This window comes from Spermophilus citellus (assembly GCF_964194105.1).
Source record: "Spermophilus citellus genome assembly, chromosome: 6".
Classification (NCBI taxonomy): Eukaryota; Metazoa; Chordata; class Mammalia; order Rodentia; family Sciuridae; genus Spermophilus; species Spermophilus citellus.
The window spans coordinates 51,832,761-51,904,849 of NC_138187.1; positions in this window are offsets into that span (position 1 = coordinate 51,832,761).

Below are 72,089 nucleotides of genomic sequence, written 5' to 3' on the forward strand. Positions count from 1 at the left end.
ATTTAGAGTTCCAAATACATCTATCAATATAGGAGAAAACAGAGTGATACCTAAAAATTCAAAGTGTTACTGGAAATGAACGCTTAAACATAGAAGAACGAAATTTGGGGAACCAAGTCGCCTTAGTGTACTGATCATTACCTGAAAGTGTCATCCAGTTTGGGTGAAAAAATATTGGCTGAGATTTCTGGAGATTCGTAATTTTTGGAAGCTTGGCAACCCCTTTCCATGAAAGTGTTTCTCGCCAGTCACTGCTTAGGGCTACATCAAGAGGAAACAAAACATAAAGATAGAACGTGAAACTACTTTACTGTGTCAAGTTTCAAGAAGCTAGCACAAACCGTGTAGGATTTAGAGTTCCAAATACATCTATCAAAATAGGAGAAAACAGAGTGATACCTAAAAATTCAAACTGTTACTGGAAATGAACGCTTCAACATAGAAGAACGAAATTTGGGGAACCAAGTCGCCTTAGTGTACTGATCATTACCTGAAAGTATCATCCAGTTTGGGTGAAAAAATATTTGCTGAGATTTCTGGAGATTCGTAATTTTTGGAAGCTTGGCAACCCCTTTCCACGAAAGTGTTTCTCGCCAGTCAGTGCTTAGGGCTACATCAAGAGGAAACAAAACATAGAGATAGAACGTGAAACTACTTTACTGTGTCAAGTTTCAAGAAGCTAGCACAAACCGTGTTGGATTTAGAGTTCCAAGTACATGTATCAATATAGGAGAAAACAGAGTGATACCTAAAAATTCAAAGTGTTACTGGAAATGAACGCTTCAACATAGAAGAACGAAATTTGGGGAACCAAGTCGCCTTAGTGTACTGATCATTACCTGAAAGTATCATCCAGTTTGGGTGAAAAAATATTGGCTGAGATTTCTGGAGATTCGTAATTTTTGGAAGCTTGGCAACCCCTTTCCATGAAAGTGTTTCTCGCCAGTCACTGCTTAGGGCTACATCAAGAGGAAACAAACCATAGAGATAGAACGTGAACCTACTTCACTGTGTCAAGTTTCAAGAAGCTAGCACAAACCGTGTTGGATTTAGAGTTCCAAGTACATGTATCAATATAGAAGAAAACAGAGAGACACCTAAAAATTCAAACTGTTACTGGAAATGAACGCTTCAACATAGAAGAACGAAATTTGGGGAACCAAGTTGCCTTAGTGTACTGATCATTACCTGAAAGTATCATCCAGTTTGGGTGAAAAAATATTTGCTGAGATTTCTGGAGATTCGTAATTTTTGGAAGCTTGGCAACCCCTTTCCATGAAAGTGTTTCTCGCCAGTCACTGCTTAGGGCTACATCAAGAGGAAACAAAACGTAGAGATAGAACGTGAAACTACTTTACTGTGTCAAGTTTCAAGAAGCTAGCACAAACCGTGTTGGATTTAGAGTTCCAAATACATCTATCAATATAGGAGAAAACAGAGTGATACCTAAAAATTCAAACTGTTACTGGAAATGAACGCTTCAACATAGAAGAACGAAATTTGGGGAACCAAGTCGCCTTAGTGTACTGATCATTACCTGAAAGTATCATCCAGTTTGGGTGAAAAAATATTTGCTGAGATTTCTGGAGATTCGTAATTTTTGGAAGCTTGGCAACCCCTTTCCATGAAAGTGTTTCTCGCCAGTCACTGCTTAGGGCTACATCAAGAGGAAACAAAACGTAGAGATAGAACGTGAAACTACTTTACTGTGTCAAGTTTCAAGAAGCTAGCACAAACCGTGTTGGATTTAGAGTTCCAAATACATCTATCAATATAGGAGAAAACAGAGTGATACCTAAAAATTCAAAGTGTTACTGGAAATGAACGCTTCAACATAGAAGAACGAAATTTGGGGAACCAAGTCGCCTTAGTGTACTGATCATTACCTGAAAGTATCATCCAGTTTGGGTGAAAAAATATTGGCTGAGATTTCTGGAGATTCGTAATTTTTGGAAGCTTGGCAACCCCTTTCCATGAAAGTGTTTCTCGCCCGTCACTGATTAGAGCTATATCAAGAGGAAACAAAACATAGAGATAGAACGTGAAACTACTTTACTGTGTCAAGTTTCAAGAAGCTAGCACAAACCGTGTTGGATTTAGAGTTCCAAATACATCTATCAATATAGGAGAAAACAGAGTGATACCTAAAAATTCAAAGTGTTACTGGAAATGAACGCTTCAACATAGAAGAACGAAATTTGGGGAACCAAGTCGCCTTAGTGTACTGATCATTACCTGAAAGTATCATCCAGTTTGGGTGAAAAAATATTTGCTGAGATTTCTGGAGATTCGTAATTTTTGGAAGCTTGGCAACCCCTTTCCATGAAAGTGTTTCTCGCCAGTCACTGCTTAGGGCTACATCAAGAGGAAACAAAACATAGAGATACAACGTGAAACTACTTTACTGTGTCAAGTTTCAAGAAGCTAGCACAAACCGTGTTGGATTTAGAGTTCCAAATACATCTATCAATATAGGAGAAAACAGAGTGAAACCTAAAAATTCAAACTGTTACTGGAAATGAACGCTTCAACATAGAAGAACGAAATTTGGGGAACCAAGTCGCCTTCGTGTACTGATCGTTACCTGAAAGTATCATCCAGTTTGGGTGAAAAAATATTGGCTGAGATTTCTGGAGATTCGTAATTTTAGGAAGCTTGGCAACCCCTTTCCATGAAAGTGTTTCTCGCCAGTCAGTGCTTAGGGCTACATCAAGAGGAAACAAACCATAGAGATAGAACGTGAAACTACTTCACTGTGTCAAGTTTCAAGAAGCTAGCACAAACCGTGTTGGATTTAGAGTTCCAAGTACATGTATCAATATAGAAGAAAACAGAGAGACACCTAAAAATTCAAACTGTTACTGGAAATGAACGCTTCAACATAGAAGAACGAAATTTGGGGAACCAAGTCGCCTTAGTGTACTGATCATTACCTGAAAGTATCATCCAGTTTGGGTGAAAAAATATTTGCTGAGATTTCTGGAGATTCGTAATTTTTGGAAGCTTGGCAACCCCTTTCCTTGAAAGTGTTTCTCGCCAGTCACTGCTTAGGGCTACATCAAGAGGAAACAAAACATAGAGATAGAACGTGAAACTACTTTACTGTGTCAAGTTTCAAGAAGCTAGCACAAACCGTGTTGGATTTAGAGTTCCAAATACATCTATCAATATAGGAGAAAACAGAGTGATATCTAAAAATTCAAAGTGTTACTGGAAATGAACGCTTCAACATAGAAGAACGAAATTTGGGGAACCAAGTCGCCTTAGTGTACTGATCATTACCTGAAAGTATCATCCAGTTTGGGTGAAAAAATATTTGCTGAGATTTCTGGAGATTCGTAATTTTTGGAAGCTTGGCATCCCCTTTCCCTGAAAGTGTTTTTCGCCAGTCACTGCTTAGGGCTACATCAAGAGGAAACAAACCATAGAGATAGAACGTGAAACTACTTCACTGTGTCAAGTTTCAAGAAGCTAGCACAAACCGTGTTGGATTTAGAGTTCCAAGTACATGTATCAATATAGAAGAAAACAGAGAGACACCTAAAAATTCAAACTGTTACTGGAAATGAACGCTTCAACATAGAAGAACGAAATTTTGGGAACCAAGTCGCCTTAGTGTACTGATCATTACCTGAAAGTATCATCCAGTTTGGGTGAAAAAATATTTGCTGAGATTTCTGGAGATTCGTAATTTTTGGAAGCTTGGCAACCCCTTTCCCTGAAAGTGTTTCTCGCCAGTCACTGCTTAGGGCTACATCAAGAGGAAACAAAACATAGAGATAGAACGTGAAACTACTTTACTGTGTCAAGTTTCAAGAAGCTAGCACAAACCGTGTTGGATTTAGAGTTCCAAATACATCTATCAATATAGGAGAAAACAGAGTGATACCTAAAAATTCAAAGTGTTACTGGAAATGAACGCTTCAACATAGAAGAACGAAATTTGGGGAACCAAGTCGCCTTAGTGTACTGATCATTACCTGAAAGTATCATCCAGTTTGGGTGAAAAAATATTGGCTGAGATTTCTGGAGATTCGTAATTTTTGGAAGCTTGGCAACCCCTTTCCATGAAAGTGTTTCTCGCCAGTCAGTGCTTAGGGCTACATCAAGAGGAAGCAAACCATAGAGATAGAACGTGAAACTACTTCACTGTGTCAAGTTTCAAGAAGCTAGCACAAACCGTGTTGATTTTGAGTTCCAAGTACATGTATCAATATAGAAGAAAACAGAGAGACACCTAAAAATTCAAACTGTTACTGGAAATGAACGCTTCAACATAGAAGAACGAAATTTGGGGAACCAAGTCGCCTTAGTGTACTGATCATTACCTGAAAGTATCATCCAGTTTGGGTGAAAAAATATTTGCTGAGATTTCTGGAGATTCGTAATTTTTGGAAGCTTGGCAACCCCTTTCCATGAAAGTGTTTCTCGCCAGTCAGTGCTTAGGGCTACATCAAGAGGAAACAAAACATAGAGATAGAACGTGAAACTACTTTACTGTGTCAAGTTTCAAGAAGCTAGCACAAACCGTGTTGGATTTAGAGTTCCAAGTACATGTATCAATATAGGAGAAAACAGAGTGATACCTAAAAATTCAAAGTGTTACTGGAAATGAACGCTTCAACATAGAAGAACGAAATTTGGGGAACCAAGTCGCCTTAGTGTACTGATCATTACCTGAAAGTATCATCCAGTTTGGGTGAAAAAATATTGGCTGAGATTTCTGGAGATTCGTAATTTTTGGAAGCTTGGCAACCCCTTTCCATGAAAGTGTTTCTCGCCAGTCAGTGCTTAGGGCTACATCAAGAGGAAACAAACCATAGAGATAGAACGTTAAACTACTTCACTGTGTCAAGTTTCAAGAAGCTAGCACAAACCGTGTTGGATTTAGAGTTCCAAATACATCTATCAATATAGGAGAAAACAGAGTGATACCTAAAAATTCAAAGTGTTACTGGAAATGAACGCTTAAACATAGAAGAACGAAATTTGGGGAAGCAAGTCGCCTTAGTGTACTGATCATTACCTGAAAGTGTCATCCAGTTTGGGTGAAAAAATATTGGCTGAGATTTCTGGAGATTCGTAATTTTTGGAAGCTTGGCAACCCCTTTCCATGAAAGTGTTTCTCGCCAGTCACTGCTTAGGGCTACATCAAGAGGAAACAAAACATAAAGATAGAACGTGAAACTACTTTACTGTGTCAAGTTTCAAGAAGCTAGCACAAACCGTGTTGGATTTAGAGTTCCAAATACATCTATCAAAATAGGAGAAAACAGAGTGATACCTAAAAATTCAAACTGTTACTGGAAATGAACGCTTCAACATAGAAGAACGAAATTTGGGGAACCAAGTCGCCTTAGTGTACTGATCATTACCTGAAAGTATCATCCAGTTTGGGTGAAAAAATATTTGCTGAGATTTCTGGAGATTCGTAATTTTTGGAAGCTTGGAAACCCCTTTCCATGAAAGTGTTTCTCGCCAGTCACTGCTTAGGGCTACATCAAGAGGAAACAAAACATAGAGATAGAACGTGAAACTACTTTACTGTGTCAAGTTTCAAGAAGCTAGCACAAACCGTGTTGGATTTAGAGTTCCAAATACATCTATCAATATAGGAGAAAACAGAGTGATACCTAAAAATTCAAAGTGTTACTGGAAATGAACGCTTCAACATAGAAGAACGAAATTTGGGGAACCAAGTCACCTTAGTGTACTGATCATTACCTGAAAGTATCATCCAGTTTGGGTGAAAAAATATTTGCTGAGATTTCTGGAGATTCGTAATTTTTGGAAGCTTGGCAACCCCTTTCTCTGAAAGTGTTTTTCGCCAGTCACTGCTTAGGGCTACATCAAGAGGAAACAAAACATAGAGATAGAACGTGAAACTACTTTACTGTGTCAAGTTTCAAGAAGCTAGCACAAACCGTGTTGGATTTAGAGTTCCAAATACATCTATCAATATAGGAGAAAACAGAGTGATACCTAAAAATTCAAACTGTTACTGGAAATGAACGCTTCAACATAGAAGAACGAAATTTGGGGAACCAAGTCGCCTTAGTGTACTGATCATTACCTGAAAGTATCATCCAGTTTGGGTGAAAAAATATTTGCTGAGATTTCTGGAGATTCGTAATTTTTGGAAGCTTGGCAACCCCTTTCCATGAAAGTGTTTCTCGCCAGTCACTGCTTAGGGCTACATCAAGAGGAAACAAAACGTAGAGATAGAACGTGAAACTACTTTACTGTGTCAAGTTTCAAGAAGCTAGCACAAACCGTGTTGGATTTAGAGTTCCAAATACATCTATCAATATAGGAGAAAACAGAGTGATACCTAAAAATTCAAAGTGTTACTGGAAATGAACGCTTCAACATAGAAGAACGAAATTTGGGGAACCAAGTCGCCTTAGTGTACTGATCATTACCTGAAAGTATCATCCAGTTTGGGTGAAAAAATATTGGCTGAGATTTCTGGAGATTCGTAATTTTTGGAAGCTTGGCAACCCCTTTCCATGAAAGTGTTTCTCGCCCGTCACTGATTAGGGCTATATCAAGAGGAAACAAAACATAGAGATAGAACGTGAAACTACTTTACTGTGTCAAGTTTCAAGAAGCTAGCACAAACCGTGTTGGATTTAGAGTTCCAAATACATCTATCAATATAGGAGAAAACAGAGTGATACCTAAAAATTCAAAGTGTTACTGGAAATGAACGCTTCAACATAGAAGAACGAAATTTGGGGAACCAAGTCGCCTTAGTGTACTGATCATTACCTGAAAGTATCATCCAGTTTGGGTGAAAAAATATTTGCTGAGATTTCTGGAGATTCGTAATTTTTGGAAGCTTGGCAACCCCTTTCCCTGAAAGTGTTTTTCGCCAGTCACTGCTTAGGGCTACATCAAGAGGAAACAAAACATAGAGATAGAACGTGAAACTACTTTACTGTGTCAAGTTTCAAGAAGCTAGCACAAACCGTGTTGGATTTAGAGTTCCAAATACATCTATCAATATAGGAGAAATCAGAGTGATACCTAAAAATTCAAACTGTTACTGGAAATGAACGCTTCAACATAGAAGAACGAAATTTGGGGAACCAAGTCGCCTTAGTGTACTGATCATTACCTGAAAGTATCATCCAGTTTGGGTGAAAAAATATTTGCTGAGATTTCTGGAGATTCGTAATTTTTGGAAGCTTGGCAACCCCTTTCCATGAAAGTGTTTCTCGCCAGTCACTGCTTAGGGCTACATCAAGAGGAAACAAACCATAGAGATAGAACGTTAAACTACTTCACTGTGTCAAGTTTCAAGAAGCTAGCACAAACCGTGTTGGATTTAGAGTTCCAAGTACATGTATCAATATAGAAGAAAACAGAGAGACACCTAAAAATTCAAACTGTTACTGGAAATGAACGCTTCAACATAGAAGAACGAAATTTGGGGAACCAAGTCGCCTTAGTGTACTGATCATTACCTGAAAGTATCATCCAGTTTGGGTGAAAAAATATTTGCTGAGATTTCTGGAGATTCGTAATTTTTGGAAGCTTGGCAACCCCTTTCCATGAAAGTGTTTCTCGCCAGTCACTGCTTAGGGCTACATCAAGAGGAAACAAAACATAGAGATAGAACGTGAAACTACTTTACTGTGTCAAGTTTCAAGAAGCTAGCACAAACCGTGTTGGATTTAGAGTTCCAAATACATCTATCAATATAGGAGAAAACAGAGTGATACCTAAAAATTCAAAGTGTTACTGGAAATGAACGCTTCAACATAGAAGAACGAAATTTGGGGAACCAAGTCGCCTTAGTGTACTGATCATTACCTGAAAGTATCATCCAGTTTGGGTGAAAAAATATTTGCTGAGATTTCTGGAGATTCGTAATTTTTGGAAGCTTGGCAACCCCTTTCCTTGAAAGTGTTTCTCGCCAGTCAGTGCTTAGGGCTACATCAAGAGGAAACAAAACATAGAGATAGAACGTGAAACTACTTTACTGTGTCAAGTTTCAAGAAGCTAGCACAAACCGTGTTGGATTTAGAGTTCCAAATACATCTATCAATATAGGAGAAAACAGAGTGATACCTAAAAATTCAAAGTGTTACTGGAAATGAACGCTTAAACATAGAAGAACGAAATTTGGGGAACCAAGTCGCCTTAGTGTACTGATCATTACCTGAAAGTGTCATCCAGTTTGGGTGAAAAAATATTGGCTGAGATTTCTGGAGATTCGTAATTTTTGGAAGCTTGGCAACCCCTTTCCATGAAAGTGTTTCTCGCCAGTCACTGCTTAGGGCTACATCAAGAGGAAACAAAACATAAAGATAGAACGTGAAACTACTTTACTGTGTCAAGTTTCAAGAAGCTAGCACAAACCGTGTAGGATTTAGAGTTCCAAATACATCTATCAAAATAGGAGAAAACAGAGTGATACCTAAAAATTCAAACTGTTACTGGAAATGAACGCTTCAACATAGAAGAACGAAATTTGGGGAACCAAGTCGCCTTAGTGTACTGATCATTACCTGAAAGTATCATCCAGTTTGGGTGAAAAAATATTTGCTGAGATTTCTGGAGATTCGTAATTTTTGGAAGCTTGGCAACCCCTTTCCACGAAAGTGTTTCTCGCCAGTCAGTGCTTAGGGCTACATCAAGAGGAAACAAAACGTAGAGATAGAACGTGAAACTACTTTACTGTGTCAAGTTTCAAGAAGCTAGCACAAACCGTGTTGGATTTAGAGTTCCAAATACATCTATCAATATAGGAGAAAACAGAGTGATACCTAAAAATTCAAAGTGTTACTGGAAATGAACGCTTCAACATAGAAGAACGAAATTTGGGGAACCAAGTCGCCTTAGTGTACTGATCATTACCTGAAAGTATCATCCAGTTTGGGTGAAAAAATATTGGCTGAGATTTCTGGAGATTCGTAATTTTTGGAAGCTTGGCAACCCCTTTCCATGAAAGTGTTTCTCGCCCGTCACTGATTAGGGCTATATCAAGAGGAAACAAAACATAGAGATAGAACGTGAAACTACTTTACTGTGTCAAGTTTCAAGAAGCTAGCACAAACCGTGTTGGATTTAGAGTTCCAAATACATCTATCAATATAGGAGAAAACAGAGTGAAACCTAAAAATTCAAACTGTTACTGGAAATGAACGCTTCAACATAGAAGAACGAAATTTGGGGAACCAAGTCGCCTTCGTGTACTGATCGTTACCTGAAAGTATCATCCAGTTTGGGTGAAAAAATATTTGCTGAGATTTCTGGAGATTCGTAATTTTTGGAAGCTTGGCAACCCCTTTCCATGAAAGTGTTTCTCGCCAGTCAGTGCTTAGGGCTACATCAAGAGGAAACAAAACATAGAGATAGAACGTGAAACTACTTTACTGTGTCAAGTTTCAAGAAGCTAGCACAAACCGTGTTGGATTTAGAGTTCCAAGTACATGTATCAATATAGGAGAAAACAGAGTGATACCTAAAAATTCAAAGTGTTACTGGAAATGAACGCTTCAACATAGAAGAACGAAATTTGGGGAACCAAGTCGCCTTAGTGTACTGATCATTACCTGAAAGTATCATCCAGTTTGGGTGAAAAAATATTGGCTGAGATTTCTGGAGATTCGTAATTTTTGGAATCTTGGAAACCCCTTTCCATGAAAGTGTTTCTCGCCAGTCAGTGCTTAGGGCTACATCAAGAGGAAACAATCCATAGAGATAGAACGTGAAACTACTTCACTGTGTCAAGTTTCAAGAAGCTAGCACAAACCGTGTTGGATTTAGAGTTCCAAGTACATGTATCAATATAGAAGAAAACAGAGAGATACCTAAAAATTCAAACTGTTACTGGAAATGAACGCTTCAACATAGAAGAACGAAATTTGGGGAACCAAGTTGCCTTAGTGTACTGATCATTACCTGAAAGTATCATCCAGTTTGGGTGAAAAAATATTTGCTGAGATTTCTGGAGATTCGTAATTTTTGGAAGCTTGGCAACCCCTTTCCATGAAAGTGTTTCTCGCCAGTCAGTGCTTAGGGCTACATCAAGAGGAAGCAAACCATAGAGATAGAACGTGAAACTACTTCACTGTGTCAAGTTTCAAGAAGCTAGCACAAACCGTGTTGATTTTGAGTTCCAAGTACATGTATCAATATAGAAGAAAACAGAGAGACACCTAAAAATTCAAACTGTTACTGGAAATGAACGCTTCAACATAGAAGAACGAAATTTGGGGAACCAAGTCGCCTTAGCGTACTGATCATTACCTGAAAGTATCATCCAGTTTGGGTGAAAAAATATTTGCTGAGATTTCTGGAGATTCGTAATTTTTGGAAGCTTGGAAACCCCTTTCCATGAAAGTGTTTCTCGCCAGTCACTGCTTACGGCTACATCAAGAGGAAACAAAACATAGAGATAGAACGTGAAACTACTTTACTGTGTCAAGTTTCAAGAAGCTAGCACAAACCGTGTTGGATTTAGAGTTCCAAATACATCTATCAATATAGGAGAAAACAGAGTGATACCTAAAAATTCAAACTGTTACTGGAAATGAACGCTTCAACATAGAAGAACGAAATTTGGGGAACCAAGTCGCCTTAGTGTACTGATCATTACCTGAAAGTATCATCCAGTTTGGGTGAAAAAATATTGGCTGAGATTTCTGGAGATTCGTAATTTTTGGAAGCTTGGCAACCCCTTTCCATGAAAGTGTTTCTCGCCAGTCACTGCTTAGGGCTACATCAAGAGGAAACAAAACGTAGAGATAGAACGTGAAACTACTTTACTGTGTCAAGTTTCAAGAAGCTAGCACAAACCGTGTTGGATTTAGAGTTCCAAATACATCTATCAATATAGGAGAAAACAGAGTGATACCTAAAAATTCAAAGTGTTACTGGAAATGAACGCTTCAACATAGAAGAACGAAATTTGGGGAACCAAGTCGCCTTAGTGTACTGATCATTACCTGAAAGTATCATCCAGTTTGGGTGAAAAAATATTGGCTGAGATTTCTGGAGATTCGTAATTTTTGGAAGCTTGGCAACCCCTTTCCATGAAAGTGTTTCTCGCTCGTCACTGATTAGGGCTATATCAAGAGGAAACAAAACATAGAGATAGAACGTGAAACTACTTTACTGTGTCAAGTTTCAAGAAGCTAGCACAAACCGTGTTGGATTTAGAGTTCCAAATACATCTATCAATATAGGAGAAAACAGAGTGAAACCTAAAAATTCAAACTGTTACTGGAAATGAACGCTTCAACATAGAAGAACGAAATTTGGGGAACCAAGTCGCCTTCGTGTACTGATCGTTACCTGAAAGTATCATCCAGTTTGGGTGAAAAAATATTTGCTGAGATTTCTGGAGATTCGTAATTTTTGGAAGCTTGGCAACCGCTTTCCATGAAAGTGTTTCTCGCCAGTCAGTGCTTAGGGCTACATCAAGAGGAAACAAAACATAGAGATAGAACGTGAAACTACTTTACTGTGTCAAGTTTCAAGAAGCTAGCACAAACCGTGTTGGATTTAGAGTTCCAAGTACATGTATCAATATAGGAGAAAACAGAGTGATACCTAAAAATTCAAAGTGTTACTGGAAATGAACGCTTCAACATAGAAGAACGAAATTTGGGGAACCAAGTCGCCTTAGTGTACTGATCATTACCTGAAAGTATCATCCAGTTTGGGTGAAAAAATATGGGCTGAGACTTCTGGAGATTCGTAATTTTTGGAAGCTTGGCAACCCCTTTCCATGAAAATGTTTCTCGCCAGTCAGTGCTTAGGGCTACATCAAGAGGAAACAAACCATAGAGATAGAACGTTAAACTACTTCACTGTGTCAAGTTTCAAGAATCTAGCACAAACCGTGTTGGATTTAGAGTTCCAAGTACATGTATCAATATAGAAGAAAACAGAGAGACACCTAAAAATTCAAACTGTTACTGGAAATGAACGCTTCAACATAGAAGAACGAAATTTGGGGAACCAAGTCGCCTTAGTGTACTGATCATTACCTGAAAGTATCATCCAGTTTGGGTGAAAAAATATTTGCTGAGATTTCTGGAGATTCGTAATTTTTGGAAGCTTGGCAACCCCTTTCCCTGAAAGTGTTTTTCGCCAGTCACTGCTTAGGGCTACATCAAGAGGAAACAAAACATAGAGATAGAACGTGAAACTACTTTACTGTGTCAAGTTTCAAGAAGCTAGCACAAACCGTGTTGGATTTAGAGTTCCAAATACATCTATCAATATAGGAGAAAACAGAGTGATACCTAAAAATTCAAAGTGTTACTGGAAATGAACGCTTCAACATAGAAGAACGAAATTTGGGGAACCAAGTCGCCTTAGTGTACTGATCATTACCTGAAAGTATCATCCAGTTTGGGTGAAAAAATATTTGCTGAGATTTCTGGAGATTCGTAATTTTTGGAAGCTTGGCAACCCCTTTCCTTGAAAGTGTTTCTCGCCAGTCAGTGCTTAGGGCTACATCAAGAGGAAACAAAACATAGAGATAGAACGTGAAACTACTTTACTGTGTCAAGTTTCAAGAAGCTAGCACAAACCGTGTTGGATTTAGAGTTCCAAATACATCTATCAATATAGGAGAAAACAGAGTGATACCTAAAAATTCAAAGTGTTACTGGAAATGAACGCTTAAACATAGAAGAACGAAATTTGGGGAAGCAAGTCGCCTTAGTGTACTGATCATTACCTGAAAGTGTCATCCAGTTTGGGTGAAAAAATATTGGCTGAGATTTCTGGAGATTCGTAATTTTTGGAAGCTTGGCAACCCCTTTCCATGAAAGTGTTTCTCGCCAGTCACTGCTTAGGGCTACATCAAGAGGAAACAAAACATAAAGATAGAACGTGAAACTACTTTACTGTGTCAAGTTTCAAGAAGCTAGCACAAACCGTGTTGGATTTAGAGTTCCAAATACATCTATCAAAATAGGAGAAAACAGAGTGATACCTAAAAATTCAAACTGTTACTGGAAATGAACGCTTCAACATAGAAGAACGAAATTTGGGGAACCAAGTCGCCTTAGTGTACTGATCATTACCTGAAAGTATCATCCAGTTTGGGTGAAAAAATATTTGCTGAGATTTCTGGAGATTCGTAATTTTTGGAAGCTTGGCAACCCCTTTCCATGAAAGTGTTTCTCGCCAGTCACTGCTTAGGGCTACATCAAGAGGAAACAAAACATAGAGATAGAACGTGAAACTACTTTACTGTGTCAAGTTTCAAGAAGCTAGCACAAACCGTGTTGGATTTAGAGTTCCAAGTACATGTATCAATATAGGAGAAAACAGAGTGATACCTAAAAATTCAAAGTGTTACTGGAAATGAACGCTTCAACATAGAAGAACGAAATTTGGGGAACCAAGTCGCCTTAGTGTACTGATCATTACCTGAAAGTATCATCCAGTTTGGGTGAGAAAATATTGGCTGAGATTTCTGGAGATTCGTAATTTTTGGAAGCTTGGCAACCCCTTTCCATGAAAGTGTTTCTCGCCCGTCACTGATTAGGGCTATATCAAGAGGAAACAAAACATAGAGATAGAACGTGAAACTACTTTACTGTGTCAAGTTTCAAGAAGCTAGCACAAACCGTGTTGGATTTAGAGTTCCAAATACATCTATCAATATAGGAGAAAACAGAGTGAAACCTAAAAATTCAAACTGTTACTGGAAATGAACGCTTCAACATAGAAGAACGAAATTTGGGGAACCAAGTCGCCTTCGTGTACTGATCGTTACCTGAAAGTATCATCCAGTTTGGGTGAAAAAATATTTGCTGAGATTTCTGGAGATTCGTAATTTTTGGAAGCTTGGCAACCCCTTTCCATGAAAGTGTTTCTCGCCAGTCAGTGCTTAGGGCTACATCAAGAGGAAACAAAACATAGAGATAGAACGTGAAACTACTTTACTGTGTCAAGTTTCAAGAAGCTAGCACAAACCGTGTTGGATTTAGAGTTCCAAGTACATGTATCAATATAGGAGAAAACAGAGTGATACCTAAAAATTCAAAGTGTTACTGGAAATGAACGCTTCAACATAGAAGAACGAAATTTGGGGAACCAAGTCGCCTTTGTGTACTGATCATTACCTGAAAGTATCATCCAGTTTGGGTGAAAAAATATTGGCTGAGATTTCTGGATATTCGTAATTTTTGGAAGCTTGGCAACCCCTTTCCATGAAAATGTTTCTCGCCAGTCAGTGCTTAGGGCTACATCAAGAGGAAACAAAACGTAGAGATAGAACGTGAAACTACTTTACTGTGTCAAGTTTCAAGAAGCTAGCACAAACCGTGTTGGATTTAGAGTTCCAAATACATCTATCAAAATAGGAGAAAACAGAGTGATACCTAAAAATTCAAACTGTTACTGGAAATGAACGCTTCAACATAGAAGAACGAAATTTGGGGAACCAAGTCGCCTTAGTGTACTGATCATTACCTGAAAGTATCATCCAGTTTGGGTGAAAAAATATTTGCTGAGATTTCTGGAGATTCGTAATTTTTGGAAGCTTGGAAACCCCTTTTTATGAAAGTGTTTCTCGCCAGTCAGTGCTTAGGGCTACATCAAGAGGAAACAAAACATAGAGATAGAACGTGAAACTACTTTACTGTGTCAAGTTTCAAGAAGCTAGCACAAACCGTGTTGGATTTAGAGTTCCAAGTACATGTATCAATATAGGAGAAAACAGAGTGATACCTAAAAATTCAAAGTGTTACTGGAAATGAACGCTTCAACATAGAAGAACGAAATTTGGGGAACCAAGTCGCCTTAGTGTACTGATCATTACCTGAAAGTATCATCCAGTTTGGGTGAAAAAATATGGGCTGAGATTTCTGGAGATTCGTAATTTTTGGAAGCTTGGCAACCCCTTTCCATGAAAATGTTTCTCGCCAGTCAGTGCTTAGGGCTACATCAAGAGGAAACAAACCATAGAGATAGAACGTTAAACTACTTCACTGTGTCAAGTTTCAAGAATCTAGCACAAACCGTGTTGGATTTAGAGTTCCAAGTACATGTATCAATATAGAAGAAAACAGAGAGACACCTAAAAATTCAAACTGTTACTGGAAATGAACGCTTCAACATAGAAGAACGAAATTTGGGGAACCAAGTCGCCTTAGTGTACTGATCATTACCTGAAAGTATCATCCAGTTTGGGTGAAAAAATATTTGCTGAGATTTCTGGAGATTCGTAATTTTTGGAAGCTTGGCAACCCCTTTCCCTGAAAGTGTTTTTCGCCAGTCACTGCTTAGGGCTACATCAAGAGGAAACAAAACATAGAGATAGAACGTGAAACTACTTTACTGTGTCAAGTTTCAAGAAGCTAGCACAAACCGTGTTGGATTTAGAGTTCCAAATACATCTATCAATATAGGAGAAAACAGAGTGATACCTAAAAATTCAAACTGTTACTGGAAATGAACGCTTCAACATAGAAGAACGAAATTTGGGGAACCAAGTCGCCTTAGTGTACTGATCATTACCTGAAAGTATCATCCAGTTTGGGTGAAAAAATATTTGCTGAGATTTCTGGAGATTCGTAATTTTTGGAAGCTTGGCAACCCCTTTCCTTGAAAGTGTTTCTCGCCAGTCAGTGCTTAGGGCTACATCAAGAGGAAACAAAACATAGAGATAGAACGTGAAACTACTTTACTGTGTCAAGTTTCAAGAAGCTAGCACAAACCGTGTTGGATTTAGAGTTCCAAATACATCTATCAATATAGGAGAAAACAGAGTGATACCTAAAAATTCAAAGTGTTACTGGAAATGAACGCTTAAACATAGAAGAACGAAATTTGGGGAACCAAGTCGCCTTAGTGTACTGATCATTACCTGAAAGTGTCATCCAGTTTGGGTGAAAAAATATTGGCTGAGATTTCTGGAGATTCGTAATTTTTGGAAGCTTGGCAACCCCTTTCCATGAAAGTGTTTCTCGCCAGTCACTGCTTAGGGCTACATCAAGAGGAAACAAAACATAAAGATAGAACGTGAAACTACTTTACTGTGTCAAGTTTCAAGAAGCTAGCACAAACCGTGTTGGATTTAGAGTTCCAAATACATCTATCAAAATAGGAGAAAACAGAGTGATACCTAAAAATTCAAACTGTTACTGGAAATGAACGCTTCAACATAGAAGAACGAAATTTGGGGAACCAAGTCGCCTTAGTGTACTGATCATTACCTGAAAGTATCATCCAGTTTGGGTGAAAAAATATTTGCTGAGATTTCTGGAGATTCGTAATTTTTGGAAGCTTGGAAACCCCTTTCCATGAAAGTGTTTCTCGCCAGTCACTGCTTAGGGCTACATCAAGAGGAAACAAAACATAGAGATAGAACGTGAAACTACTTTACTGTGTCAAGTTTCAAGAAGCTAGCACAAACCGTGTTGGATTTAGAGTTCCAAGTACATGTATCAATATAGGAGAAAACAGAGTGATACCTAAAAATTCAAAGTGTTACTGGAAATGAACGCTTCAACATAGAAGAACGAAATTTGGGGAACCAAGTCGCCTTAGTGTACTGATCATTACCTGAAAGTATCATCCAGTTTGGGTGAAAAAATATTGGCTGAGATTTCTGGAGATTCGTAATTTTTGGAAGCTTGGCAACCCCTTTCCATGAAAGTGTTTCTCGCCCGTCACTGATTAGGGCTATATCAAGAGGAAACAAAACATAGAGATAGAACGTGAAACTACTTTACTGTGTCAAGTTTCAAGAAGCTAGCACAAACCGTGTTGGATTTAGAGTTCCAAATACATCTATCAATATAGGAGAAAACAGAGTGAAACCTAAAAATTCAAACTGTTACTGGAAATGAACGCTTCAACATAGAAGAACGAAATTTGGGGAACCAAGTCGCCTTAGTGTACTGATCGTTACCTGAAAGTATCATCCAGTTTGGGTGAAAAAATATTTGCTGAGATTTCTGGAGATTCGTAATTTTTGGAAGCTTGGCAACCCCTTTCCATGAAAGTGTTTCTCGCCAGTCACTGCTTAGGGCTACATCAAGAGGAAACAAAACATAGAGATAGAACGTGAAACTACTTTACTGTGTCAAGTTTCAAGAAGCTAGCACAAACCGTGTTGGATTTAGAGTTCCAAGTACATGTATCAATATAGGAGAAAACAGAGTGATACCTAAAAATTCAAAGTGTTACTGGAAATGAACGCTTCAACATAGAAGAACGAAATTTGGGGAACCAAGTCGCCTTAGTGTACTGATCATTACCTGAAAGTATCATCCAGTTTGGGTGAAAAAATATTGGCTGAGATTTCTGGAGATTCGTAATTTTTGGAAGCTTGGCAACCCCTTTCCATGAAAGTGTTTCTCGCCCGTCACTGATTAGGGCTATATCAAGAGGAAACAAAACATAGAGATAGAACGTGAAACTACTTTACTGTGTCAAGTTTCAAGAAGCTAGCACAAACCGTGTTGGATTTAGAGTTCCAAATACATCTATCAATATAGGAGAAAACAGAGTGAAACCTAAAAATTCAAACTGTTACTGGAAATGAACGCTTCAACATAGAAGAACGAAATTTGGGGAACCAAGTCGCCTTCGTGTACTGATCGTTACCTGAAAGTATCATCCAGTTTGGGTGAAAAAATATTTGCTGAGATTTCTGGAGATTCGTAATTTTTGGAAGCTTGGCAACCCCTTTCCATGAAAGTGTTTCTCGCCAGTCAGTGCTTAGGGCTACATCAAGAGGAAACAAAACATAGAGATAGAACGTGAAACTACTTTACTATGTCAAGTTTCAAGAAGCTAGCACAAACCGTGTTGGATTTAGAGTTCCAAGTACATGTATCAATATAGGAGAAAACAGAGTGATACCTAAAAATTCAAAGTGTTACTGGAAATGAACGCTTCAACATAGAAGAACGAAATTTGGGGAACCAAGTCGCCTTTGTGTACTGATCATTACCTGAAAGTATCATCCAGTTTGGGTGAAAAAATATTGGCTGAGATTTCTGGAGATTCGTAATTTTTGGAAGCTTGGCAACCCCTTTCCATGAAAATGTTTCTCGCCAGTCAGTGCTTAGGGCTACATCAAGAGGAAACAAAACGTAGAGATAGAACGTGAAACTACTTTACTGTGTCAAGTTTCAAGAAGCTAGCACAAACCGTGTTGGATTTAGAGTTCCAAATACATCTATCAAAATAGGAGAAAACAGAGTGATACCTAAAAATTCAAACTGTTACTGGAAATGAACGCTTCAACATAGAAGAACGAAATTTGGGGAACCAAGTCGCCTTAGTGTACTGATCATTACCTGAAAGTATCATCCAGTTTGGGTGAAAAAATATTTGCTGAGATTTCTGGAGATTCGTAATTTTTGGAAGCTTGGAAACCCCTTTCCATGAAAGTGTTTCTCGCCAGTCACTGCTTAGGGCTACATCAAGAGGAAACAAAACATAGAGATAGAACGTGAAACTACTTTACTGTGTCAAGTTTCAAGAAGCTAGCACAAACCGTGTTGGATTTAGAGTTCCAAGTACATGTATCAATATAGGAGAAAACAGAGTGATACCTAAAAATTCAAAGTGTTACTGGAAATGAACGCTTCAACATAGAAGAACGAAATTTGGGGAACCAAGTCGCCTTAGTGTACTGATCATTACCTGAAAGTATCATCCAGTTTGGGTGAAAAAATATGGGCTGAGATTTCTGGAGATTCGTAATTTTTGGAAGCTTGGCAACCCCTTTCCATGAAAATGTTTCTCGCCAGTCAGTGCTTAGGGCTACATCAAGAGGAAACAAACCATAGAGATAGAACGTGAAACTACTTCACTGTGTCAAGTTTCAAGAATCTAGCACAAACCGTGTTGGATTTAGAGTTCCAAGTACATGTATCAATATAGAAGAAAACAGAGAGACACCTAAAAATTCAAACTGTTACTGGAAATGAACGCTTCAACATAGAAGAACGAAATTTGGGGAACCAAGTCGCCTTAGTGTACTGATCATTACCTGAAAGTATCATCCAGTTTGGGTGAAAAAATATTTGCTGAGATTTCTGGAGATTCGTAATTTTTGGAAGCTTGGCAACCCCTTTCCCTGAAAGTGTTTTTCGCCAGTCACTGCTTAGGGCTACATCAAGAGGAAACAAAACATAGAGATAGAACGTGAAACTACTTTACTGTGTCAAGTTTCAAGAAGCTAGCACAAACCGTGTTGGATTTAGAGTTCCAAATACATCTATCAATATAGGAGAAAACAGAGTGATACCTAAAAATTCAAACTGTTACTGGAAATGAACGCTTCAACATAGAAGAACGAAATTTGGGGAACCAAGTCGCCTTAGTGTACTGATCATTACCTGAAAGTATCATCCAGTTTGGGTGAAAAAATATTTGCTGAGATTTCTGGAGATTCGTAATTTTTGGAAGCTTGGCAACCCCTTTCCTTGAAAGTGTTTCTCGCCAGTCAGTGCTTAGGGCTACATCAAGAGGAAACAAAACATAGAGATAGAACGTGAAACTACTTTACTGTGTCAAGTTTCAAGAAGCTAGCACAAACCGTGTTGGATTTAGAGTTCCAAATACATCTATCAATATAGGAGAAAACAGAGTGATACCTAAAAATTCAAACTGTTACTGGAAATGAACGCTTCAACATAGAAGAACGAAATTTGGGGAACCAAGTCGCCTTAGTGTACTGATCATTACCTGAAAGTATCATCCAGTTTGGGTGAAAAAATATTGGCTGAGATTTCTGGAGATTCGTAATTTTTGGAAGCTTGGCAACCCCTTTCCATGAAAGTGTTTCTCGCCAGTCACTGCTTAGGGCTACATCAAGAGGAAACAAAACGTAGAGATAGAACGTGAAACTACTTTACTGTGTCAAGTTTCAAGAAGCTAGCACAAACCGTGTTGGATTTAGAGTTCCAAATACATCTATCAATATAGGAGAAAACAGAGTGATACCTAAAAATTCAAAGTGTTACTGGAAATGAACGCTTCAACATAGAAGAACGAAATTTGGGGAACCAAGTCGCCTTAGTGTACTGATCATTACCTGAAAGTATCATCCAGTTTGGGTGAAAAAATATTGGCTGAGATTTCTGGAGATTCGTAATTTTTGGAAGCTTGGCAACCCCTTTCCATGAAAGTGTTTCTCGCTCGTCACTGATTAGGGCTATATCAAGAGGAAACAAAACATAGAGATAGAACGTGAAACTACTTTACTGTGTCAAGTTTCAAGAAGCTAGCACAAACCGTGTTGGATTTAGAGTTCCAAATACATCTATCAATATAGGAGAAAACAGAGTGAAACCTAAAAATTCAAACTGTTACTGGAAATGAACGCTTCAACATAGAAGAACGAAATTTGGGGAACCAAGTCGCCTTCGTGTACTGATCGTTACCTGAAAGTATCATCCAGTTTGGGTGAAAAAATATTTGCTGAGATTTCTGGAGATTCGTAATTTTTGGAAGCTTGGCAACCCCTTTCCATGAAAGTGTTTCTCGCCAGTCAGTGCTTAGGGCTACATCAAGAGGAAACAAAACATAGAGATAGAACGTGAAACTACTTTACTGTGTCAAGTTTCAAGAAGCTAGCACAAACCGTGTTGGATTTAGAGTTCCAAGTACATGTATCAATATAGGAGAAAACAGAGTGATACCTAAAAATTCAAAGTGTTACTGGAAATGAACGCTTCAACATAGAAGAACGAAATTTGGGGAACCAAGTCGCCTTAGTGTACTGATCATTACCTGAAAGTATCATCCAGTTTGGGTGAAAAAATATGGGCTGAGACTTCTGGAGATTCGTAATTTTTGGAAGCTTGGCAACCCCTTTCCATGAAAATGTTTCTCGCCAGTCAGTGCTTAGGGCTACATCAAGAGGAAACAAACCATAGAGATAGAACGTTAAACTACTTCACTGTGTCAAGTTTCAAGAATCTAGCACAAACCGTGTTGGATTTAGAGTTCCAAGTACATGTATCAATATAGAAGAAAACAGAGAGACACCTAAAAATTCAAACTGTTACTGGAAATGAACGCTTCAACATAGAAGAACGAAATTTGGGGAACCAAGTCGCCTTAGTGTACTGATCATTACCTGAAAGTATCATCCAGTTTGGGTGAAAAAATATTTGCTGAGATTTCTGGAGATTCGTAATTTTTGGAAGCTTGGCAACCCCTTTCCCTGAAAGTGTTTTTCGCCAGTCACTGCTTAGGGCTACATCAAGAGGAAACAAAACATAGAGATAGAACGTGAAACTACTTTACTGTGTCAAGTTTCAAGAAGCTAGCACAAACCGTGTTGGATTTAGAGTTCCAAATACATCTATCAATATAGGAGAAAACAGAGTGATACCTAAAAATTCAAAGTGTTACTGGAAATGAACGCTTCAACATAGAAGAACGAAATTTGGGGAACCAAGTCGCCTTAGTGTACTGATCATTACCTGAAAGTATCATCCAGTTTGGGTGAAAAAATATTGGCTGAGATTTCTGGAGATTCGTAATTTTTGGAAGCTTGGCAACCCCTTTCCTTGAAAGTGTTTCTCGCCAGTCAGTGCTTAGGGCTACATCAAGAGGAAACAAAACATAGAGATAGAACGTGAAACGACTTTACTGTGTCAAGTTTCAAGAAGCTAGCACAAACCGTGTTGGATTTAGAGTTCCAAATACATCTATCAATATAGGAGAAAACAGAGTGATACCTAAAAATTCAAAGTGTTACTGGAAATGAACGCTTAAACATAGAAGAACGAAATTTGGGGAAGCAAGTCGCCTTAGTGTACTGATCATTACCTGAAAGTGTCATCCAGTTTGGGTGAAAAAATATTGGCTGAGATTTCTGGAGATTCGTAATTTTTGGAAGCTTGGCAACCCCTTTCCATGAAAGTGTTTCTCGCCAGTCACTGCTTAGGGCTACATCAAGAGGAAACAAAACATAAAGATAGAACGTGAAACTACTTTACTGTGTCAAGTTTCAAGAAGCTAGCACAAACCGTGTTGGATTTAGAGTTCCAAATACATCTATCAAAATAGGAGAAAACAGAGTGATACCTAAAAATTCAAACTGTTACTGGAAATGAACGCTTCAACATAGAAGAACGAAATTTGGGGAACCAAGTCGCCTTAGTGTACTGATCATTACCTGAAAGTATCATCCAGTTTGGGTGAAAAAATATTTGCTGAGATTTCTGGAGATTCGTAATTTTTGGAAGCTTGGCAACCCCTTTCCATGAAAGTGTTTCTCGCCAGTCACTGCTTAGGGCTACATCAAGAGGAAACAAAACATAGAGATAGAACGTGAAACTACTTTACTGTGTCAAGTTTCAAGAAGCTAGCACAAACCGTGTTGGATTTAGAGTTCCAAGTACATGTATCAATATAGGAGAAAACAGAGTGATACCTAAAAATTCAAAGTGTTACTGGAAATGAACGCTTCAACATAGAAGAACGAAATTTGGGGAACCAAGTCGCCTTAGTGTACTGATCATTACCTGAAAGTATCATCCAGTTTGGGTGAGAAAATATTGGCTGAGATTTCTGGAGATTCGTAATTTTTGGAAGCTTGGCAACCCCTTTCCATGAAAGTGTTTCTCGCCCGTCACTGATTAGGGCTATATCAAGAGGAAACAAAACATAGAGATAGAACGTGAAACTACTTTACTGTGTCAAGTTTCAAGAAGCTAGCACAAACCGTGTTGGATTTAGAGTTCCAAATACATCTATCAATATAGGAGAAAACAGAGTGAAACCTAAAAATTCAAACTGTTACTGGAAATGAACGCTTCAACATAGAAGAACGAAATTTGGGGAACCAAGTCGCCTTCGTGTACTGATCGTTACCTGAAAGTATCATCCAGTTTGGGTGAAAAAATATTTGCTGAGATTTCTGGAGATTCGTAATTTTTGGAAGCTTGGCAACCCCTTTCCATGAAAGTGTTTCTCGCCAGTCAGTGCTTAGGGCTACATCAAGAGGAAACAAAACATAGAGATAGAACGTGAAACTACTTTACTGTGTCAAGTTTCAAGAAGCTAGCACAAACCGTGTTGGATTTAGAGTTCCAAGTACATGTATCAATATAGGAGAAAACAGAGTGATACCTAAAAATTCAAAGTGTTACTGGAAATGAACGCTTCAACATAGAAGAACGAAATTTGGGGAACCAAGTCGCCTTTGTGTACTGATCATTACCTGAAAGTATCATCCAGTTTGGGTGAAAAAATATTGGCTGAGATTTCTGGAGATTCGTAATTTTTGGAAGCTTGGCAACCCCTTTCCATGAAAATGTTTCTCGCCAGTCAGTGCTTAGGGCTACATCAAGAGGAAACAAAACGTAGAGATAGAACGTGAAACTACTTTACTGTGTCAAGTTTCAAGAAGCTAGCACAAACCGTGTTGGATTTAGAGTTCCAAATACATCTATCAAAATAGGAGAAAACAGAGTGATACCTAAAAATTCAAACTGTTACTGGAAATGAACGCTTCAACATAGAAGAACGAAATTTGGGGAACCAAGTCGCCTTAGTGTACTGATCATTACCTGAAAGTATCATCCAGTTTGGGTGAAAAAATATTTGCTGAGATTTCTGGAGATTCGTAATTTTTGGAAGCTTGGAAACCCCTTTTTATGAAAGTGTTTCTCGCCAGTCACTGCTTAGGGCTACATCAAGAGGAAACAAAACATAGAGATAGAACGTGAAACTACTTTACTGTGTCAAGTTTCAAGAAGCTAGCACAAACCGTGTTGGATTTAGAGTTCCAAGTACATGTATCAATATAGGAGAAAACAGAGTGATACCTAAAAATTCAAAGTGTTACTGGAAATGAACGCTTCAACATAGAAGAACGAAATTTGGGGAACCAAGTCGCCTTAGTGTACTGATCATTACCTGAAAGTATCATCCAGTTTGGGTGAAAAAATATTGGCTGAGATTTCTGGAGATTCGTAATTTTTGGAAGCTTGGCAACCCCTTTCCATGAAAGTGTTTCTCGCCCGTCACTGATTAGGGCTATATCAAGAGGAAACAAAACATAGAGATAGAACGTGAAACTACTTTACTGTGTCAAGTTTCAAGAAGCTAGCACAAACCGTGTTGGATTTAGAGTTCCAAATACATCTATCAATATAGGAGAAAACAGAGTGAAACCTAAAAATTCAAACTGTTACTGGAAATGAACGCTTCAACATAGAAGAACGAAATTTGGGGAACCAAGTCGCCTTCGTGTACTGATCGTTACCTGAAAGTATCATCCAGTTTGGGTGAAAAAATATTTGCTGAGATTTCTGGAGATTCGTAATTTTTGGAAGCTTGGCAACCCCTTTCCATGAAAGTGTTTCTCGCCAGTCAGTGCTTAGGGCTACATCAAGAGGAAACAAAACATAGAGATAGAACGTGAAACTACTTTACTGTGTCAAGTTTCAAGAAGCTAGCACAAACCGTGTTGGATTTAGAGTTCCAAGTACATGTATCAATATAGGAGAAAACAGAGTGATACCTAAAAATTCAAAGTGTTACTGGAAATGAACGCTTCAACATAGAAGAACGAAATTTGGGGAACCAAGTCGCCTTAGTGTACTGATCATTACCTGAAAGTATCATCCAGTTTGGGTGAAAAAATATTGGCTGAGATTTCTGGAGATTCGTAATTTTTGGAATCTTGGAAACCCCTTTCCATGAAAGTGTTTCTCGCCAGTCAGTGCTTAGGGCTACATCAAGAGGAAACAATCCATAGAGATAGAACGTGAAACTACTTCACTGTGTCAAGTTTCAAGAAGCTAGCACAAACCGTGTTGGATTTAGAGTTCCAAGTACATGTATCAATATAGAAGAAAACAGAGAGATACCTAAAAATTCAAACTGTTACTGGAAATGAACGCTTCAACATAGAAGAACGAAATTTGGGGAACCAAGTTGCCTTAGTGTACTGATCATTACCTGAAAGTATCATCCAGTTTGGGTGAAAAAATATTTGCTGAGATTTCTGGAGATTCGTAATTTTTGGAAGCTTGGCAACCCCTTTCCATGAAAGTGTTTCTCGCCAGTCAGTGCTTAGGGCTACATCAAGAGGAAGCAAACCATAGAGATAGAACGTGAAACTACTTCACTGTGTCAAGTTTCAAGAAGCTAGCACAAACCGTGTTGATTTTGAGTTCCAAGTACATGTATCAATATAGAAGAAAACAGAGAGACACCTAAAAATTCAAACTGTTACTGGAAATGAACGCTTCAACATAGAAGAACGAAATTTGGGGAACCAAGTCGCCTTAGCGTACTGATCATTACCTGAAAGTATCATCCAGTTTGGGTGAAAAAATATTTGCTGAGATTTCTGGAGATTCGTAATTTTTGGAAGCTTGGAAACCCCTTTCCATGAAAGTGTTTCTCGCCAGTCACTGCTTACGGCTACATCAAGAGGAAACAAAACATAGAGATAGAACGTGAAACTACTTTACTGTGTCAAGTTTCAAGAAGCTAGCACAAACCGTGTTGGATTTAGAGTTCCAAATACATCTATCAATATAGGAGAAAACAGAGTGATACCTAAAAATTCAAACTGTTACTGGAAATGAACGCTTCAACATAGAAGAACGAAATTTGGGGAACCAAGTCGCCTTAGTGTACTGATCATTACCTGAAAGTATCATCCAGTTTGGGTGAAAAAATATTGGCTGAGATTTCTGGAGATTCGTAATTTTTGGAAGCTTGGCAACCCCTTTCCATGAAAGTGTTTCTCGCCAGTCACTGCTTAGGGCTACATCAAGAGGAAACAAAACGTAGAGATAGAACGTGAAACTACTTTACTGTGTCAAGTTTCAAGAAGCTAGCACAAACCGTGTTGGATTTAGAGTTCCAAATACATCTATCAATATAGGAGAAAACAGAGTGATACCTAAAAATTCAAAGTGTTACTGGAAATGAACGCTTCAACATAGAAGAACGAAATTTGGGGAACCAAGTCGCCTTACTGTACTGATCATTACCTGAAAGTATCATCCAGTTTGGGTGAAAAAATATTGGCTGAGATTTCTGGAGATTCGTAATTTTTGGAAGCTTGGCAACCCCTTTCCATGAAAGTGTTTCTCGCTCGTCACTGATTAGGGCTATATCAAGAGGAAACAAAACATAGAGATAGAACGTGAAACTACTTTACTGTGTCAAGTTTCAAGAAGCTAGCACAAACCGTGTTGGATTTAGAGTTCCAAATACATCTATCAATATAGGAGAAAACAGAGTGAAACCTAAAAATTCAAACTGTTACTGGAAATGAACGCTTCAACATAGAAGAACGAAATTTGGGGAACCAAGTCGCCTTCGTGTACTGATCGTTACCTGAAAGTATCATCCAGTTTGGGTGAAAAAATATTTGCTGAGATTTCTGGAGATTCGTAATTTTTGGAAGCTTGGCAACCCCTTTCCATGAAAGTGTTTCTCGCCAGTCAGTGCTTAGGGCTACATCAAGAGGAAACAAAACATAGAGATAGAACGTGAAACTACTTTACTGTGTCAAGTTTCAAGAAGCTAGCACAAACCGTGTTGGATTTAGAGTTCCAAGTACATGTATCAATATAGGAGAAAACAGAGTGATACCTAAAAATTCAAAGTGTTACTGGAAATGAACGCTTCAACATAGAAGAACGAAATTTGGGGAACCAAGTCGCCTTAGTGTACTGATCATTACCTGAAAGTATCATCCAGTTTGGGTGAAAAAATATGGGCTGAGACTTCTGGAGATTCGTAATTTTTGGAAGCTTGGCAACCCCTTTCCATGAAAATGTTTCTCGCCAGTCAGTGCTTAGGGCTACATCAAGAGGAAACAAACCATAGAGATAGAACGTTAAACTACTTCACTGTGTCAAGTTTCAAGAATCTAGCACAAACCGTGTTGGATTTAGAGTTCCAAGTACATGTATCAATATAGAAGAAAACAGAGAGACACCTAAAAATTCAAACTGTTACTGGAAATGAACGCTTCAACATAGAAGAACGAAATTTGGGGAACCAAGTCGCCTTAGTGTACTGATCATTACCTGAAAGTATCATCCAGTTTGGGTGAAAAAATATTTGCTGAGATTTCTGGAGATTCGTAATTTTTGGAAGCTTGGCAACCCCTTTCCCTGAAAGTGTTTTTCGCCAGTCACTGCTTAGGGCTACATCAAGAGGAAACAAAACATAGAGATAGAACGTGAAACTACTTTACTGTGTCAAGTTTCAAGAAGCTAGCACAAACCGTGTTGGATTTAGAGTTCCAAATACATCTATCAATATAGGAGAAAACAGAGTGATACCTAAAAATTCAAAGTGTTACTGGAAATGAACGCTTCAACATAGAAGAACGAAATTTGGGGAACCAAGTCGCCTTAGTGTACTGATCATTACCTGAAAGTATCATCCAGTTTGGGTGAAAAAATATTTGCTGAGATTTCTGGAGATTCGTAATTTTTGGAAGCTTGGCAACCCCTTTCCTTGAAAGTGTTTCTCGCCAGTCAGTGCTTAGGGCTACATCAAGAGGAAACAAAACATAGAGATAGAACGTGAAACTACTTCACTGTGTCAAGTTTCAAGAAGCTAGCACAAACCGTGTTGATTTTGAGTTCCAAGTACATGTATCAATATAGAAGAAAACAGAGAGACACCTAAAAATTCAAACTGTTACTGGAAATGAACGCTTCAACATAGAAGAACGAAATTTGGGGAACCAAGTCGCCTTAGCGTACTGATCATTACCTGAAAGTATCATCCAGTTTGGGTGAAAAAATATTTGCTGAGATTTCTGGAGATTCGTAATTTTTGGAAGCTTGGAAACCCCTTTCCATGAAAGTGTTTCTCGCCAGTCACTGCTTACGGCTACATCAAGAGGAAACAAAACATAGAGATAGAACGTGAAACTACTTTACTGTGTCAAGTTTCAAGAAGCTAGCACAAACCGTGTTGGATTTAGAGTTCCAAATACATCTATCAATATAGGAGAAAACAGAGTGATACCTAAAAATTCAAACTGTTACTGGAAATGAACGCTTCAACATAGAAGAACGAAATTTGGGGAACCAAGTCGCCTTAGTGTACTGATCATTACCTGAAAGTATCATCCAGTTTGGGTGAAAAAATATTGGCTGAGATTTCTGGAGATTCGTAATTTTTGGAAGCTTGGCAACCCCTTTCCATGAAAGTGTTTCTCGCCAGTCACTGCTTAGGGCTACATCAAGAGGAAACAAAACGTAGAGATAGAACGTGAAACTACTTTACTGTGTCAAGTTTCAAGAAGCTAGCACAAACCGTGTTGGATTTAGAGTTCCAAATACATCTATCAATATAGGAGAAAACAGAGTGATACCTAAAAATTCAAAGTGTTACTGGAAATGAACGCTTCAACATAGAAGAACGAAATTTGGGGAACCAAGTCGCCTTAGTGTACTGATCATTACCTGAAAGTATCATCCAGTTTGGGTGAAAAAATATTGGCTGAGATTTCTGGAGATTCGTAATTTTTGGAAGCTTGGCAACCCCTTTCCATGAAAGTGTTTCTCGCTCGTCACTGATTAGGGCTATATCAAGAGGAAACAAAACATAGAGATAGAACGTGAAACTACTTTACTGTGTCAAGTTTCAAGAAGCTAGCACAAACCGTGTTGGATTTAGAGTTCCAAATACATCTATCAATATAGGAGAAAACAGAGTGAAACCTAAAAATTCAAACTGTTACTGGAAATGAACGCTTCAACATAGAAGAACGAAATTTGGGGAACCAAGTCGCCTTCGTGTACTGATCGTTACCTGAAAGTATCATCCAGTTTGGGTGAAAAAATATTTGCTGAGATTTCTGGAGATTCGTAATTTTTGGAAGCTTGGCAACCCCTTTCCATGAAAGTGTTTCTCGCCAGTCAGTGCTTAGGGCTACATCAAGAGGAAACAAAACATAGAGATAGAACGTGAAACTACTTTACTGTGTCAAGTTTCAAGAAGCTAGCACAAACCGTGTTGGATTTAGAGTTCCAAGTACATGTATCAATATAGGAGAAAACAGAGTGATACCTAAAAATTCAAAGTGTTACTGGAAATGAACGCTTCAACATAGAAGAACGAAATTTGGGGAACCAAGTCGCCTTAGTGTACTGATCATTACCTGAAAGTATCATCCAGTTTGGGTGAAAAAATATGGGCTGAGACTTCTGGAGATTCGTAATTTTTGGAAGCTTGGCAACCCCTTTCCATGAAAATGTTTCTCGCCAGTCAGTGCTTAGGGCTACATCAAGAGGAAACAAACCATAGAGATAGAACGTTAAACTACTTCACTGTGTCAAGTTTCAAGAATCTAGCACAAACCGTGTTGGATTTAGAGTTCCAAGTACATGTATCAATATAGAAGAAAACAGAGAGACACCTAAAAATTCAAACTGTTACTGGAAATGAACGCTTCAACATAGAAGAACGAAATTTGGGGAACCAAGTCGCCTTAGTGTACTGATCATTACCTGAAAGTATCATCCAGTTTGGGTGAAAAAATATTTGCTGAGATTTCTGGAGATTCGTAATTTTTGGAAGCTTGGCAACCCCTTTCCCTGAAAGTGTTTTTCGCCAGTCACTGCTTAGGGCTACATCAAGAGGAAACAAAACATAGAGATAGAACGTGAAACTACTTTACTGTGTCAAGTTTCAAGAAGCTAGCACAAACCGTGTTGGATTTAGAGTTCCAAATACATCTATCAATATAGGAGAAAACAGAGTGATACCTAAAAATTCAAAGTGTTACTGGAAATGAACGCTTCAACATAGAAGAACGAAATTTGGGGAACCAAGTCGCCTTAGTGTACTGATCATTACCTGAAAGTATCATCCAGTTTGGGTGAAAAAATATTTGCTGAGATTTCTGGAGATTCGTAATTTTTGGAAGCTTGGCAACCCCTTTCCTTGAAAGTGTTTCTCGCCAGTCAGTGCTTAGGGCTACATCAAGAGGAAACAAAACATAGAGATAGAACGTGAAACTACTTTACTGTGTCAAGTTTCAAGAAGCTAGCACAAACCGTGTTGGATTTAGAGTTCCAAATACATCTATCAATATAGGAGAAAACAGAGTGATACCTAAAAATTCAAAGTGTTACTGGAAATGAACGCTTAAACATAGAAGAACGAAATTTGGGGAAGCAAGTCGCCTTAGTGTACTGATCATTACCTGAAAGTGTCATCCAGTTTGGGTGAAAAAATATTGGCTGAGATTTCTGGAGATTCGTAATTTTTGGAAGCTTGGCAACCCCTTTCCATGAAAGTGTTTCTCGCCAGTCACTGCTTAGGGCTACATCAAGAGGAAACAAAACATAAAGATAGAACGTGAAACTACTTTACTGTGTCAAGTTTCAAGAAGCTAGCACAAACCGTGTTGGATTTAGAGTTCCAAATACATCTATCAAAATAGGAGAAAACAGAGTGATACCTAAAAATTCAAACTGTTACTGGAAATGAACGCTTCAACATAGAAGAACGAAATTTGGGGAACCAAGTCGCCTTAGTGTACTGATCATTACCTGAAAGTATCATCCAGTTTGGGTGAAAAAATATTTGCTGAGATTTCTGGAGATTCGTAATTTTTGGAAGCTTGGCAACCCCTTTCCATGAAAGTGTTTCTCGCCAGTCACTGCTTAGGGCTACATCAAGAGGAAACAAAACATAGAGATAGAACGTGAAACTACTTTACTGTGTCAAGTTTCAAGAAGCTAGCACAAACCGTGTTGGATTTAGAGTTCCAAGTACATGTATCAATATAGGAGAAAACAGAGTGATACCTAAAAATTCAAAGTGTTACTGGAAATGAACGCTTCAACATAGAAGAACGAAATTTGGGGAACCAAGTCGCCTTAGTGTACTGATCATTACCTGAAAGTATCATCCAGTTTGGGTGAGAAAATATTGGCTGAGATTTCTGGAGATTCGTAATTTTTGGAAGCTTGGCAACCCCTTTCCATGAAAGTGTTTCTCGCCCGTCACTGATTAGGGCTATATCAAGAGGAAACAAAACATAGAGATAGAACGTGAAACTACTTTACTGTGTCAAGTTTCAAGAAGCTAGCACAAACCGTGTTGGATTTAGAGTTCCAAATACATCTATCAATATAGGAGAAAACAGAGTGAAACCTAAAAATTCAAACTGTTACTGGAAATGAACGCTTCAACATAGAAGAACGAAATTTGGGGAACCAAGTCGCCTTCGTGTACTGATCGTTACCTGAAAGTATCATCCAGTTTGGGTGAAAAAATATTTGCTGAGATTTCTGGAGATTCGTAATTTTTGGAAGCTTGGCAACCCCTTTCCATGAAAGTGTTTCTCGCCAGTCAGTGCTTAGGGCTACATCAAGAGGAAACAAAACATAGAGATAGAACGTGAAACTACTTTACTGTGTCAAGTTTCAAGAAGCTAGCACAAACCGTGTTGGATTTAGAGTTCCAAGTACATGTATCAATATAGGAGAAAACAGAGTGATACCTAAAAATTCAAAGTGTTACTGGAAATGAACGCTTCAACATAGAAGAACGAAATTTGGGGAACCAAGTCGCCTTTGTGTACTGATCATTACCTGAAAGTATCATCCAGTTTGGGTGAAAAAATATTGGCTGAGATTTCTGGAGATTCGTAATTTTTGGAAGCTTGGCAACCCCTTTCCATGAAAATGTTTCTCGCCAGTCAGTGCTTAGGGCTACATCAAGAGGAAACAAAACGTAGAGATAGAACGTGAAACTACTTTACTGTGTCAAGTTTCAAGAAGCTAGCACAAACCGTGTTGGATTTAGAGTTCCAAATACATCTATCAAAATAGGAGAAAACAGAGTGATACCTAAAAATTCAAACTGTTACTGGAAATGAACGCTTCAACATAGAAGAACGAAATTTGGGGAACCAAGTCGCCTTAGTGTACTGATCATTACCTGAAAGTATCATCCAGTTTGGGTGAAAAAATATTTGCTGAGATTTCTGGAGATTCGTAATTTTTGGAAGCTTGGAAACCCCTTTTTATGAAAGTGTTTCTCGCCAGTCAGTGCTTAGGGCTACATCAAGAGGAAACAAAACATAGAGATAGAACGTGAAACTACTTTACTGTGTCAAGTTTCAAGAAGCTAGCACAAACCGTGTTGGATTTAGAGTTCCAAGTACATGTATCAATATAGGAGAAAACAGAGTGATACCTAAAAATTCAAAGTGTTACTGGAAATGAACGCTTCAACATAGAAGAACGAAATTTGGGGAACCAAGTCGCCTTAGTGTACTGATCATTACCTGAAAGTATCATCCAGTTTGGGTGAAAAAATATGGGCTGAGATTTCTGGAGATTCGTAATTTTTGGAAGCTTGGCAACCCCTTTCCATGAAAATGTTTCTCGCCAGTCAGTGCTTAGGGCTACATCAAGAGGAAACAAACCATAGAGATAGAACGTTAAACTACTTCACTGTGTCAAGTTTCAAGAATCTAGCACAAACCGTGTTGGATTTAGAGTTCCAAGTACATGTATCAATATAGAAGAAAACAGAGAGACACCTAAAAATTCAAACTGTTACTGGAAATGAACGCTTCAACATAGAAGAACGAAATTTGGGGAACCAAGTCGCCTTAGTGTACTGATCATTACCTGAAAGTATCATCCAGTTTGGGTGAAAAAATATTTGCTGAGATTTCTGGAGATTCGTAATTTTTGGAAGCTTGGCAACCCCTTTCCCTGAAAGTGTTTTTCGCCAGTCACTGCTTAGGGCTACATCAAGAGGAAACAAAACATAGAGATAGAACGTGAAACTACTTTACTGTGTCAAGTTTCAAGAAGCTAGCACAAACCGTGTTGGATTTAGAGTTCCAAATACATCTATCAATATAGGAGAAAACAGAGTGATACCTAAAAATTCAAACTGTTACTGGAAATGAACGCTTCAACATAGAAGAACGAAATTTGGGGAACCAAGTCGCCTTAGTGTACTGATCATTACCTGAAAGTATCATCCAGTTTGGGTGAAAAAATATTTGCTGAGATTTCTGGAGATTCGTAATTTTTGGAAGCTTGGCAACCCCTTTCCTTGAAAGTGTTTCTCGCCAGTCAGTGCTTAGGGCTACATCAAGAGGAAACAAAACATAGAGATAGAACGTGAAACTACTTTACTGTGTCAAGTTTCAAGAAGCTAGCACAAACCGTGTTGGATTTAGAGTTCCAAATACATCTATCAATATAGGAGAAAACAGAGTGATACCTAAAAATTCAAAGTGTTACTGGAAATGAACGCTTAAACATAGAAGAACGAAATTTGGGGAACCAAGTCGCCTTAGTGTACTGATCATTACCTGAAAGTGTCATCCAGTTTGGGTGAAAAAATATTGGCTGAGATTTCTGGAGATTCGTAATTTTTGGAAGCTTGGCAACCCCTTTCCATGAAAGTGTTTCTCGCCAGTCACTGCTTAGGGCTACATCAAGAGGAAACAAAACATAAAGATAGAACGTGAAACTACTTTACTGTGTCAAGTTTCAAGAAGCTAGCACAAACCGTGTTGGATTTAGAGTTCCAAATACATCTATCAAAATAGGAGAAAACAGAGTGATACCTAAAAATTCAAACTGTTACTGGAAATGAACGCTTCAACATAGAAGAACGAAATTTGGGGAACCAAGTCGCCTTAGTGTACTGATCATTACCTGAAAGTATCATCCAGTTTGGGTGAAAAAATATTTGCTGAGATTTCTGGAGATTCGTAATTTTTGGAAGCTTGGCAACCCCTTTCCATGAAAGTGTTTCTCGCCAGTCACTGCTTAGGGCTACATCAAGAGGAAACAAAACATAGAGATAGAACGTGAAACTACTTTACTGTGTCAAGTTTCAAGAAGCTAGCACATACCGTGTTGGATTTAGAGTTCCAAGTACATGTATCAATATAGGAGAAAACAGAGTGATACCTAAAAATTCAAAGTGTTACTGGAAATGAACGCTTCAACATAGAAGAACGAAATTTGGGGAACCAAGTCGCCTTAGTGTACTGATCATTACCTGAAAGTATCATCCAGTTTGGGTGAAAAAATATTGGCTGAGATTTCTGGAGATTCGTAATTTTTGGAAGCTTGGCAACCCCTTTCCATGAAAGTGTTTCTCGCCCGTCACTGATTAGGGCTATATCAAGAGGAAACAAAACATAGAGATAGAACGTGAAACTACTTTACTGTGTCAAGTTTCAAGAAGCTAGCACAAACCGTGTTGGATTTAGAGTTCCAAATACATCTATCAATATAGGAGAAAACAGAGTGAAACCTAAAAATTCAAACTGTTACTGGAAATGAACGCTTCAACATAGAAGAACGAAATTTGGGGAACCAAGTCGCCTTAGTGTACTGATCGTTACCTGAAAGTATCATCCAGTTTGGGTGAAAAAATATTTGCTGAGATTTCTGGAGATTCGTAATTTTTGGAAGCTTGGCAACCCCTTTCCATGAAAGTGTTTCTCGCCAGTCACTGCTTAGGGCTACATCAAGAGGAAACAAAACATAGAGATAGAACGTGAAACTACTTTACTGTGTCAAGTTTCAAGAAGCTAGCACAAACCGTGTTGGATTTAGAGTTCCAAGTACATGTATCAATATAGGAGAAAACAGAGTGATACCTAAAAATTCAAAGTGTTACTGGAAATGAACGCTTCAACATAGAAGAACGAAATTTGGGGAACCAAGTCGCCTTAGTGTACTGATCATTACCTGAAAGTATCATCCAGTTTGGGTGAAAAAATATTGGCTGAGATTTCTGGAGATTCGTAATTTTTGGAAGCTTGGCAACCCCTTTCCATGAAAGTGTTTCTCGCCCGTCACTGATTAGGGCTATATCAAGAGGAAACAAAACATAGAGATAGAACGTGAAACTACTTTACTGTGTCAAGTTTCAAGAAGCTAGCACAAACCGTGTTGGATTTAGAGTTCCAAATACATCTATCAATATAGGAGAAAACAGAGTGAAACCTAAAAATTCAAACTGTTACTGGAAATGAACGCTTCAACATAGAAGAACGAAATTTGGGGAACCAAGTCGCCTTCGTGTACTGATCGTTACCTGAAAGTATCATCCAGTTTGGGTGAAAAAATATTTGCTGAGATTTCTGGAGATTCGTAATTTTTGGAAGCTTGGCAACCCCTTTCCATGAAAGTGTTTCTCGCCAGTCAGTGCTTAGGGCTACATCAAGAGGAAACAAAACATAGAGATAGAACGTGAAACTACTTTACTATGTCAAGTTTCAAGAAGCTAGCACAAACCGTGTTGGATTTAGAGTTCCAAGTACATGTATCAATATAGGAGAAAACAGAGTGATACCTAAAAATTCAAAGTGTTACTGGAAATGAACGCTTCAACATAGAAGAACGAAATTTGGGGAACCAAGTCGCCTTTGTGTACTGATCATTACCTGAAAGTATCATCCAGTTTGGGTGAAAAAATATTGGCTGAGATTTCTGGAGATTCGTAATTTTTGGAAGCTTGGCAACCCCTTTCCATGAAAATGTTTCTCGCCAGTCAGTGCTTAGGGCTACATCAAGAGGAAACAAAACGTAGAGATAGAACGTGAAACTACTTTACTGTGTCAAGTTTCAAGAAGCTAGCACAAACCGTGTTGGATTTAGAGTTCCAAATACATCTATCAAAATAGGAGAAAACAGAGTGATACCTAAAAATTCAAACTGTTACTGGAAATGAACGCTTCAACATAGAAGAACGAAATTTGGGGAACCAAGTCGCCTTAGTGTACTGATCATTACCTGAAAGTATCATCCAGTTTGGGTGAAAAAATATTTGCTGAGATTTCTGGAGATTCGTAATTTTTGGAAGCTTGGAAACCCCTTTCCATGAAAGTGTTTCTCGCCAGTCACTGCTTAGGGCTACATCAAGAGGAAACAAAACATAGAGATAGAACGTGAAACTACTTTACTGTGTCAAGTTTCAAGAAGCTAGCACAAACCGTGTTGGATTTAGAGTTCCAAGTACATGTATCAATATAGGAGAAAACAGAGTGATACCTAAAAATTCAAAGTGTTACTGGAAATGAACGCTTCAACATAGAAGAACGAAATTTGGGGAACCAAGTCGCCTTAGTGTACTGATCATTACCTGAAAGTATCATCCAGTTTGGGTGAAAAAATATGGGCTGAGATTTCTGGAGATTCGTAATTTTTGGAAGCTTGGCAACCCCTTTCCATGAAAATGTTTCTCGCCAGTCAGTGCTTAGGGCTACATCAAGAGGAAACAAACCATAGAGATAGAACGTGAAACTACTTCACTGTGTCAAGTTTCAAGAATCTAGCACAAACCGTGTTGGATTTAGAGTTCCAAGTACATGTATCAATATAGAAGAAAACAGAGAGACACCTAAAAATTCAAACTGTTACTGGAAATGAACGCTTCAACATAGAAGAACGAAATTTGGGGAACCAAGTCGCCTTAGTGTACTGATCATTACCTGAAAGTATCATCCAGTTTGGGTGAAAAAATATTTGCTGAGATTTCTGGAGATTCGTAATTTTTGGAAGCTTGGCAACCCCTTTCCCTGAAAGTGTTTTTCGCCAGTCACTGCTTAGGGCTACATCAAGAGGAAACAAAACATAGAGATAGAACGTGAAACTACTTTACTGTGTCAAGTTTCAAGAAGCTAGCACAAACCGTGTTGGATTTAGAGTTCCAAATACATCTATCAATATAGGAGAAAACAGAGTGATACCTAAAAATTCAAACTGTTACTGGAAATGAACGCTTCAACATAGAAGAACGAAATTTGGGGAACCAAGTCGCCTTAGTGTACTGATCATTACCTGAAAGTATCATCCAGTTTGGGTGAAAAAATATTTGCTGAGATTTCTGGAGATTCGTAATTTTTGGAAGCTTGGCAACCCCTTTCCTTGAAAGTGTTTCTCGCCAGTCAGTGCTTAGGGCTACATCAAGAGGAAACAAAACATAGAGATAGAACGTGAAACTACTTTACTGTGTCAAGTTTCAAGAAGCTAGCACAAACCGTGTTGGATTTAGAGTTCCAAATACATCTATCAATATAGGAGAAAACAGAGTGATACCTAAAAATTCAAAGTGTTACTGGAAATGAACGCTTAAACATAGAAGAACGAAATTTGGGGAACCAAGTCGCCTTAGTGTACTGATCATTACCTGAAAGTGTCATCCAGTTTGGGTGAAAAAATATTGGCTGAGATTTCTGGAGATTCGTAATTTTTGGAAGCTTGGCAACCCCTTTCCATGAAAGTGTTTCTCGCCAGTCACTGCTTAGGGCTACATCAAGAGGAAACAAAACATAAAGATAGAACGTGAAACTACTTTACTGTGTCAAGTTTCAAGAAGCTAGCACAAACCGTGTTGGATTTAGAGTTCCAAATACATCTATCAAAATAGGAGAAAACAGAGTGATACCTAAAAATTCAAACTGTTACTGGAAATGAACGCTTCAACATAGAAGAACGAAATTTGGGGAACCAAGTCGCCTTAGTGTACTGATCATTACCTGAAAGTATCATCCAGTTTGGGTGAAAAAATATTTGCTGAGATTTCTGGAGATTCGTAATTTTTGGAAGCTTGGAAACCCCTTTCCATGAAAGTGTTTCTCGCCAGTCACTGCTTAGGGCTACATCAAGAGGAAACAAAACATAGAGATAGAACGTGAAACTACTTTACTGTGTCAAGTTTCAAGAAGCTAGCACAAACCGTGTTGGATTTAGAGTTCCAAGTACATGTATCAATATAGGAGAAAACAGAGTGATACCTAAAAATTCAAAGTGTTACTGGAAATGAACGCTTCAACATAGAAGAACGAAATTTGGGGAACCAAGTCGCCTTAGTGTACTGATCATTACCTGAAAGTATCATCCAGTTTGGGTGAAAAAATATTGGCTGAGATTTCTGGAGATTCGTAATTTTTGGAAGCTTGGCAACCCCTTTCCATGAAAGTGTTTCTCGCCCGTCACTGATTAGGGCTATATCAAGAGGAAACAAAACATAGAGATAGAACGTGAAACTACTTTACTGTGTCAAGTTTCAAGAAGCTAGCACAAACCGTGTTGGATTTAGAGTTCCAAATACATCTATCAATATAGGAGAAAACAGAGTGAAACCTAAAAATTCAAACTGTTACTGGAAATGAACGCTTCAACATAGAAGAACGAAATTTGGGGAACCAAGTCGCCTTCGTGTACTGATCGTTACCTGAAAGTATCATCCAGTTTGGGTGAAAAAATATTTGCTGAGATTTCTGGAGATTCGTAATTTTTGGAAGCTTGGCAACCCCTTTCCATGAAAGTGTTTCTCGCCAGTCACTGCTTAGGGCTACATCAAGAGGAAACAAAACATAGAGATAGAACGTGAAACTACTTTACTGTGTCAAGTTTCAAGAAGCTAGCACAAACCGTGTTGGATTTAGAGTTCCAAGTACATGTATCAATATAGGAGAAAACAGAGTGATACCTAAAAATTCAAAGTGTTACTGGAAATGAACGCTTCAACATAGAAGAACGAAATTTGGGGAACCAAGTCGCCTTAGTGTACTGATCATTACCTGTAAGTATCATCCAGTTTGGGTGAAAAAATATTGGCTGAGATTTCTGGAGATTCGTAATTTTTGGAAGCTTGGCAACCCCTTTCCATGAAAGTGTTTCTCGCCCGTCACTGATTAGGGCTATATCAAGAGGAAACAAAACATAGAGATAGAACGTGAAACTACTTTACTGTGTCAAGTTTCAAGAAGCTAGCACAAACCGTGTTGGATTTAGAGTTCCAAATACATCTATCAATATAGGAGAAAACAGAGTGAAACCTAAAAATTCAAACTGTTACTGGAAATGAACGCTTCAACATAGAAGAACGAAATTTGGGGAACCAAGTCGCCTTCGTGTACTGATCGTTACCTGAAAGTATCATCCAGTTTGGGTGAAAAAATATTTGCTGAGATTTCTGGAGATTCGTAATTTTTGGAAGCTTGGCAACCCCTTTCCATGAAAGTGTTTCTCGCCAGTCAGTGCTTAGGGCTACATCAAGAGGAAACAAAACATAGAGATAGAACGTGAAACTACTTTACTATGTCAAGTTTCAAGAAGCTAGCACAAACCGTGTTGGATTTAGAGTTCCAAGTACATGTATCAATATAGGAGAAAACAGAGTGATACCTAAAAATTCAAAGTGTTACTGGAAATGAACGCTTCAACATAGAAGAACGAAATTTGGGGAACCAAGTCGCCTTTGTGTACTGATCATTACCTGAAAGTATCATCCAGTTTGGGTGAAAAAATATTGGCTGAGATTTCTGGAGATTCGTAATTTTTGGAAGCTTGGCAACCCCTTTCCATGAAAATGTTTCTCGCCAGTCAGTGCTTAGGGCTACATCAAGAGGAAACAAAACGTAGAGATAGAACGTGAAACTACTTTACTGTGTCAAGTTTCAAGAAGCTAGCACAAACCGTGTTGGATTTAGAGTTCCAAATACATCTATCAAAATAGGAGAAAACAGAGTGATACCTAAAAATTCAAACTGTTACTGGAAATGAACGCTTCAACATAGAAGAACGAAATTTGGGGAACCAAGTCGCCTTAGTGTACTGATCATTACCTGAAAGTATCATCCAGTTTGGGTGAAAAAATATTTGCTGAGATTTCTGGAGATTCGTAATTTTTGGAAGCTTGGAAACCCCTTTCCATGAAAGTGTTTCTCGCCAGTCACTGCTTAGGGCTACATCAAGAGGAAACAAAACATAGAGATAGAACGTGAAACTACTTTACTGTGTCAAGTTTCAAGAAGCTAGCACAAACCGTGTTGGATTTAGAGTTCCAAGTACATGTATCAATATAGGAGAAAACAGAGTGATACCTAAAAATTCAAAGTGTTACTGGAAATGAACGCTTCAACATAGAAGAACGAAATTTGGGGAACCAAGTCGCCTTAGTGTACTGATCATTACCTGAAAGTATCATCCAGTTTGGGTGAAAAAATATGGGCTGAGATTTCTGGAGATTCGTAATTTTTGGAAGCTTGGCAACCCCTTTCCATGAAAATGTTTCTCGCCAGTCAGTGCTTAGGGCTACATCAAGAGGAAACAAACCATAGAGATAGAACGTGAAACTACTTCACTGTGTCAAGTTTCAAGAATCTAGCACAAACCGTGTTGGATTTAGAGTTCCAAGTACATGTATCAATATAGAAGAAAACAGAGAGACACCTAAAAATTCAAACTGTTACTGGAAATGAACGCTTCAACATAGAAGAACGAAATTTGGGGAACCAAGTCGCCTTAGTGTACTGATCATTACCTGAAAGTATCATCCAGTTTGGGTGAAAAAATATTTGCTGAGATTTCTGGAGATTCGTAATTTTTGGAAGCTTGGCAACCCCTTTCCCTGAAAGTGTTTTTCGCCAGTCACTGCTTAGGGCTACATCAAGAGGAAACAAAACATAGAGATAGAACGTGAAACTACTTTACTGTGTCAAGTTTCAAGAAGCTAGCACAAACCGTGTTGGATTTAGAGTTCCAAATACATCTATCAATATAGGAGAAAACAGAGTGATACCTAAAAATTCAAACTGTTACTGGAAATGAACGCTTCAACATAGAAGAACGATATTTGGGGAACCAAGTCGCCTTAGTGTACTGATCATTACCTGAAAGTATCATCCAGTTTGGGTGAAAAAATATTTGCTGAGATTTCTGGAGATTCGTAATTTTTGGAAGCTTGGCAACCCCTTTCCTTGAAAGTGTTTCTCGCCAGTCAGTGCTTAGGGCTACATCAAGAGGAAACAAAACATAGAGATAGAACGTGAAACTACTTTACTGTGTCAAGTTTCAAGAAGCTAGCACAAACCGTGTTGGATTTAGAGTTCCAAATACATCTATCAATATAGGAGAAAACAGAGTGATACCTAAAAATTCAAACTGTTACTGGAAATGAACGCTTCAACATAGAAGAACGAAATTTGGGGAACCAAGTCGCCTTAGTGTACTGATCATTACCTGAAAGTATCATCCAGTTTGGGTGAAAAAATATTGGCTGAGATTTCTGGAGATTCGTAATTTTTGGAAGCTTGGCAACCCCTTTCCATGAAAGTGTTTCTCGCCAGTCACTGCTTAGGGCTACATCAAGAGGAAACAAAACGTAGAGATAGAACGTGAAACTACTTTACTGTGTCAAGTTTCAAGAAGCTAGCACAAACCGTGTTGGATTTAGAGTTCCAAATACATCTATCAATATAGGAGAAAACAGAGTGATACCTAAAAATTCAAAGTGTTACTGGAAATGAACGCTTCAACATAGAAGAACGAAATTTGGGGAACCAAGTCGCCTTAGTGTACTGATCATTACCTGAAAGTATCATCCAGTTTGGGTGAAAAAATATTGGCTGAGATTTCTGGAGATTCGTAATTTTTGGAAGCTTGGCAACCCCTTTCCATGAAAGTGTTTCTCGCTCGTCACTGATTAGGGCTATATCAAGAGGAAACAAAACATAGAGATAGAACGTGAAACTACTTTACTGTGTCAAGTTTCAAGAAGCTAGCACAAACCGTGTTGGATTTAGAGTTCCAAATACATCTATCAATATAGGAGAAAACAGAGTGAAACCTAAAAATTCAAACTGTTACTGGAAATGAACGCTTCAACATAGAAGAACGAAATTTGGGGAACCAAGTCGCCTTCGTGTACTGATCGTTACCTGAAAGTATCATCCAGTTTGGGTGAAAAAATATTTGCTGAGATTTCTGGAGATTCGTAATTTTTGGAAGCTTGGCAACCCCTTTCCATGAAAGTGTTTCTCGCCAGTCAGTGCTTAGGGCTACATCAAGAGGAAACAAAACATAGAGATAGAACGTGAAACTACTTTACTGTGTCAAGTTTCAAGAAGCTAGCACAAACCGTGTTGGATTTAGAGTTCCAAGTACATGTATCAATATAGGAGAAAACAGAGTGATACCTAAAAATTCAAAGTGTTACTGGAAATGAACGCTTCAACATAGAAGAACGAAATTTGGGGAACCAAGTCGCCTTAGTGTACTGATCATTACCTGAAAGTATCATCCAGTTTGGGTGAAAAAATATGGGCTGAGACTTCTGGAGATTCGTAATTTTTGGAAGCTTGGCAACCCCTTTCCATGAAAATGTTTCTCGCCAGTCAGTGCTTAGGGCTACATCAAGAGGAAACAAACCATAGAGATAGAACGTTAAACTACTTCACTGTGTCAAGTTTCAAGAATCTAGCACAAACCGTGTTGGATTTAGAGTTCCAAGTACATGTATCAATATAGAAGAAAACAGAGAGACACCTAAAAATTCAAACTGTTACTGGAAATGAACGCTTCAACATAGAAGAACGAAATTTGGGGAACCAAGTCGCCTTAGTGTACTGATCATTACCTGAAAGTATCATCCAGTTTGGGTGAAAAAATATTTGCTGAGATTTCTGGAGATTCGTAATTTTTGGAAGCTTGGCAACCCCTTTCCCTGAAAGTGTTTTTCGCCAGTCACTGCTTAGGGCTACATCAAGAGGAAACAAAACATAGAGATAGAACGTGAAACTACTTTACTGTGTCAAGTTTCAAGAAGCTAGCACAAACCGTGTTGGATTTAGAGTTCCAAATACATCTATCAATATAGGAGAAAACAGAGTGATACCTAAAAATTCAAAGTGTTACTGGAAATGAACGCTTCAACATAGAAGAACGAAATTTGGGGAACCAAGTCGCCTTAGTGTACTGATCATTACCTGAAAGTATCATCCAGTTTGGGTGAAAAAATATTGGCTGAGATTTCTGGAGATTCGTAATTTTTGGAAGCTTGGCAACCCCTTTCCTTGAAAGTGTTTCTCGCCAGTCAGTGCTTAGGGCTACATCAAGAGGAAACAAAACATAGAGATAGAACGTGAAACTACTTTACTGTGTCAAGTTTCAAGAAGCTAGCACAAACCGTGTTGGATTTAGAGTTCCAAATACATCTATCAATATAGGAGAAAACAGAGTGATACCTAAAAATTCAAAGTGTTACTGGAAATGAACGCTTAAACATAGAAGAACGAAATTTGGGGAAGCAAGTCGCCTTAGTGTACTGATCATTACCTGAAAGTGTCATCCAGTTTGGGTGAAAAAATATTGGCTGAGATTTCTGGAGATTCGTAATTTTTGGAAGCTTGGCAACCCCTTTCCATGAAAGTGTTTCTCGCCAGTCACTGCTTAGGGCTACATCAAGAGGAAACAAAACATAAAGATAGAACGTGAAACTACTTTACTGTGTCAAGTTTCAAGAAGCTAGCACAAACCGTGTTGGATTTAGAGTTCCAAATACATCTATCAAAATAGGAGAAAACAGAGTGATACCTAAAAATTCAAACTGTTACTGGAAATGAACGCTTCAACATAGAAGAACGAAATTTGGGGAACCAAGTCGCCTTAGTGTACTGATCATTACCTGAAAGTATCATCCAGTTTGGGTGAAAAAATATTTGCTGAGATTTCTGGAGATTCGTAATTTTTGGAAGCTTGGCAACCCCTTTCCATGAAAGTGTTTCTCGCCAGTCACTGCTTAGGGCTACATCAAGAGGAAACAAAACATAGAGATAGAACGTGAAACTACTTTACTGTGTCAAGTTTCAAGAAGCTAGCACAAACCGTGTTGGATTTAGAGTTCCAAGTACATGTATCAATATAGGAGAAAACAGAGTGATACCTAAAAATTCAAAGTGTTACTGGAAATGAACGCTTCAACATAGAAGAACGAAATTTGGGGAACCAAGTCGCCTTAGTGTACTGATCATTACCTGAAAGTATCATCCAGTTTGGGTGAGAAAATATTGGCTGAGATTTCTGGAGATTCGTAATTTTTGGAAGCTTGGCAACCCCTTTCCATGAAAGTGTTTCTCGCCCGTCACTGATTAGGGCTATATCAAGAGGAAACAAAACATAGAGATAGAACGTGAAACTACTTTACTGTGTCAAGTTTCAAGAAGCTAGCACAAACCGTGTTGGATTTAGAGTTCCAAATACATCTATCAATATAGGAGAAAACAGAGTGAAACCTAAAAATTCAAACTGTTACTGGAAATGAACGCTTCAACATAGAAGAACGAAATTTGGGGAACCAAGTCGCCTTCGTGTACTGATCGTTACCTGAAAGTATCATCCAGTTTGGGTGAAAAAATATTTGCTGAGATTTCTGGAGATTCGTAATTTTTGGAAGCTTGGCAACCCCTTTCCATGAAAGTGTTTCTCGCCAGTCAGTGCTTAGGGCTACATCAAGAGGAAACAAAACATAGAGATAGAACGTGAAACTACTTTACTGTGTCAAGTTTCAAGAAGCTAGCACAAACCGTGTTGGATTTAGAGTTCCAAGTACATGTATCAATATAGGAGAAAACAGAGTGATACCTAAAAATTCAAAGTGTTACTGGAAATGAACGCTTCAACATAGAAGAACGAAATTTGGGGAACCAAGTCGCCTTTGTGTACTGATCATTACCTGAAAGTATCATCCAGTTTGGGTGAAAAAATATTGGCTGAGATTTCTGGAGATTCGTAATTTTTGGAAGCTTGGCAACCCCTTTCCATGAAAATGTTTCTCGCCAGTCAGTGCTTAGGGCTACATCAAGAGGAAACAAAACGTAGAGATAGAACGTGAAACTACTTTACTGTGTCAAGTTTCAAGAAGCTAGCACAAACCGTGTTGGATTTAGAGTTCCAAATACATCTATCAAAATAGGAGAAAACAGAGTGATACCTAAAAATTCAAACTGTTACTGGAAATGAACGCTTCAACATAGAAGAACGAAATTTGGGGAACCAAGTCGCCTTAGTGTACTGATCATTACCTGAAAGTATCATCCAGTTTGGGTGAAAAAATATTTGCTGAGATTTCTGGAGATTCGTAATTTTTGGAAGCTTGGAAACCCCTTTCCATGAAAGTGTTTCTCGCCAGTCACTGCTTAGGGCTACATCAAGAGGAAACAAAACATAGAGATAGAACGTGAAACTACTTTACTGTGTCAAGTTTCAAGAAGCTAGCACAAACCGTGTTGGATTTAGAGTTCCAAGTACATGTATCAATATAGGAGAAAACAGAGTGATACCTAAAAATTCAAAGTGTTACTGGAAATGAACGCTTCAACATAGAAGAACGAAATTTGGGGAACCAAGTCGCCTTAGTGTACTGATCATTACCTGAAAGTATCATCCAGTTTGGGTGAAAAAATATGGGCTGAGATTTCTGGAGATTCGTAATTTTTGGAAGCTTGGCAACCCCTTTCCATGAAAATGTTTCTCGCCAGTCAGTGCTTAGGGCTACATCAAGAGGAAACAAACCATAGAGATAGAACGTTAAACTACTTCACTGTGTCAAGTTTCAAGAATCTAGCACAAACCGTGTTGGATTTAGAGTTCCAAGTACATGTATCAATATAGAAGAAAACAGAGAGACACCTAAAAATTCAAACTGTTACTGGAAATGAACGCTTCAACATAGAAGAACGAAATTTGGGGAACCAAGTCGCCTTAGTGTACTGATCATTACCTGAAAGTATCATCCAGTTTGGGTGAAAAAATATTTGCTGAGATTTCTGGAGATTCGTAATTTTTGGAAGCTTGGCAACCCCTTTCCCTGAAAGTGTTTTTCGCCAGTCACTGCTTAGGGCTACATCAAGAGGAAACAAAACATAGAGATAGAACGTGAAACTACTTTACTGTGTCAAGTTTCAAGAAGCTAGCACAAACCGTGTTGGATTTAGAGTTCCAAATACATCTATCAATATAGGAGAAAACAGAGTGATACCTAAAAATTCAAACTGTTACTGGAAATGAACGCTTCAACATAGAAGAACGAAATTTGGGGAACCAAGTCGCCTTAGTGTACTGATCATTACCTGAAAGTATCATCCAGTTTGGGTGAAAAAATATTTGCTGAGATTTCTGGAGATTCGTAATTTTTGGAAGCTTGGCAACCCCTTTCCTTGAAAGTGTTTCTCGCCAGTCAGTGCTTAGGGCTACATCAAGAGGAAACAAAACATAGAGATAGAACGTGAAACTACTTTACTGTGTCAAGTTTCAAGAAGCTAGCACAAACCGTGTTGGATTTAGAGTTCCAAATACATCTATCAATATAGGAGAAAACAGAGTGATACCTAAAAATTCAAAGTGTTACTGGAAATGAACGCTTAAACATAGAAGAACGAAATTTGGGGAAGCAAGTCGCCTTAGTGTACTGATCATTACCTGAAAGTGTCATCCAGTTTGGGTGAAAAAATATTGGCTGAGATTTCTGGAGATTCGTAATTTTTGGAAGCTTGGCAACCCCTTTCCATGAAAGTGTTTCTCGCCAGTCACTGCTTAGGGCTACATCAAGAGGAAACAAAACATAAAGATAGAACGTGAAACTACTTTACTGTGTCAAGTTTCAAGAAGCTAGCACAAACCGTGTTGGATTTAGAGTTCCAAATACATCTATCAAAATAGGAGAAAACAGAGTGATACCTAAAAATTCAAACTGTTACTGGAAATGAACGCTTCAACATAGAAGAACGAAATTTGGGGAACCAAGTCGCCTTAGTGTACTGATCATTACCTGAAAGTATCATCCAGTTTGGGTGAAAAAATATTTGCTGAGATTTCTGGAGATTCGTAATTTTTGGAAGCTTGGCAACCCCTTTCCATGAAAGTGTTTCTCGCCAGTCACTGCTTAGGGCTACATCAAGAGGAAACAAAACATAGAGATAGAACGTGAAACTACTTTACTGTGTCAAGTTTCAAGAAGCTAGCACAAACCGTGTTGGATTTAGAGTTCCAAGTACATGTATCAATATAGGAGAAAACAGAGTGATACCTAAAAATTCAAAGTGTTACTGGAAATGAACGCTTCAACATAGAAGAACGAAATTTGGGGAACCAAGTCGCCTTAGTGTACTGATCATTACCTGAAAGTATCATCCAGTTTGGGTGAGAAAATATTGGCTGAGATTTCTGGAGATTCGTAATTTTTGGAAGCTTGGCAACCCCTTTCCATGAAAGTGTTTCTCGCCCGTCACTGATTAGGGCTATATCAAGAGGAAACAAAACATAGAGATAGAACGTGAAACTACTTTACTGTGTCAAGTTTCAAGAAGCTAGCACAAACCGTGTTGGATTTAGAGTTCCAAATACATCTATCAATATAGGAGAAAACAGAGTGAAACCTAAAAATTCAAACTGTTACTGGAAATGAACGCTTCAACATAGAAGAACGAAATTTGGGGAACCAAGTCGCCTTCGTGTACTGATCGTTACCTGAAAGTATCATCCAGTTTGGGTGAAAAAATATTTGCTGAGATTTCTGGAGATTCGTAATTTTTGGAAGCTTGGCAACCCCTTTCCATGAAAGTGTTTCTCGCCAGTCAGTGCTTAGGGCTACATCAAGAGGAAACAAAACATAGAGATAGAACGTGAAACTACTTTACTGTGTCAAGTTTCAAGAAGCTAGCACAAACCGTGTTGGATTTAGAGTTCCAAGTACATGTATCAATATAGGAGAAAACAGAGTGATACCTAAAAATTCAAAGTGTTACTGGAAATGAACGCTTCAACATAGAAGAACGAAATTTGGGGAACCAAGTCGCCTTTGTGTACTGATCATTACCTGAAAGTATCATCCAGTTTGGGTGAAAAAATATTGGCTGAGATTTCTGGAGATTCGTAATTTTTGGAAGCTTGGCAACCCCTTTCCATGAAAATGTTTCTCGCCAGTCAGTGCTTAGGGCTACATCAAGAGGAAACAAAACGTAGAGATAGAACGTGAAACTACTTTACTGTGTCAAGTTTCAAGAAGCTAGCACAAACCGTGTTGGATTTAGAGTTCCAAATACATCTATCAAAATAGGAGAAAACAGAGTGATACCTAAAAATTCAAACTGTTACTGGAAATGAACGCTTCAACATAGAAGAACGAAATTTGGGGAACCAAGTCGCCTTAGTGTACTGATCATTACCTGAAAGTATCATCCAGTTTGGGTGAAAAAATATTTGCTGAGATTTCTGGAGATTCGTAATTTTTGGAAGCTTGGAAACCCCTTTTTATGAAAGTGTTTCTCGCCAGTCACTGCTTAGGGCTACATCAAGAGGAAACAAAACATAGAGATAGAACGTGAAACTACTTTACTGTGTCAAGTTTCAAGAAGCTAGCACAAACCGTGTTGGATTTAGAGTTCCAAGTACATGTATCAATATAGGAGAAAACAGAGTGATACCTAAAAATTCAAAGTGTTACTGGAAATGAACGCTTCAACATAGAAGAACGAAATTTGGGGAACCAAGTCGCCTTAGTGTACTGATCATTACCTGAAAGTATCATCCAGTTTGGGTGAAAAAATATGGGCTGAGATTTCTGGAGATTCGTAATTTTTGGAAGCTTGGCAACCCCTTTCCATGAAAATGTTTCTCGCCAGTCAGTGCTTAGGGCTACATCAAGAGGAAACAAACCATAGAGATAGAACGTTAAACTACTTCACTGTGTCAAGTTTCAAGAATCTAGCACAAACCGTGTTGGATTTAGAGTTCCAAGTACATGTATCAATATAGAAGAAAACAGAGAGACACCTAAAAATTCAAACTGTTACTGGAAATGAACGCTTCAACATAGAAGAACGAAATTTGGGGAACCAAGTCGCCTTAGTGTACTGATCATTACCTGAAAGTATCATCCAGTTTGGGTGAAAAAATATTTGCTGAGATTTCTGGAGATTCGTAATTTTTGGAAGCTTGGCAACCCCTTTCCCTGAAAGTGTTTTTCGCCAGTCACTGCTTAGGGCTACATCAAGAGGAAACAAAACATAGAGATAGAACGTGAAACTACTTTACTGTGTCAAGTTTCAAGAAGCTAGCACAAACCGTGTTGGATTTAGAGTTCCAAATACATCTATCAATATAGGAGAAAACAGAGTGATACCTAAAAATTCAAACTGTTACTGGAAATGAACGCTTCAACATAGAAGAACGAAATTTGGGGAACCAAGTCGCCTTAGTGTACTGATCATTACCTGAAAGTATCATCCAGTTTGGGTGAAAAAATATTTGCTGAGATTTCTGGAGATTCGTAATTTTTGGAAGCTTGGCAACCCCTTTCCTTGAAAGTGTTTCTCGCCAGTCAGTGCTTAGGGCTACATCAAGAGGAAACAAAACATAGAGATAGAACGTGAAACTACTTTACTGTGTCAAGTTTCAAGAAGCTAGCACAAACCGTGTTGGATTTAGAGTTCCAAATACATCTATCAATATAGGAGAAAACAGAGTGATACCTAAAAATTCAAAGTGTTACTGGAAATGAACGCTTAAACATAGAAGAACGAAATTTGGGGAACCAAGTCGCCTTAGTGTACTGATCATTACCTGAAAGTGTCATCCAGTTTGGGTGAAAAAATATTGGCTGAGATTTCTGGAGATTCGTAATTTTTGGAAGCTTGGCAACCCCTTTCCATGAAAGTGTTTCTCGCCAGTCACTGCTTAGGGCTACATCAAGAGGAAACAAAACATAAAGATAGAACGTGAAACTACTTTACTGTGTCAAGTTTCAAGAAGCTAGCACAAACCGTGTTGGATTTAGAGTTCCAAATACATCTATCAAAATAGGAGAAAACAGAGTGATACCTAAAAATTCAAACTGTTACTGGAAATGAACGCTTCAACATAGAAGAACGAAATTTGGGGAACCAAGTCGCCTTAGTGTACTGATCATTACCTGAAAGTATCATCCAGTTTGGGTGAAAAAATATTTGCTGAGATTTCTGGAGATTCGTAATTTTTGGAAGCTTGGAAACCCCTTTCCATGAAAGTGTTTCTCGCCAGTCACTGCTTAGGGCTACATCAAGAGGAAACAAAACATAGAGATAGAACATGAAACTACTTTACTGTGTCAAGTTTCAAGAAGCTAGCACAAACCGTGTTGGATTTAGAGTTCCAAACACATCTATCAATATAGAAGAAAACAGAGTGATACCTAAAAATTCAAAGTGTTACTGGAAATGAACGCTTCAACATAGAAGAACGAAATTTGGGGAACCAAGTCGCCTTAGTGTACTGATCATTACCTGAAAGTATCATCCAGTTTGGGTGAAAAAATATTTGCTGAGATTTCTGGAGATTCGTAATTTTTGGAAGCTTGGCAACCCCTTTCTCTGAAAGTGTTTTTCGCCAGTCACTGCTTAGGGCTACATCAAGTGGAAACAAAACATAGAGATAGAACGTGAAACTACTTTACTGTGTCAAGTTTCAAGAAGCTAGCACAAACCGTGTTGGATTTAGAGTTCCAAGTACATGTATCAATATAGGAGAAAACAGAGTGATACCTAAAAATTCAAAGTGTTACTGGAAATGAACGCTTCAACATAGAAGAACGAAATTTGGGGAACCAAGTCGCCTTAGTGTACTGATCATTACCTGAAAGTATCATCCAGTTTGGGTGAAAAAATATTGGCTGAGATTTCTGGAGATTCGTAATTTTTGGAAGCTTGGCAACCCCTTTCCATGAAAGTGTTTCTCGCCCGTCACTGATTAGGGCTATATCAAGAGGAAACAAAACATAGAGATAGAACGTGAAACTACTTTACTGTGTCAAGTTTCAAGAAGCTAGCACAAACCGTGTTGGATTTAGAGTTCCAAATACATCTATCAATATAGGAGAAAACAGAGTGAAACCTAAAAATTCAAACTGTTACTGGAAATGAACGCTTCAACATAGAAGAACGAAATTTGGGGAACCAAGTCGCCTTAGTGTACTGATCGTTACCTGAAAGTATCATCCAGTTTGGGTGAAAAAATATTTGCTGAGATTTCTGGAGATTCGTAATTTTTGGAAGCTTGGCAACCCCTTTCCATGAAAGTGTTTCTCGCCAGTCAGTGCTTAGGGCTACATCAAGAGGAAACAAAACATAGAGATAGAACGTGAAACTACTTTACTGTGTCAAGTTTCAAGAAGCTAGCACAAACCGTGTTGGATTTAGAGTTCCAAGTACATGTATCAATATAGGAGAAAACAGAGTGATACCTAAAAATTCAAAGTGTTACTGGAAATGAACGCTTCAACATAGAAGAACGAAATTTGGGGAACCAAGTCGCCTTAGTGTACTGATCATTACCTGAAAGTATCATCCAGTTTGGGTGAAAAAATATTGGCTGAGATTTCTGGAGATTCGTAATTTTTGGAAGCTTGGCAACCCCTTTCCATGAAAGTGTTTCTCGCCCGTCACTGATTAGGGCTATATCAAGAGGAAACAAAACATAGAGATAGAACGTGAAACTACTTTACTGTGTCAAGTTTCAAGAAGCTAGCACAAACCGTGTTGGATTTAGAGTTCCAAATACATCTATCAATATAGGAGAAAACAGAGTGAAACCTAAAAATTCAAACTGTTACTGGAAATGAACGCTTCAACATAGAAGAACGAAATTTGGGGAACCAAGTCGCCTTCGTGTACTGATCGTTACCTGAAAGTATCATCCAGTTTGGGTGAAAAAATATTTGCTGAGATTTCTGGAGATTCGTAATTTTTGGAAGCTTGGCAACCCCTTTCCATGAAAGTGTTTCTCGCCAGTCAGTGCTTAGGGCTACATCAAGAGGAAACAAAACATAGAGATAGAACGTGAAACTACTTTACTATGTCAAGTTTCAAGAAGCTAGCACAAACCGTGTTGGATTTAGAGTTCCAAGTACATGTATCAATATAGGAGAAAACAGAGTGATACCTAAAAATTCAAAGTGTTACTGGAAATGAACGCTTCAACATAGAAGAACGAAATTTGGGGAACCAAGTCGCCTTTGTGTACTGATCATTACCTGAAAGTATCATCCAGTTTGGGTGAAAAAATATTGGCTGAGATTTCTGGAGATTCGTAATTTTTGGAAGCTTGGCAACCCCTTTCCATGAAAATGTTTCTCGCCAGTCAGTGCTTAGGGCTACATCAAGAGGAAACAAAACGTAGAGATAGAACGTGAAACTACTTTACTGTGTCAAGTTTCAAGAAGCTAGCACAAACCGTGTTGGATTTAGAGTTCCAAATACATCTATCAAAATAGGAGAAAACAGAGTGATACCTAAAAATTCAAACTGTTACTGGAAATGAACGCTTCAACATAGAAGAACGAAATTTGGGGAACCAAGTCGCCTTAGTGTACTGATCATTACCTGAAAGTATCATCCAGTTTGGGTGAAAAAATATTTGCTGAGATTTCTGGAGATTCGTAATTTTTGGAAGCTTGGAAACCCCTTTCCATGAAAGTGTTTCTCGCCAGTCACTGCTTAGGGCTACATCAAGAGGAAACAAAACATAGAGATAGAACGTGAAACTACTTTACTGTGTCAAGTTTCAAGAAGCTAGCACAAACCGTGTTGGATTTAGAGTTCCAAATACATCTATCAATATAGGAGAAAACAGAGTGATACCTAAAAATTCAAAGTGTTACTGGAAATGAACGCTTCAACATAGAAGAACGAAATTTGGGGAACCAAGTCGCCTTAGTGTACTGATCATTACCTGAAAGTATCATCCAGTTTGGGTGAAAAAATATGGGCTGAGATTTCTGGAGATTCGTAATTTTTGGAAGCTTGGCAACCCCTTTCCATGAAAATGTTTCTCGCCAGTCAGTGCTTAGGGCTACATCAAGAGGAAACAAACCATAGAGATAGAACGTGAAACTACTTCACTGTGTCAAGTTTCAAGAATCTAGCACAAACCGTGTTGGATTTAGAGTTCCAAGTACATGTATCAATATAGAAGAAAACAGAGAGACACCTAAAAATTCAAACTGTTACTGGAAATGAACGCTTCAACATAGAAGAACGAAATTTGGGGAACCAAGTCGCCTTAGTGTACTGATCATTACCTGAAAGTATCATCCAGTTTGGGTGAAAAAATATTTGCTGAGATTTCTGGAGATTCGTAATTTTTGGAAGCTTGGCAACCCCTTTCCATGAAAGTGTTTCTCGCCAGTCACTGCTTAGGGCTACATCAAGAGGAAACAAAACATAGAGATACAACGTGAAACTACTTTACTGTGTCAAGTTTCAAGAAGCTAGCACAAACCGTGTTGGATTTAGAGTTCCAAATACATCTATCAATATAGGAGAAAACAGAGTGATACCTAAAAATTCAAACTGTTACTGGAAATGAACGCTTCAACATAGAAGAACGATATTTGGGGAACCAAGTCGCCTTAGTGTACTGATCATTACCTGAAAGTATCATCCAGTTTGGGTGAAAAAATATTTGCTGAGATTTCTGGAGATTCGTAATTTTTGGAAGCTTGGCAACCCCTTTCCTTGAAAGTGTTTCTCGCCAGTCAGTGCTTAGGGCTACATCAAGAGGAAACAAAACATAGAGATAGAACGTGAAACTACTTTACTGTGTCAAGTTTCAAGAAGCTAGCACAAACCGTGTTGGATTTAGAGTTCCAAATACATCTATCAATATAGGAGAAAACAGAGTGATACCTAAAAATTCAAACTGTTACTGGAAATGAACGCTTCAACATAGAAGAACGAAATTTGGGGAACCAAGTCGCCTTAGTGTACTGATCATTACCTGAAAGTATCATCCAGTTTGGGTGAAAAAATATTGGCTGAGATTTCTGGAGATTCGTAATTTTTGGAAGCTTGGCAACCCCTTTCCATGAAAGTGTTTCTCGCCAGTCACTGCTTAGGGCTACATCAAGAGGAAACAAAACGTAGAGATAGAACGTGAAACTACTTTACTGTGTCAAGTTTCAAGAAGCTAGCACAAACCGTGTTGGATTTAGAGTTCCAAATACATCTATCAATATAGGAGAAAACAGAGTGATACCTAAAAATTCAAAGTGTTACTGGAAATGAACGCTTCAACATAGAAGAACGAAATTTGGGGAACCAAGTCGCCTTAGTGTACTGATCATTACCTGAAAGTATCATCCAGTTTGGGTGAAAAAATATTGGCTGAGATTTCTGGAGATTCGTAATTTTTGGAAGCTTGGCAACCCCTTTCCATGAAAGTGTTTCTCGCTCGTCACTGATTAGGGCTATATCAAGAGGAAACAAAACATAGAGATAGAACGTGAAACTACTTTACTGTGTCAAGTTTCAAGAAGCTAGCACAAACCGTGTTGGATTTAGAGTTCCAAATACATCTATCAATATAGGAGAAAACAGAGTGAAACCTAAAAATTCAAACTGTTACTGGAAATGAACGCTTCAACATAGAAGAACGAAATTTGGGGAACCAAGTCGCCTTCGTGTACTGATCGTTACCTGAAAGTATCATCCAGTTTGGGTGAAAAAATATTTGCTGAGATTTCTGGAGATTCGTAATTTTTGGAAGCTTGGCAACCCCTTTCCATGAAAGTGTTTCTCGCCAGTCAGTGCTTAGGGCTACATCAAGAGGAAACAAAACATAGAGATAGAACGTGAAACTACTTTACTGTGTCAAGTTTCAAGAAGCTAGCACAAACCGTGTTGGATTTAGAGTTCCAAGTACATGTATCAATATAGGAGAAAACAGAGTGATACCTAAAAATTCAAAGTGTTACTGGAAATGAACGCTTCAACATAGAAGAACGAAATTTGGGGAACCAAGTCGCCTTAGTGTACTGATCATTACCTGAAAGTATCATCCAGTTTGGGTGAAAAAATATGGGCTGAGACTTCTGGAGATTCGTAATTTTTGGAAGCTTGGCAACCCCTTTCCATGAAAATGTTTCTCGCCAGTCAGTGCTTAGGGCTACATCAAGAGGAAACAAACCATAGAGATAGAACGTTAAACTACTTCACTGTGTCAAGTTTCAAGAATCTAGCACAAACCGTGTTGGATTTAGAGTTCCAAGTACATGTATCAATATAGAAGAAAACAGAGAGACACCTAAAAATTCAAACTGTTACTGGAAATGAACGCTTCAACATAGAAGAACGAAATTTGGGGAACCAAGTCGCCTTAGTGTACTGATCATTACCTGAAAGTATCATCCAGTTTGGGTGAAAAAATATTTGCTGAGATTTCTGGAGATTCGTAATTTTTGGAAGCTTGGCAACCCCTTTCCATGAAAGTGTTTCTCGCCAGTCAGTGCTTAGGGCTACATCAAGAGGAAATAAAACATAGAGATAGAACGTGAAACTACTTTACTGTGTCAAGTTTCAAGAAGCTAGCACAAACCGTGTTGGATTTAGAGTTCCAAGTACATGTATCAATATAGGAGAAAACAGAGTGATACCTAAAAATTCAAAGTGTTACTGGAAATGAACGCTTCAACATAGAAGAACGAAATTTGGGGAACCAAGTCGCCTTAGTGTACTGATCATTACCTGAAAGTATCATCCAGTTTGGGTGAAAAAATATTTGCTGAGATTTCTGGAGATTCGTAATTTTTGGAAGCTTGGCAACCCCTTTCTCTGAAAGTGTTTTTCGCCAGTCACTGCTTAGGGCTACATCAAGAGGAAACAAAACATAGAGATAGAACGTGAAACTACTTTACTGTGTCAAGTTTCAAGAAGCTAGCACAAACCGTGTTGGATTTAGAGTTCCAAATACATCTATCAATATAGGAGAAAACAGAGTGATACCTAAAAATTCAAACTGTTACTGGAAATGAACGCTTCAACATAGAAGAACGAAATTTGGGGAACCAAGTCGCCTTAGTGTACTGATCATTACCTGAAAGTATCATCCAGTTTGGGTGAAAAAATATTTGCTGAGATTTCTGGAGATTCGTAATTTTTGGAAGCTTGGCAACCCCTTTCCATGAAAGTGTTTCTCGCCAGTCACTGCTTAGGGCTACATCAAGAGGAAACAAAACATAGAGATACAACGTGAAACTACTTTACTGTGTCAAGTTTCAAGAAGCTAGCACAAACCGTGTTGGATTTAGAGTTCCAAATACATCTATCAATATAGGAGAAAACAGAGTGAAACCTAAAAATTCAAACTGTTACTGGAAATGAACGCTTCAACATAGAAGAACGAAATTTGGGGAACCAAGTCGCCTTCGTGTACTGATCGTTACCTGAAAGTATCATCCAGTTTGGGTGAAAAAATATTGGCTGAGATTTCTGGAGATTCGTAATTTTAGGAAGCTTGGCAACCCCTTTCCATGAAAGTGTTTCTCGCCAGTCAGTGCTTAGGGCTACATCAAGAGGAAACAAACCATAGAGATAGAACGTGAAACTACTTCACTGTGTCAAGTTTCAAGAAGCTAGCACAAACCGTGTTGGATTTAGAGTTCCAAGTACATGTATCAATATAGAAGAAAACAGAGAGACACCTAAAAATTCAAACTGTTACTGGAAATGAACGCTTCAACATAGAAGAACGAAATTTGGGGAACCAAGTCGCCTTAGTGTACTGATCATTACCTGAAAGTATCATCCAGTTTGGGTGAAAAAATATTTGCTGAGATTTCTGGAGATTCGTAATTTTTGGAAGCTTGGCAACCCCTTTCCTTGAAAGTGTTTCTCGCCAGTCACTGCTTAGGGCTACATCAAGAGGAAACAAAACATAGAGATAGAACGTGAAACTACTTTACTGTGTCAAGTTTCAAGAAGCTAGCACAAACCGTGTTGGATTTAGAGTTCCAAATACATCTATCAATATAGGAGAAAACAGAGTGATACCTAAAAATTCAAAGTGTTACTGGAAATGAACGCTTCAACATAGAAGAACGAAATTTGGGGAACCAAGTCGCCTTAGTGTACTGATCATTACCTGAAAGTATCATCCAGTTTGGGTGAAAAAATATTTGCTGAGATTTCTGGAGATTCGTAATTTTTGGAAGCTTGGCAACCCCTTTCCCTGAAAGTGTTTTTCGCCAGTCACTGCTTAGGGCTACATCAAGAGGAAACAAACCATAGAGATAGAACGTGAAACTACTTCACTGTGTCAAGTTTCAAGAAGCTAGCACAAACCGTGTTGGATTTAGAGTTCCAAGTACATGTATCAATATAGAAGAAAACAGAGAGACACCTAAAAATTCAAACTGTTACTGGAAATGAACGCTTCAACATACAAGAACGAAATTTTGGGAACCAAGTCGCCTTAGTGTACTGATCATTACCTGAAAGTATCATCCAGTTTGGGTGAAAAAATATTTGCTGAGATTTCTGGAGATTCGTAATTTTTGGAAGCTTGGCAACCCCTTTCCCTGAAAGTGTTTCTCGCCAGTCACTGCTTAGGGCTACATCAAGAGGAAACAAAACATAGAGATAGAACGTGAAACTACTTTACTGTGTCAAGTTTCAAGAAGCTAGCACAAACCGTGTTGGATTTAGAGTTCCAAATACATCTATCAATATAGGAGAAAACAGAGTGATACCTAAAAATTCAAAGTGTTACTGGAAATGAACGCTTCAACATAGAAGAACGAAATTTGGGGAACCAAGTTGCCTTAGTGTACTGATCATTATCTGAAAGTATCATCCAGTTTGGGTGAAAAAATATTTGCTGAGATTTCTGGAGATTCGTAATTTTTGGAAGCTTGGCAACCCCTTTCCATGAAAGTGTTTCTCGCCAGTCAGTGCTTAGGGCTACATCAAGAGGAAACAAAACATAGAGATAGAACGTGAAACTACTTTACTGTGTCAAGTTTCAAGAAGCTAGCACAAACCGTGTTGGATTTAGAGTTCCAAGTACATGTATCAATATAGGAGAAAACAGAGTGATACCTAAAAATTCAAAGTGTTACTGGAAATGAACGCTTCAACATAGAAGAACGAAATTTGGGGAACCAAGTCGCCTTAGTGTACTGATCATTACCTGAAAGTATCATCCAGTTTGGGTGAAAAAATATTGGCTGAGATTTCTGGAGATTCGTAATTTTTGGAAGCTTGGCAACCCCTTTCCATGAAAGTGTTTCTCGCCAGTCAGTGCTTAGGGCTACATCAAGAGGAAACAAACCATAGAGATAGAACGTTAAACTACTTCACTGTGTCAAGTTTCAAGAAGCTAGCACAAACCGTGTTGGATTTAGAGTTCCAAATACATCTATCAATATAGGAGAAAACAGAGTGATACCTAAAAATTCAAAGTGTTACTGGAAATGAACGCTTAAACATAGAAGAACGAAATTTGGGGAAGCAAGTCGCCTTAGTGTACTGATCATTACCTGAAAGTGTCATCCAGTTTGGGTGAAAAAATATTGGCTGAGATTTCTGGAGATTCGTAATTTTTGGAAGCTTGGCAACCCCTTTCCATGAAAGTGTTTCTCGCCAGTCACTGCTTAGGGCTACATCAAGAGGAAACAAAACATAAAGATAGAACGTGAAACTACTTTACTGTGTCAAGTTTCAAGAAGCTAGCACAAACCGTGTTGGATTTAGAGTTCCAAATACATCTATCAAAATAGGAGAAAACAGAGTGATACCTAAAAATTCAAACTGTTACTGGAAATGAACGCTTCAACATAGAAGAACGAAATTTGGGGAACCAAGTCGCCTTAGTGTACTGATCATTACCTGAAAGTATCATCCAGTTTGGGTGAAAAAATATTTGCTGAGATTTCTGGAGATTCGTAATTTTTGGAAGCTTGGAAACCCCTTTTTATGAAAGTGTTTCTCGCCAGTCACTGCTTAGGGCTACATCAAGAGGAAACAAAACATAGAGATAGAACGTGAAACTACTTTACTGTGTCAAGTTTCAAGAAGCTAGCACAAACCGTGTTGGATTTAGAGTTCCAAATACATCTATCAATATAGGAGAAAACAGAGTGATACCTAAAAATTCAAAGTGTTACTGGAAATGAACGCTTCAACATAGAAGAACGAAATTTGGGGAACCAAGTCGCCTTAGTGTACTGATCATTACCTGAAAGTATCATCCAGTTTGGGTGAAAAAATATTTGCTGAGATTTCTGGAGATTCGTAATTTTTGGAAGCTTGGAAACCCCTTTCTCTGAAAGTGTTTTTCGCCAGTCACTGCTTAGGGCTACATCAAGAGGAAACAAAACATAGAGATAGAACGTGAAACTACTTTACTGTGTCAAGTTTCAAGAAGCTAGCACAAACCGTGTTGGATTTAGAGTTCCAAATACATCTATCAATATAGGAGAAAACAGAGTGATACCTAAAAATTCAAAGTGTTACTGGAAATGAACGCTTCAACATAGAAGAACGAAATTTGGGGAACCAAGTCGCCTTAGTGTACTGATCATTACCTGAAAGTATCATCCAGTTTGGGTGAAAAAATATTTGCTGAGATTTCTGGAGATTCGTAATTTTTGGAAGCTTGGCAACCCCTTTCTCTGAAAGTGTTTTTCGCCAGTCACTGCTTAGGGCTACATCAAGAGGAAACAAAACATAGAGATAGAACGTGAAACTACTTTACTGTGTCAAGTTTCAAGAAGCTAGCACAAACCGTGTTGGATTTAGAGTTCCAAATACATCTATCAATATAGGAGAAAACAGAGTGATACCTAAAAATTCAAACTGTTACTGGAAATGAACGCTTCAACATAGAAGAACGAAATTTGGGGAACCAAGTCGCCTTAGTGTACTGATCATTACCTGAAAGTATCATCCAGTTTGGGTGAAAAAATATTTGCTGAGATTTCTGGAGATTCGTAATTTTTGGAAGCTTGGCAACCCCTTTCCATGAAAGTGTTTCTCGCCAGTCACTGCTTAGGGCTACATCAAGAGGAAACAAAACATAGAGATACAACGTGAAACTACTTTACTGTGTCAAGTTTCAAGAAGCTAGCACAAACCGTGTTGGATTTAGAGTTCCAAATACATCTATCAATATAGGAGAAAACAGAGTGAAACCTAAAAATTCAAACTGTTACTGGAAATGAACGCTTCAACATAGAAGAACGAAATTTGGGGAACCAAGTCGCCTTCGTGTACTGATCGTTACCTGAAAGTATCATCCAGTTTGGGTGAAAAAATATTGGCTGAGATTTCTGGAGATTCGTAATTTTTGGAAGCTTGGCAACCCCTTTCCATGAAAGTGTTTCTCGCCAGTCAGTGCTTAGGGCTACATCAAGAGGAAACAAACCATAGAGATAGAACGTTAAACTACTTCACTGTGTCAAGTTTCAAGAAGCTAGCACAAACCGTGTTGGATTTAGAGTTCCAAATACATCTATCAATATAGGAGAAAACAGAGTGATACCTAAAAATTCAAAGTGTTACTGGAAATGAACGCTTCAACATAGAAGAACGAAATTTGGGGATCCAAGTCGCCTTAGTGTACTGATCATTACCTGAAAGTATCATCCAGTTTGGGTGAAAAAATATTTGCTGAGATTTCTGGAGATTCGTAATTTTTGGAAGCTTGGCAACCCCTTTCTCTGAAAGTGTTTTTCGCCAGTCACTGCTTAGGGCTACATCAAGAGGAAACAAAACATAGAGATAGAACGTGAAACTACTTTACTGTGTCAAGTTTCAAGAAGCTAGCACAAACCGTGTTGGATTTAGAGTTCCAAATACATCTATCAATATAGGAGAAAACAGAGTGATACCTAAAAATTCAAAGTGTTACTGGAAATGAACGCTTCAACATAGAAGAACGAAATTTGGGGAACCAAGTCGCCTTAGTGTACTGATCATTACCTGAAAGTATCATCCAGTTTGGGTGAAAAAATATTTGCTGAGATTTCTGGAGATTCGTAATTTTTGGAAGCTTGGCAACCCCTTTCTCTGAAAGTGTTTTTCGCCAGTCACTGCTTAGGGCTACATCAAGAGGAAACAAAACATAGAGATAGAACGTGAAACTACTTTACTGTGTCAAGTTTCAAGAAGCTAGCACAAACCGTGTTGGATTTAGAGTTCCAAATACATCTATCAATATAGGAGAAAACAGAGTGATACCTAAAAATTCAAACTGTTACTGGAAATGAACGCTTCAACATAGAAGAACGAAATTTGGGGAACCAAGTCGCCTTAGTGTACTGATCATTACCTGAAAGTATCATCCAGTTTGGGTGAAAAAATATTTGCTGAGATTTCTGGAGATTCGTAATTTTTGGAAGCTTGGCAACCCCTTTCCATGAAAGTGTTTCTCGCCAGTCACTGCTTAGGGCTACATCAAGAGGAAACAAAACATAGAGATACAACGTGAAACTACTTTACTGTGTCAAGTTTCAAGAAGCTAGCACAAACCGTGTTGGATTTAGAGTTCCAAATACATCTATCAATATAGGAGAAAACAGAGTGAAACCTAAAAATTCAAACTGTTACTGGAAATGAACGCTTCAACATAGAAGAACGAAATTTGGGGAACCAAGTCGCCTTCGTGTACTGATCGTTACCTGAAAGTATCATCCAGTTTGGGTGAAAAAATATTGGCTGAGATTTCTGGAGATTCGTAATTTTAGGAAGCTTGGCAACCCCTTTCCATGAAAGTGTTTCTCGCCAGTCAGTGCTTAGGGCTACATCAAGAGGAAACAAACCAGAGAGATAGAACGTGAAACTACTTCACTGTGTCAAGTTTCAAGAAGCTAGCACAAACCGTGTTGGATTTAGAGTTCCAAGTACATGTATCAATATAGAAGAAAACAGAGAGACACCTAAAAATTCAAACTGTTACTGGAAATGAACGCTTCAACATAGAAGAACGAAATTTGGGGAACCAAGTCGCCTTAGTGTACTGATCATTACCTGAAAGTATCATCCAGTTTGGGTGAAAAAATATTTGCTGAGATTTCTGGAGATTCGTTATTTTTGGAAGCTTGGCAACCCCTTTCCTTGAAAGTGTTTCTCGCCAGTCACTGCTTAGGGCTACATCAAGAGGAAACAAAACATAGAGATAGAACGTGAAACTACTTTACTGTGTCAAGTTTCAAGAAGCTAGCACAAACCGTGTTGGATTTAGAGTTCCAAATACATCTATCAATATAGGAGAAAACAGAGTGATACCTAAAAATTCAAAGTGTTACTGGAAATGAACGCTTCAACATAGAAGAACGAAATTTGGGGAACCAAGTCGCCTTAGTGTACTGATCATTACCTGAAAGTATCATCCAGTTTGGGTGAAAAAATATTTGCTGAGATTTCTGGAGATTCGTAATTTTTGGAAGCTTGGCAACCCCTTTCCCTGAAAGTGTTTTTCGCCAGTCACTGCTTAGGGCTACATCAAGAGGAAACAAACCATAGAGATAGAACGTGAAACTACTTCACTGTGTCAAGTTTCAAGAAGCTAGCACAAACCGTGTTGGATTTAGAGTTCCAAGTACATGTATCAATATAGAAGAAAACAGAGAGACACCTAAAAATTCAAACTGTTACTGGAAATGAACGCTTCAACATAGAAGAACGAAATTTTGGGAACCAAGTCGCCTTAGTGTACTGATCATTACCTGAAAGTATCATCCAGTTTGGGTGAAAAAATATTTGCTGAGATTTCTGGAGATTCGTAATTTTTGGAAGCTTGGCAACCCCTTTCCCTGAAAGTGTTTCTCGCCAGTCACTGCTTAGGGCTACATCAAGAGGAAACAAAACATAGAGATAGAACGTGAAACTACTTTACTGTGTCAAGTTTCAAGAAGCTAGCACAAACCGTGTTGGATTTAGAGTTCCAAATACATCTATCAATATAGGAGAAAACAGAGTGATACCTAAAAATTCAAAGTGTTACTGGAAATGAACGCTTCAACATAGAAGAACGAAATTTGGGGAACCAAGTCGCCTTAGTGTACTGATCATTACCTGAAAGTATCATCCAGTTTGGGTGAAAAAATATTGGCTGAGATTTCTGGAGATTCGTAATTTTTGGAAGCTTGGCAACCCCTTTCCATGAAAGTGTTTCTCGCCAGTCAGTGCTTAGGGCTACATCAAGAGGAAGCAAACCATAGAGATAGAACGTGAAACTACTTCACTGTGTCAAGTTTCAAGAAGCTAGCACAAACCGTGTTGATTTTGAGTTCCAAGTACATGTATCAATATAGAAGAAAACAGAGAGACACCTAAAAATTCAAACTGTTACTGGAAATGAACGCTTCAACATAGAAGAACGAAATTTGGGGAACCAAGTCGCCTTAGTGTACTGATCATTACCTGAAAGTATCATCCAGTTTGGGTGAAAAAATATTTGCTGAGATTTCTGGAGATTCGTAATTTTTGGAAGCTTGGCAACCCCTTTCCATGAAAGTGTTTCTCGCCAGTCAGTGCTTAGGGCTACATCAAGAGGAAACAAAACATAGAGATAGAACGTGAAACTACTTTACTGTGTCAAGTTTCAAGAAGCTAGCACAAACCGTGTTGGATTTAGAGTTCCAAGTACATGTATCAATATAGGAGAAAACAGAGTGATACCTAAAAATTCAAAGTGTTACTGGAAATGAACGCTTCAACATAGAAGAACGAAATTTGGGGAACCAAGTCGCCTTAGTGTACTGATCATTACCTGAAAGTGTCATCCAGTTTGGGTGAAAAAATATTGGCTGAGATTTCTGGAGATTCGTAATTTTTGGAAGCTTGGCAACCCCTTTCCATGAAAGTGTTTCTCGCCAGTCACTGCTTAGGGCTACATCAAGAGGAAACAAAACATAAAGATAGAACGTGAAACTACTTTACTGTGTCAAGTTTCAAGAAGCTAGCACAAACCGTGTTGGATTTAGAGTTCCAAATACATCTATCAAAATAGGAGAAAACAGAGTGATACCTAAAAATTCAAACTGTTACTGGAAATGAACGCTTCAACATAGAAGAACGAAATTTGGGGAACCAAGTCGCCTTAGTGTACTGATCGTTACCTGAAAGTATCATCCAGTTTGGGTGAAAAAATATTTGCTGAGATTTCTGGAGATTCGTAATTTTTGGAAGCTTGGAAACCCCTTTCCATGAAAGTGTTTCTCGCCAGTCACTGCTTAGGGCTACATCAAGAGGAAACAAAACATAGAGATAGAACGTGAAACTACTTTACTGTGTCAAGTTTCAAGAAGCTAGCACAAACCGTGTTGGATTTAGAGTTCCAAGTACATGTATCAATATAGGAGAAAACAGAGTGATACCTAAAAATTCAAAGTGTTACTGGAAATGAACGCTTCAACATAGAAGAACGAAATTTGGGGAACCAAGTCGCCTTAGTGTACTGATCATTACCTGAAAGTATCATCCAGTTTGGGTGAAAAAATATTGGCTGAGATTTCTGGAGATTTGTAATTTTTGGAAGCTTGGCAACCCCTTTCCATGAAAGTGTTTCTCGCCCGTCACTGATTAGGGCTATATCAAGAGGAAACAAAACATAGAGATAGAACGTGAAACTACTTTACTGTGTCAAGTTTCAAGAAGCTAGCACAAACCGTGTTGGATTTAGAGTTCCAAATACATCTATCAATATAGGAGAAAACAGAGTGAAACCTAAAAATTCAAACTGTTACTGGAAATGAACGCTTCAACATAGAAGAACGAAATTTGGGGAACCAAGTCGCCTTCGTGTACTGATCGTTACCTGAAAGTATCATCCAGTTTGGGTGAAAAAATATTTGCTGAGATTTCTGGAGATTCGTAATTTTTGGAAGCTTGGCAACCCCTTTCCATGAAAGTGTTTCTCGCCAGTCAGTGCTTAGGGCTACATCAAGAGGAAACAAAACATAGAGATAGAACGTGAAACTACTTTACTGTGTCAAGTTTCAAGAAGCTAGCACAAACCGTGTTGGATTTAGAGTTCCAAGTACATGTATCAATATAGGAGAAAACAGAGTGATACCTAAAAATTCAAAGTGTTACTGGAAATGAACGCTTCAACATAGAAGAACGAAATTTGGGGAACCAAGTCGCCTTAGTGTACTGATCATTACCTGAAAGTATCATCCAGTTTGGGTGAAAAAATATTGGCTGAGATTTCTGGAGATTCGTAATTTTTGGAATCTTGGAAACCCCTTTCCATGAAAGTGTTTCTCGCCCGTCAGTGCTTAGGGCTACATCAAGAGGAAACAATCCATAGAGATAGAACGTGAAACTACTTCACTGTGTCAAGTTTCAAGAAGCTAGCACAAACCGTGTTGGATTTAGAGTTCCAAGTACATGTATCAATATAGAAGAAAACAGAGAGATACCTAAAAATTCAAACTGTTACTGGAAATGAACGCTTCAACATAGAAGAACGAAATTTGGGGAACCAAGTTGCCTTAGTGTACTGATCATTACCTGAAAGTATCATCCAGTTTGGGTGAAAAAATATTTGCTGAGATTTCTGGAGATTCGTAATTTTTGGAAGCTTGGCAACCCCTTTCCATGAAAGTGTTTCTCGCCAGTCAGTGCTTAGGGCTACATCAAGAGGAAGCAAACCATAGAGATAGAACGTGAAACTACTTCACTGTGTCAAGTTTCAAGAAGCTAGCACAAACCGTGTTGATTTTGAGTTCCAAGTACATGTATCAATATAGAAGAAAACAGAGAGACACCTAAAAATTCAAACTGTTACTGGAAATGAACGCTTCAACATAGAAGAACGAAATTTGGGGAACCAAGTCGCCTTAGCGTACTGATCATTACCTGAAAGTATCATCCAGTTTGGGTGAAAAAATATTTGCTGAGATTTCTGGAGATTCGTAATTTTTGGAAGCTTGGAAACCCCTTTCCATGAAAGTGTTTCTCGCCAGTCACTGCTTACGGCTACATCAAGAGGAAACAAAACATAGAGATAGAACGTGAAACTACTTTACTGTGTCAAGTTTCAAGAAGCTAGCACAAACCGTGTTGGATTTAGAGTTCCAAATACATCTATCAATATAGGAGAAAACAGAGTGATACCTAAAAATTCAAAGTGTTACTGGAAATGAACGCTTCAACATAGAAGAACGAAATTTGGGGAACCAAGTCGCCTTAGTGTACTGATCATTACCTGAAAGTATCATCCAGTTTGGGTGAAAAAATATTGGCTGAGATTTCTGGAGATTCGTAATTTTTGGAAGCTTGGCAACCCCTTTCCATGAAAGTGTTTCTCGCTCGTCACTGATTAGGGCTATATCAAGAGGAAACAAAACATAGAGATAGAACGTGAAACTACTTTACTGTGTCAAGTTTCAAGAAGCTAGCACAAACCGTGTTGGATTTAGAGTTCCAAATACATCTATCAATATAGGAGAAAACAGAGTGAAACCTAAAAATTCAAACTGTTACTGGAAATGAACGCTTCAACATAGAAGAACGAAATTTGGGGAACCAAGTCGCCTTCGTGTACTGATCGTTACCTGAAAGTATCATCCAGTTTGGGTGAAAAAATATTTGCTGAGATTTCTGGAGATTCGTAATTTTTGGAAGCTTGGCAACGCCTTTCCATGAAAGTGTTTCTCGCCAGTCAGTGCTTAGGGCTACATCAAGAGGAAACAAAACATAGAGATAGAACGTGAAACTACTTTACTGTGTCAAGTTTCAAGAAGCTAGCACAAACCGTGTTGGATTTAGAGTTCCAAGTACATGTATCAATATAGGAGAAAACAGAGTGATACCTAAAAATTCAAAGTGTTACTGGAAATGAACGCTTCAACATAGAAGAACGAAATTTGGGGAACCAAGTCGCCTTAGTGTACTGATCATTACCTGAAAGTATCATCCAGTTTGGGTGAAAAAATATGGGCTGACACTTCTGGAGATTCGTAATTTTTGGAAGCTTGGCAACCCCTTTCCATGAAAATGTTTCTCGCCAGTCAGTGCTTAGGGCTACATCAAGAGGAAACAAACCATAGAGATAGAACGTTAAACTACTTCACTGTGTCAAGTTTCAAGAATCTAGCACAAACCGTGTTGGATTTAGAGTTCCAAGTACATGTATCAATATAGAAGAAAACAGAGAGACACCTAAAAATTCAAACTGTTACTGGAAATGAACGCTTCAACATAGAAGAACGAAATTTGGGGAACCAAGTCGCCTTAGTGTACTGATCATTACCTGAAAGTATCATCCAGTTTGGGTGAAAAAATATTTGCTGAGATTTCTGGAGATTCGTAATTTTTGGAAGCTTGGCAACCCCTTTCCCTGAAAGTGTTTTTCGCCAGTCACTGCTTAGGGCTACATCAAGAGGAAACAAAACATAGAGATAGAACGTGAAACTACTTTACTGTGTCAAGTTTCAAGAAGCTAGCACAAACCGTGTTGGATTTAGAGTTCCAAATACATCTATCAATATAGGAGAAAACAGAGTGATACCTAAAAATTCAAACTGTTACTGGAAATGAACGCTTCAACATAGAAGAACGAAATTTGGGGAACCAAGTCGCCTTAGTGTACTGATCATTACCTGAAAGTATCATCCAGTTTGGGTGAAAAAATATTTGCTGAGATTTCTGGAGATTCGTAATTTTTGGAAGCTTGGCAACCCCTTTCCTTGAAAGTGTTTCTCGCCAGTCAGTGCTTAGGGCTACATCAAGAGGAAACAAAACATAGAGATAGAACGTGAAACTACTTTACTGTGTCAAGTTTCAAGAAGCTAGCACAAACCGTGTTGGATTTAGAGTTCCAAATACATCTATCAATATAGGAGAAAACAGAGTGATACCTAAAAATTCAAAGTGTTACTGGAAATGAACGCTTAAACATAGAAGAACGAAATTTGGGGAAGCAAGTCGCCTTAGTGTACTCATCATTACCTGAAAGTGTCATCCAGTTTGGGTGAAAAAATATTGGCTGAGATTTCTGGAGATTCGTAATTTTTGGAAGCTTGGCAACCCCTTTCCATGAAAGTGTTTCTCGCCAGTCACTGCTTAGGGCTACATCAAGAGGAAACAAAACATAAAGATAGAACGTGAAACTACTTTACTGTGTCAAGTTTCAAGAAGCTAGCACAAACCGTGTTGGATTTAGAGTTCCAAATACATCTATCAAAATAGGAGAAAACAGAGTGATACCTAAAAATTCAAACTGTTACTGGAAATGAACGCTTCAACATAGAAGAACGAAATTTGGGGAACCAAGTCGCCTTAGTGTACTGATCATTACCTGAAAGTATCATCCAGTTTGGGTGAAAAAATATTTGCTGAGATTTCTGGAGATTCGTAATTTTTGGAAGCTTGGCAACCCCTTTCCATGAAAGTGTTTCTCGCCAGTCACTGCTTAGGGCTACATCAAGAGGAAACAAAACATAGAGATAGAACGTGAAACTACTTTACTGTGTCAAGTTTCAAGAAGCTAGCACAAACCGTGTTGGATTTAGAGTTCCAAGTACATGTATCAATATAGGAGAAAACAGAGTGATACCTAAAAATTCAAAGTGTTACTGGAAATGAACGCTTCAACATAGAAGAACGAAATTTGGGGAACCAAGTCGCCTTAGTGTACTGATCATTACCTGAAAGTATCATCCAGTTTGGGTGAGAAAATATTGGCTGAGATTTCTGGAGATTCGTAATTTTTGGAAGCTTGGCAACCCCTTTCCATGAAAGTGTTTCTCGCCCGTCACTGATTAGGGCTATATCAAGAGGAAACAAAACATAGAGATAGAACGTGAAACTACTTTACTGTGTCAAGTTTCAAGAAGCTAGCACAAACCGTGTTGGATTTAGAGTTCCAAATACATCTATCAATATAGGAGAAAACAGAGTGAAACCTAAAAATTCAAACTGTTACTGGAAATGAACGCTTCAACATAGAAGAACGAAATTTGGGGAACCAAGTCGCCTTCGTGTACTGATCGTTACCTGAAAGTATCATCCAGTTTGGGTGAAAAAATATTTGCTGAGATTTCTGGAGATTCGTAATTTTTGGAAGCTTGGCAACCCCTTTCCATGAAAGTGTTTCTCGCCAGTCAGTGCTTAGGGCTACATCAAGAGGAAACAAAACATAGAGATAGAACGTGAAACTACTTTACTGTGTCAAGTTTCAAGAAGCTAGCACAAACCGTGTTGGATTTAGAGTTCCAAGTACATGTATCAATATAGGAGAAAACAGAGTGATACCTAAAAATTCAAAGTGTTACTGGAAATGAACGCTTCAACATAGAAGAACGAAATTTGGGGAACCAAGTCGCCTTTGTGTACTGATCATTACCTGAAAGTATCATCCAGTTTGGGTGAAAAAATATTGGCTGAGATTTCTGGAGATTCGTAATTTTTGGAAGCTTGGCAACCCCTTTCCATGAAAATGTTTCTCGCCAGTCAGTGCTTAGGGCTACATCAAGAGGAAACAAAACGTAGAGATAGAACGTGAAACTACTTTACTGTGTCAAGTTTCAAGAAGCTAGCACAAACCGTGTTGGATTTAGAGTTCCAAATACATCTATCAAAATAGGAGAAAACAGAGTGATACCTAAAAATTCAAACTGTTACTGGAAATGAACGCTTCAACATAGAAGAACGAAATTTGGGGAACCAAGTCGCCTTAGTGTACTGATCATTACCTGAAAGTATCATCCAGTTTGGGTGAAAAAATATTTGCTGAGATTTCTGGAGATTCGTAATTTTTGGAAGCTTGGAAACCCCTTTTTATGAAAGTGTTTCTCGCCAGTCACTGCTTAGGGCTACATCAAGAGGAAACAAAACATAGAGATAGAACGTGAAACTACTTTACTGTGTCAAGTTTCAAGAAGCTAGCACAAACCGTGTTGGATTTAGAGTTCCAAGTACATGTATCAATATAGGAGAAAACAGAGTGATACCTAAAAATTCAAAGTGTTACTGGAAATGAACGCTTCAACATAGAAGAACGAAATTTGGGGAACCAAGTCGCCTTAGTGTACTGATCATTACCTGAAAGTATCATCCAGTTTGGGTGAAAAAATATGGGCTGAGATTTCTGGAGATTCGTAATTTTTGGAAGCTTGGCAACCCCTTTCCATGAAAATGTTTCTCGCCAGTCAGTGCTTAGGGCTACATCAAGAGGAAACAAACCATAGAGATAGAACGTTAAACTACTTCACTGTGTCAAGTTTCAAGAATCTAGCACAAACCGTGTTGGATTTAGAGTTCCAAGTACATGTATCAATATAGAAGAAAACAGAGAGACACCTAAAAATTCAAACTGTTACTGGAAATGAACGCTTCAACATAGAAGAACGAAATTTGGGGAACCAAGTCGCCTTAGTGTACTGATCATTACCTGAAAGTATCATCCAGTTTGGGTGAAAAAATATTTGCTGAGATTTCTGGAGATTCGTAATTTTTGGAAGCTTGGCAACCCCTTTCCCTGAAAGTGTTTTTCGCCAGTCACTGCTTAGGGCTACATCAAGAGGAAACAAAACATAGAGATAGAACGTGAAACTACTTTACTGTGTCAAGTTTCAAGAAGCTAGCACAAACCGTGTTGGATTTAGAGTTCCAAATACATCTATCAATATAGGAGAAAACAGAGTGATACCTAAAAATTCAAACTGTTACTGGAAATGAACGCTTCAACATAGAAGAACGAAATTTGGGGAACCAAGTCGCCTTAGTGTACTGATCATTACCTGAAAGTATCATCCAGTTTGGGTGAAAAAATATTTGCTGAGATTTCTGGAGATTCGTAATTTTTGGAAGCTTGGCAACCCCTTTCCTTGAAAGTGTTTCTCGCCAGTCAGTGCTTAGGGCTACATCAAGAGGAAACAAAACATAGAGATAGAACGTGAAACTACTTTACTGTGTCAAGTTTCAAGAAGCTAGCACAAACCGTGTTGGATTTAGAGTTCCAAGTACATGTATCAATATAGGAGAAAACAGAGTGATACCTAAAAATTCAAAGTGTTACTGGAAATGAACGCTTCAACATAGAAGAACGAAATTTGGGGAACCAAGTCGCCTTTGTGTACTGATCATTACCTGAAAGTATCATCCAGTTTGGGTGAAAAAATATTGGCTGAGATTTCTGGAGATTCGTAATTTTTGGAAGCTTGGCAACCCCTTTCCATGAAAATGTTTCTCGCCAGTCAGTGCTTAGGGCTACATCAAGAGGAAACAAAACGTAGAGATAGAACGTGAAACTACTTTACTGTGTCAAGTTTCAAGAAGCTAGCACAAACCGTGTTGGATTTAGAGTTCCAAATACATCTATCAAAATAGGAGAAAACAGAGTGATACCTAAAAATTCAAACTGTTACTGGAAATGAACGCTTCAACATAGAAGAACGAAATTTGGGGAACCAAGTCGCCTTAGTGTACTGATCATTACCTGAAAGTATCATCCAGTTTGGGTGAAAAAATATTTGCTGAGATTTCTGGAGATTCGTAATTTTTGGAAGCTTGGAAACCCCTTTTTATGAAAGTGTTTCTCGCCAGTCACTGCTTAGGGCTACATCAAGAGGAAACAAAACATAGAGATAGAACGTGAAACTACTTTACTGTGTCAAGTTTCAAGAAGCTAGCACAAACCGTGTTGGATTTAGAGTTCCAAGTACATGTATCAATATAGGAGAAAACAGAGTGATACCTAAAAATTCAAAGTGTTACTGGAAATGAACGCTTCAACATAGAAGAACGAAATTTGGGGAACCAAGTCGCCTTAGTGTACTGATCATTACCTGAAAGTATCATCCAGTTTGGGTGAAAAAATATGGGCTGAGATTTCTGGAGATTCGTAATTTTTGGAAGCTTGGCAACCCCTTTCCATGAAAATGTTTCTCGCCAGTCAGTGCTTAGGGCTACATCAAGAGGAAACAAACCATAGAGATAGAACGTTAAACTACTTCACTGTGTCAAGTTTCAAGAATCTAGCACAAACCGTGTTGGATTTAGAGTTCCAAGTACATGTATCAATATAGAAGAAAACAGAGAGACACCTAAAAATTCAAACTGTTACTGGAAATGAACGCTTCAACATAGAAGAACGAAATTTGGGGAACCAAGTCGCCTTAGTGTACTGATCATTACCTGAAAGTATCATCCAGTTTGGGTGAAAAAATATTTGCTGAGATTTCTGGAGATTCGTAATTTTTGGAAGCTTGGCAACCCCTTTCCCTGAAAGTGTTTTTCGCCAGTCACTGCTTAGGGCTACATCAAGAGGAAACAAAACATAGAGATAGAACGTGAAACTACTTTACTGTGTCAAGTTTCAAGAAGCTAGCACAAACCGTGTTGGATTTAGAGTTCCAAATACATCTATCAATATAGGAGAAAACAGAGTGATACCTAAAAATTCAAACTGTTACTGGAAATGAACGCTTCAACATAGAAGAACGAAATTTGGGGAACCAAGTCGCCTTAGTGTACTGATCATTACCTGAAAGTATCATCCAGTTTGGGTGAAAAAATATTTGCTGAGATTTCTGGAGATTCGTAA